Source organism: Talpa europaea, assembly GCF_964194135.1.
Source record: "Talpa europaea genome assembly, chromosome: 13".
In the NCBI taxonomy this organism is placed as follows: domain Eukaryota; kingdom Metazoa; phylum Chordata; class Mammalia; order Eulipotyphla; family Talpidae; genus Talpa; species Talpa europaea.
This window is the reverse complement of record NC_140080.1, coordinates 38197059-38269147: the sequence shown is the minus strand read 5'-3', so window position 1 is coordinate 38269147 and position 72089 is coordinate 38197059.

Genomic DNA, 72089 nt, shown 5'->3' with positions numbered 1-72089 from the left:
GCTGAGCATGAGGAAACTGGCCTTTGAATCAGTTTTACTGACTGAGAAGACTTTGCAAGGGGGAAACTACAACTGCAGGCTGAAGATTAGATGACAGGGTACCCAGAATTTCCCTAGTTTAATTTGTGAGGCTTTCTCCAGCATGTCCAGAAAAAGGAGCATGTAGGGGAAGCAAAAAGATAGGAAAGAAAATGCATGAAATTGGTTTGCAGAGGACTGCCAGTTTATCGACTGTTCCAGGAGAGAGCCGGAGTCACCTCTGCTGTGCCTGCAGCCCTCCAGAATGATTTTTAGCTGTGGGTAAGAGGGATTCTTTCTTCTCATCTTTCACATCAGATACTGTGCTGGGAAGTGATCAAATGTCTGCCCAGTGCTGAGAATCACATCAGCAATGTTTGTGAAGAAGACTTAGGCTAAAATGTCTCCTCAGAGGCATCTAGGGGCAGGCCACTGGGAAGAGCTCTGGGTGACCTGGAGGATAAGGAAAAATGCTACAACAGCTTTTTGAATTGTCTTGTGTTAACAAGCAACACTAGGGGGAGAAAAATATTACAAACGATATTCTATGTCCTAACGGGTAAGGCAAGGGACAAAGAGAGGGGGTAGGCTGGTTTTGTACATCAAGTTCATGGCATTAAATAGACACATGCTATCGGCATTATTTTGAGGTGAGAGTAGTAGTATTTATTCGGTTCTGAGTGTGAACCTGTAGTTAGTATAGTAATCTTCACGTAAAGTATTCATTCCATTTAACTCTCAAAATAGCCCTGTGGGCTGGGCACTACTGTTCTCATTGGACAGATGATGATTAGGTTAAGAGAAGTTATGTAATGTGCACAGGGTGATGCAGGTGGTTCTGTGTGGCTTCCTAGTATCACGAGGCGGCTGGGCTATAGCAGGGGGGGAGGGGGGCAGTTTATTGACCCCTACTTCATACTCTGAACACCACAGACATGATCTCAGCACCTCTTAGGGTTGGATATTAAGATCTCCAATTTATCATGGAGGAAAAAACGATTCGGAGAGGTTAAGTAATGAGTTAAGTGACCCTGGGCAAGATACTGGCGACTCCGTTTGCTCAACGATAAGAGGAAGAAAATAGCATCTCCTTTCTGGTGTTAGTTGTTTTGAAAAATAAATTCAAGGGGGAGGAGTGGTGAAGAAGGAAGAAGAAGGTTGGGTTTCTATCTTGAGAGGCCAGGAAAGCCAAAGTAGCTGGGGAAACGATCAATACGGTGATGACTGTGCACTTCATAAATCGTTACTTCTTGCAGTTCCCGCAGAAATCCTTTTTCAGAGATGACAAAAGGCTAAGCCAGAGTGGCTGCCAACCTTGGCCCAGGGGGTCCAGATAATGGTGTTCAGGCATGTGAACTTTTCTACTTTTGTGCTGGGCAGCCCGAGTGACCCTGCCTTTTTAAAAAGTCACTTCGAATGCCAGGACAAAAATAGCAGCACCTTGTTGAGAGCAGCTGAGAGCATGGACTTGAGAAATCAGGTCAATGCAGTTTTTTTTCTGGTTCTACCACATATAACTACGTGAAAGTGCTGGATAAGTATTTAATCTGTCAGCTAAACATGATAAATCTGTTGGGAGCATTCAGAGAAAGTGGATGTGGCATGCTTAGCACATAACTGGCTCAGTGTACATGTCCAACGAGCAACCATTGTCACTTGGGGGTGCTAACCCCTACCTCAGATGAGCAGAGCCAGTTCTCCCACAGCATCCTCTTAATTTGATCTACTTTGGATGGTGTTGGTTTCAAGTCTTACTTCTTGCATGGACCTCTTAGTTAAAAACCTGGGTTCTAGTGTTTGAACTTGCCAGAAAGACATTTAAGCTTCTGCATGGACGGCAACTATGAATTTGGACTCCTTGAAGTCAGTATTCCAATAAGCTCTAATACTTTAAATGTGGAAAGATAAACCTCAGTTAAAAAGGACCCAAAAAGCAAGTCTGACGCCCTCCTACAGGATGATGTCAGGGGCTTTACTCTGAAATCTTGTTTGCTGCCCCGCCGTGCCAGCTTTGTCCCTCAAACCAGATACAGCCTCCTTGCTGTTTCTCCTTTGGCTTCCATCATTTGAGGGTGTACCCTTGAGATGCTGAGGTCAATTCTCTCATTTTAGGAAGAATTGTAAGTTTTCAGTGATGCAGGAGCAAGTGAGTCAGAAGCATGCACAGAAGTTAAGTGCTTCCTTAAGTGTCTGCCCCACACAATTCTGTAAGGACAGATGCAACATGTTCTAGCTTTCATTTTATAAATCGTGTTTCTAGAATAAAATTAAAATCTACTCAAGTTTAAAATTTTTTTATCACCGTTCCTAAATGGAACAATAGAAGCTTCCTTTTCCCTCTGTGCTGCTGCTCTTTATCCCTTTGGCCTAATCTGTCTCCACTGGCCACTTCACACGGTTACTATGTGCAGCTTCTTAGTGTTTTCTAAACAGGTACAACTTTATTTCAGTTTCAAAAAATTCTAAGGAAAGGATTTATTAATAATCTTTATGCTCTTTAACATGTATGTATATATACACATGTATATATCCCTCAAATTAGCACAGTATTTCCAGAAGAACAAGTGTTTCACAAAATAATTTATTTAGAAAATAGTTCTTAAAGAATTGCAATGCAAAACAGATTTGAAAAACTGTGATGTCCTGTAGTAAAGAAAATTAGTTTATTATTTTGATTATGGGAACAATTTATATTGTGACTTGGTATACAGGGCCAGACAACTTCTGGGTTAAAATGCTGGCCAGTTACACATTTTATCTTTATTAAGCCTCTTAAATTCTTTATGCCTATGTTTTTTCGTCTTTAAAATGGGAATCATAATAGTGCTTTCTTGATAGGGTGGCTTGGGATGAAATGAGAGTGAGAAATGAGGTGTGAGAAGTGATGGGTAGCTAAGTCATAATAAACGTTAGTGTGATTATGACCATTCTTTTCGAAGTCTGAACACTGATAGCTTATGTATACTTTTATATGTCCACATATTTGTTTCTTTATCACCATTGCTCCCGCACGTATCTTACAACACAGGTCTTTAAATTGTGGAATTATGTGGATGGCGTAGGGATGCATAGGAAAGGAGAAGGGACCTCATAGTTGCTCAGAGCATTAAATGGGGTCATGGACATTGGAAAGTAGGAAGTGCCACACCAGTGAAATAGTTATTAGCACTCTTACTAGAGCTTTCAAACCCTAGGTGATGGGAAGAGTTGTGTTCTGCGCTGTGCCTGCTGTCACTAACCTCCCAGCTTTGAAGACACCTCCGCTTCCCCCCGCTTCTGAATCCTCTCTCAGCCATTCACTCTGCTGTTTTTAAAGGCTACTGCCGGAGGCAAGGAAATTAAAGCCCATTTAAAAAAAGTGTATACTGTGTGAGTCAGATGCTGTTCTTTCAGTGAAAGATCAAAATGGGTTTCAGACTCCTAGTAGTAAGCCTGTCTCTTAGAGAGCTCACACTTATTTGAAGTCCTTATTAATCATGTCTGTGTAGATATGGCAGAATAGAAATTCTGGGGTGCAAGAGCTAGGAAATCATTAATTTCCTTCCTTGCAGAAGCATTGGAGAGTACAACCATGGCTACTGGTGGTGACCTGCTGATATTGTTAATTAATCAACTAATTAATGTGCTCATTAATTCTATGTATACTGAGTGATTGCTATGTGCCAGGTACTGTGCTAAAACTCTGAGAGCAGACAGAGGGATGAGGCTTGATCTCTGACCTTGAAAAATCTCACAATTCAGTTGGGAAGAAAACAAGTATATACAAATAACTTGTTTTAACTCAAGATAATTTTATAGAATGTGTAATTAGCTATGGGATAGGATAAAATTTATTAACCTGGCAGTGGTTAAAACACCTCCTTCCCTTTATAGCTTCCTGTATTCTCTACCTTAATTTTTCTCCTTCTATCCCCTGGGGAGTCTACCTGGGACATATAGCTTCTAGAGTGTTGTGTGTGTGGAGAGGGGAGAGGGAGGAGGAAGGGAGAAAGGAGGGAGACAGACTGACAGACAGAATCAGAAGATGTTCAGGGAAGAGCAAGAGAAAGTCTTTTACTGGCTAGAAAAGTTTAAATCTTATTTGCTTATTTGCATACTACTGATGAGAAGCAGGAAATAAGCTGTATGGTAAAGTAGAAGCTGTTTTGTGATGGAGGGGAGTCTGATGTTTGGGGCTCATAGGGTTAGGGTGTGAGAAAAGGCATAATAGTTTGCTGTAGGAGCTGCACTTTTTTAAAAGGTAGCACCACTCTCTTCCCAAACACATGGGTCATGGCCTCCAGGGGCTTGTGGGAAGGGGATCTCAGAGGAGACCGAGAGCAACTCCAACAGGGAGGGCGAGGGAATGGCAAGGAGGCAATAGCTTTTACATTGGGCCTAAAAGAATGGGCAACTCTTGTTACATGGTAAAGTCTAGAGAGTGTCTGTGTTCTGGTCAGTGGGTCCTTTTTGAGAAAAGTAGCAGAGTGGAACCAAGTCTTTGGGAAATACGGTTGCAGGTTGTATGAGTTTTATAGCGCAGTCATGAGATAAGACCAGAGAAGCTAGCTGAGGTCAGAATTCAATGAGCCAACCTCTAATGCACACCGATTTTTGTCAGGATAATTTCTTCTTCAGTTGAATTGATGGTGGGGTGGCCTGAGCTATTAGTTTGGGTTTTGGTGACTGTGAGAAAGAGACATACCCAGGTTAAGGGGGATTATATTTTCTCCACTGTGTGTGGGCCTGTTGGCTGGATAATTCCAAGGGCTCTCTTTCCATCACAATTTTAAGGAGGCTGGATCCTCTCACCTCCCTAAAATCATCAGACAGGCACACCACTGTGCTCTGTCACCTGGAAGTCTGTAACCTGAGTGGTTTAGGGACAGAGGGCCTACTGGAGATGATCTGTTGCAGCAGCAGTAGTGGCATTAGCCTCCCCTTGTAGCTGTTCTAGCTACAAGGCAGTTGTCAGCCTTACTGGACACACATACTGAACTTAGTCTCTACTCCTTTTAAAGCTTTGTGCCCCAGCCACTCCCTCCCTCTCTTTCCCACTATGATAAATTTGCAATAAATCCCATTTATCTTGAATCTTTGAAAACGCATTTCTGGTCCTCACAACCAAGAACTTCAGATGACCCTTGGGTCCTAAGCTGTGCTTAGTCATTCTGTGAGCAGAGCATCTGCTCAAAGACAGACTCTGAAGAAAGCGCCTGCTTACAGAGCTGAGAATGTTGACAGGGTCACCGAGATCTAACTTTTGCATCTGTTTGTCCACCTTGCTACATGACCTCCCTTGAGGCAAGGGCAGGATAATAATCATGTTTTTCCAGATATCAGAATGGGAAGTCCTGGGAGGTTAAATGACTAGCTCAAGACACCAGAGCCAGTCAGTTCTTAATCCAAGATTAAAATCAAATGTCTGATTTACAGGTGTGTGTACAGAAAGCTCAGCTGGTAGAATTTCACATTTGTGTGTGGAATAAGAACACAAGGACTTCATTATGTGTCTTTACAGGAATTAATCTGCTTAATTCTGAAGAAAATGGCAGGGGAGCTGCCTGGAATCTTTTTCTTACTGGGTCAGGAGTTGCCATAAACCCCCTTTAGCAGGTTTGTTCTTTCTAGAACCCAGAAGGTACCTGATGATCCTTTACATCTGGCACTAATTCCTCTCCTGCTGGCCAGAGTGACCACAGCTCCCCGCAGGCCCTGCTGACAGCTCAGGGTGCAGACAGAAAAGCCTAATGAAAACCCTTTGGCTAATTCTCTATAGGTGCTTGACTCCAGACCCCACTGCACCCCAAATCAAAGTGATGCCAGTTGTCTGGAGCACACTGAGAATTCCTTTTTTGTTATTAACTGACATTAATTTTTGTTTCCAGACATCCAAGAAAATCGTAATCATTGTCAAAAAATTGTGAACTTCAGACGAACATGTAGAAGACATTCACTGACAATTCTGTCGTTCAGAAATAACCATCTGTGATGTCCTTCTGGTCTCTCTGCACATAGGACATACAAACACCAAAGTGTTTGTGTATATATGTGCATATATACTATAAAATACATATATAATATACACATACATATATAATATAAAAATAATTTCCCTATAATTCTACTTATATTTTGTAGTTTACTTTTACTCAACATCATACCAGAAATGTCCTTTCATGATTTTATGTGGTGGTATAGTATTTAAATCATAAGGAAACAACCTAATTTATTTTATATATGCCATATTTTATGCATTTGGGTTCCCCTTTTTTTGCTATATAAATAATACTACTCTTTCACAATTGTATTTCATTTAGATAAATTCTTAGAAGTGAAATTGCTGGGTCCATGAGAAAATGCTCAAGGAATCGATTTAGCTTCCTAATTAGGTTCCCTGATCTTCTTTTAAAATTGCTTTGCAGTTTAAGACATGTTTTAGTCTGCTTAGGCTGCTGAAGCAAAGTACCAGAGACTGGGTGGCTTATAAACAGCATGCATTTATTCTATAAGTCTGGTGACTGGGAGTCTGAGATCAGAGTGCCAGTGTCATTGGCTGCAGGCCCTCCTCTGGGTTACAGACTTCTTGTGTCCTTCATGGTAGAAGGCGTCCGTTCTGGGGCTGCTTTTAAAATGGCACTGATCCTGTTCATGAAAGCTTGGCCCTGTTGTCCTAATCCTCTCCCAAAGGTCCTACCTCCTAATGCTGTCACCTTGGAAATTAGGTTTTAGCATATACATTTTAGTGGAGCACAAACTTTCAGACCATAGCAACAAGTTATCACAAGAGGATGCTGGAGGCATGAGAAAGGTCTGAGCTATACAGAGCACACATTGGATTATGACAAAGTCTTAGGGCTTCACAAAGGTCAAAGTTGTGCCTGTGGAAGGAGGTTTTCAAATCCTAATGGAGTCTAATGGTTGGTTGGGAATATCAGTGAAGGACTTTGAAAGCAAGGGACCCGCAGAGATGCCTTATGAGAAGTTCTGACAGTCCTCAATTCCTAGACAATAGTAATAACCCTCTTATTTATGCCTAGCTGCTCAAAGCATCCATCCACTTGTGCTCAGTAGCGTGTGGCTCATTTGATAAGCTCATAACATTAACTACACAATCTATCTAGATAAATAAACCCTGGAGTATTCCAGCCATTTGTTCTGCTGATGATTTGAGCTTGAAAATGTGGAATCCAGGACACTACCTGAGGGAGTGAGGCAGCTATGCAGCTATGTGGCCATGTGGCTCAGTTTTGTTCAAAATTTCCATTTATCTGTGTACTGGCTAGTATGTGGGTGCTTCTGTCTACCTGTGTGGTACCCAGTGAGCAATAATACCACTAAGTTACCTATGAAAAATACTTAATAAATTTTGATCATTAGTCTTCTATAGTAGCTACCATAGGATGGATTTTAGCGACAAAGTTTCAAATGTAAGTGGTGTATTGGGAGTTGCAAGAGAAATGGGTAGGAAGAGGGAAGTGATACCAGGAAGGAAAGGCACAGTGGCTGGCTGTACCTGTACCCCCTGGGGAAACTCTGAAATATGGTTCAAAACATCAGCCTCAGATTATCCTGTTTCTGAAAAGTGAACTTGGGCACAGGCTTGCAAAACATTTAATGGGGCAAATATCTATGAAAGAATCATGGGAGTGTGAGGTGTGAGCAGGAGTGGGAGGGGAGAACTCTGAGACCACATGGTAGGTGTGACACTTGTAAAGGGTGAGAAGAAAGGATAACTGTGTAAGAAGAGCCACAGACCACAGAACAGTGCTGAGAAAATCTTAATCAGGCCAAGAGTCCCCAAGCAAAAGTAGGCAATTCAGGGGCCTCCCCGGTGGTGCAGTGGGTTGAGCACAGCTCTGTGAAGTTGTCCATAGCCTCTGCAGCACCGATTCAATTTGACTCCTGGCCGGCCAGGGAGATTCCCACATGGCACAGCAGACCTCTCCTGTCTTGCCTGTTGCTCCCCTCAGCAGTATACTTCAGTCCTTCTGCCTGTTCTACTCCCTGCTCTGTCTTCTCTCACCCTCCCCGCACCTCTGGCCTGTACCCCAGTTCTTGTATAAATAAATCTTTTTAAAAAAGTAGGCAATTCAGTCAGAAATGGGCTCATCACCAGCACTGATGCCATGCTTCTTTGTCAGGGAGAAGTCCAGGCAGAGAGTAGGGTCTTATTTGGGGGCAAAATCCATACTAATGGGAGGAGACTTCATCAACATGGCGGTGAGGAAACGCTGCGAGTAAGACCTCCGATTAAAAAAAAAAGTTAATGGGGAGGAAAAGCGGCAGGTCCTTAAGAGAACTGGGACACAGAAGATAAACAGGCGACTCTGGCAAACTGCCCGAAGAAGAAAGTTGCCATAAAAGAGGAATAGAAGGGAGGAAAGCTCAGAACCCTGCTACCCTCCCCCACCCACAAAATCGGCACTCTCTGACCAACAGAAAGGAAGGAAAGAAAAACTAAACAACCAACAAAAACAAACTAGGCATCAAGCGGGACTGTGAGTGGAAAGGAACAGTTTCATCCACCGCACCCTGTGAACTGGAACTGTGGAGAACCACGCAGGATTCACTGCAGAGGTGAGCGAATGGCTCAGGGCACCATTGGAGAAAAATAAAGTCTCCCAGGGGACCTACAAATAGCCCAAGGCCAGCCGGTAAGCTTGTGCGGGAAAGCCGCGTGCTTGAAAAGCATACGTGGACTGGGCTGCCCAGGTCCCCGCGCCTGTGACCTAGGCTTGAGGGGAGACACCCAGGGGTCCTCATTGATGTGAATGTCCCTCTCTGAGTAATCAGAAACCAGGCGCCCAGACACGGGAGTGGGATGCAAAAGGCGCCATTTCTGCGGACACTGAACTGGGCTACGGCCTGCGTCCTGGACCTGAGGGCTTTGGGAACTGAGACCCGGGGCACGAAATTTGGGCGTGGAATCCCCACGACGGTGGGGCATAAGGCAGACACAGCACCCCCACGCCGTTGAGGCTCTCCACACCACTCTCACTCTGTTCCCCTGGACCCACGGGCTTAAAAACAGTTCACGAAGGACACTAGGAACGATCTCTGGCGCCATCTAGTGACCAGAAAAAAATCACCAACACCCTATAGTTGGAAACCAGGGGTCACAAAAACACCCTCAGGTGCTGAGAGAGGGTGGGTCATGCAAACGGGGGTAAGGAGGGAAATAAGGCGTGGAGCAAGACCCCATCCTGGACCTGAGAGCTAGGCACAGGATCCGGGCTTGGGACGCACCATAGCAGCGGGCACTGCACAGGGTGACAGCCAGTGTTTTGGATCTGATAGCCCTGGAACTGAGACCTAGACTGTAGACTTCAGGGCATGGGATCCATACAGCTGCGGGCACAACACCTGGTGAACACAGGGCAGACACAGCACCTGGCTTGAATAAGAGCCCCTGTGTCAAGGTGCTCCCCTGCACGCCCCCTGCCCCCTACTCAGAGAACCACTGGGAAAAAGCACGGGTCAGCAATGATGGGTCTCTGGCACCCCCTGGTGACCAGAAATAAATCACCAACTAGCTGATTCTCTGTTGGAACTGAGTAAATACAGAGGGAGGGACTGTAAGGGACAGAGCCCAGCAATACAGCATCAACACTGGTGGACTTTTGGCCTACCAGTGCTGGTCTCAGTCTGGTAAACAGTTTCCAACACCCCTTAAGGAGCACTCCAAAGAGATGCCCGCCAACACCAATGGCACAACGTCCCAATGCATAGGACTAATTAGAAAGCAAACAACAGGGAGAAGAAAAAAATATAAATAACCAAGCAAGCCAGCAGGAGGACACACCACAAAAAGAAACACAGTCACCAGAGCTCAACGATGACATGGAAGAACTTGTCGGCCTATCAGATAGAGAATTAATAATCATCCTGATTAAAATGCAGAAAGAAAATGAAAAGGAAAAAAATGAGTGAGACAAATAATCACTGAACAGAAAAATGAAATTGAGACCTTAAGAAAGAAAAGAAAAGAAGCACAGGAGATAAAAAGATTACTAGAAGAGATAAAGAACTCTGGGAAAAGCAATGAAAACAGGATTGATGAAATGGAAGAATGATCAGTACTATAGAAGATACAGAAATAAAAAGAACCAAAAGAGAAAAGGAGAGAGAAGTGCAAATGAAGCAGTATGAGGAGACTCTTAGACAAATATCAGACTCCATGAAGAGAGGAAATGTAAGAGTTAGAGGCATTCCAGAAGGTGAGGAGAGAGACAAAGGAACTGAGAAATTATTCAAGGAGATAATTGAAGAAAACTTCCCAAGCATGATAAAGGAGATGAATATAGACATACAGGAAGCGAGATCCCAATTACCATAATGAAAAGAAAGCTATGGCAAGACACCTAATAGTAAAGCTTGCAAGAGTCCAAGACAAGGAAAAATAATGAAACTGGCAAGGGGGAAGAAACAGATAACTTATAAGGGAAAACCAATCAGGTTAACTTCTGACTTCTCTGAAGAAACATTATGGGCAAGAAGAGAATGGAGTAACATATTCAGCAAACTTCAAGACAACAAATGCCAACCAAGAATACTTTACCCTGCAAAACTCTCCTTCCTCTATGAAGAAAAAATATGGACCTTCTCAGACAAACAGAAACTCCAGAAATTCATTACAACTAAACCCCCACTCCAAAAAATTCTACAAGAAGTCCTAAAGCCAAAGCCAACAGAGGAATGATCAAGAAGAACAGAATAAAGCAAGGAATAAAATCACAAAAAAGACAAACAAAATGTCAAACACAGATGCCAACATATCAATATTAACTCTAAATGTAAATGGATTAAACTTATCAGTAAAAAGACACAGAGTAACAGACTGGATTAAAAAACAAAATCCAACCTTCTGCTGTCTCCAGGAAACACATTTAACCACAAAAGATAAACACAGACTAAAAGTAAAAGGGTGGAAAACAATCCTACAAGCAAATGGACCAAAAAAGAAGGCAGGAACAGCCATATTTATATCAGATGAAATAGACTTCAAATTAAAAAAGGTAAAAAGAGACATAGATGGACACTACATTATGATCAAGGGGACAATACATCAGGAAGATATAACACTCATCAACATATACTCACCAAATGAAGGGGCACCAAAATATATTAGACAATTATTATCAGCACTGAAATCAGATATTAAAGAAAATACATATATAGTGGGAGACTTCAACACCCCGCTCTCACCAATGGACAGATCAACAAGACAAAAAAATAAAGACACTAGAGCCCTAAATAAAGACATAGAACTCATGGATTTAACAGACATCTATGGGACACTGCACCCCAAAAATCTGAGTACACATTTTTCTCAAGTGCGCATGGATCATTCTCCAGAATCAATCACATACTGGGCCACAAAACAAACAACAACAGATACATGAAAATCAAAATCATTCCAACTATCTTCTCTAATCATAAAGGCATCAAGCTAGAAATAAATCATGAAAAGAAAACAAGGAACCTTCCCACTTTATGGAGATTGAAATCCACACTACTGGAAGACCACTGGGCTAATGAGGAGATCAGAGAAGAAATTAAAAAAATACTTTGAGTTGAATGACAAGGAGGACACCACTTTCCAGAATGTACGGGATGCAGCAAAAGCAGTAATAAGAGGAAAATATATAGCAATACAGGCTCACATCAACAAACAAGAAAGAACTTAAAGAAACAACCTAACCTCACATTGGAAAGAACTAGAAAAAGAACAACAAAAATAACCTAAAGCCAGTAGAAGAAAAGAAATAATAAAAAGCAAAGCAGAAATAAATGAATTAGAAATTAAAAAAAGAATCCAAAAGATCAATGAAACCAAAAGTTGGTTCTTTGAAAAAAATAAACAAAATAGACAAACCTCTGGCAAGACTCACAAAGAAAAAAACGGGAGAAAACTCGTATAAATAGGATTATAAATGAAAGAGGAGAAATCACAACAGACTCAGTAGAAATCAAAAGAATAATAAGAGATTACTATGAACACTTATACACAAACAAATTTAACAACCTAGACGAGATGGACAAATTCCTAGAACAATATAATCATCCAAAGCTGGAAAAAGAAGAAATAGAAGAACTAAACAGACCAATTATAAGCAACGAAATTGAAGCAGAAATCAAAGCACTCCCCAAAAACAAAAGCCCAGGCCCAGACGGCTTCACAAATGAATACTACCAAATGTTCAGCAGTGAATTAATGCCTATCCTACATAAACTCTTTCAAAAAATTGAAAAAGAAGGAATACTACCAAATACGTTCTACAAAGCCAACATTACACTAATACCAAAACCCAACAAAGACAGCACAAAAAAAGAAAACTACAGGCCAATCTCCCTAATGAACACTGATGCAAAAATCCTCAACAAAATCTTTGCCAGCAGAATTCAACTAATCAATCAGTTTAGTAAAGTGGCAGGATACAAAATCAACAAACAAAAATCAGTAGCCTTCCTGTACACAAACAATAAATCTGAAGAAGAAATCAAGAAAACCATTCCTTTTATTATTGAAACAAACAAAAAAATACTTGGGAATAAACCTAACAAAAGAAGTAAAGGACCTATACAAAGAAAACTATAAAACACTGTTAAAAGAAATAGATGTAGACACAAAGAAATGGAAAGACATCCCCTGCTCATGGATCAGAAGAATTAACATTATCAAAATGGCCATCCTACCGAAAGCAATCTACAGATTCAATGCTATTCCAATTAAAATTTCAATGTCATTCTTCAAAGAAATAGAAAAAATATTGATGAAATTCATATGGAGCCACCAAAAACCCTGAATAGCCAAAACCCTCCTGAAAAAAAAAAAAAAAGGGAATGGAGGCATCACTATCCCAGATTTCAAACTATACTACAAAGCCATAATCATCAAAACTACATGGTATTGGAACAAGAACAAACACATGGACCAATGGAACCTAATAGAAAACCCAGAAATAAACCCACAGATCTATGGTCAACTAATCTTTGATAAAGGAGCAAAGAATATGCACTGGAGCAAAGAAAGTTTGTTCAATAAATAGTGCTGGGAAAACTGGGTCACTACATGCAAAAGAATGAAGCTTGACTACTACCTCACACCATGCACAAAAACCAACTCAAAATGGATTAAAGAACTGGACATAAGACCTGAAACCATAAAATATATAGAAGGAAATATAGGCGAAACACTTCATGACATGCACCTCAAAGACATCTTTACAGATGCATCACCCAAAGCAGTGATAATGAAGGCAAAGATCAACAGCTGGGACTACATCAAATTAAAGAGCTTCTGTACAGCAAAAGAGACAATAACAAAAACAAAGAGAAACCCCACTGACTGGGAGAAAATTTTTGCACCCAACACTAATGATAAAGGACTGATCACGAAAATCTACAAAGAGCTGATGAGACTCAGCAAAAACAAAGAAAATAATCCAGTCAATAAATGGGCAGAAGAGCTAAAAAGAAACTTCTCCAAAGAGGAAATACAAATGGCCACCAGGCATATGAAAAAAATGTTCCACATCACTTGTAATCAGGGAAATGCAAATCAAAACTACCATGAGATACCATCTCACACCAGTGAGAATGGCACATATTAAAAAAACTAGCAACAACAAATGTTGGCAAGGATATGGAGAGAAAGGAACTCTTCTGCACTGCTGGTGGGAGTGCAAACTGGTCTAACCACTATGGAAAGCTGTGTGGATATTCCTTAACCTACTAAAGATAGAGCTTCCATATGATCCAGCAATTCTACTTCTAAGTATTTACCCAAAAGACACAGAAACATCAATTCCAAAGAACACCTGTACCCCTATGTTTATAGCAACACAATTTATAATAGCTAAGGTTTGGAAACAACCCAAATGCCCAAAATAGATGACTGGATCAACAAGATGTGGTACATATACACCATGGAATTCAAAAAAGATAAACATTCAAAAAAGATAAACACATGCAATTTGCAGTAACATGGATGGAGCTGTAAGGGATCATGCTCAGCGAAATAAGCCAGAAAGAAAAAGAAAAATACTGGATGGTCTCACTAATAACAAGAATCTAGAAAACCTAAATATGGACCAGGAAAAAGAATAACTATAAGAAAGAAAAAAATCAAAATCAACCAACAACTATGAACCAGAGACACTCTTTGGGAGGTGGGGGGTGGGGAAAGGAGGGATTGGGGTTAAAATTGGGGTTGCAATTGTATGGGGAATTTAAAAATAAAAATAAAAAAAAAATCCAGAAAAGTAAAAGCAATGGATAATAATGGTGGGTCAATAAATTATAGGATAAGAGGAGAATCAAGGTATTTTATTCAAATAAAATTAAGAAAATTTCAGCAATCAAGCTATAAAAAAAAATCCATACTAACTTGCTGACCACTTCCTTTCATTTCCTTTTGCTGGTTTATCTTTATTTTCCTGATCTGTAAGTGTTAGACTTTCTGGATTACCTTTTCTTTTTTCTATATATACCCACTACTTAAGTTTGCTGCTAGAGTCAGGACATCAAGAACCATTTATATACTTGTGACTTTCAGGTTTATATCTCCATTCCAGAACTTGTATCTAGATCTTCATTCACACATGCATTATGTGGATGTCCAACAGGTGACCCAAAGTCAGTAAGTCCAAAATGGACCTAAAATATGATGCAGATTGTATGTTCTCCTTCTAAATATAGGTAATATAGTAGATTCTGTGGAGATTTTTAGTGGCCTGAAGAACAACTTTCGTGGAGTGGTGGAAGCAAAAACAATATGGAAATGGTTTAGGAAGAGACTTGGAGGAAAGAAAACAGATAATGAGCAAGCAATGTATATGAATAATCTGACTTTCACAGTTAAAAACACAAGTGAACATGCTTTCCTAGCACTGAATAAATCCTGTCATCAACATTTAATATTTTTGAATATCAGAGGAGTGTGGTGAGAGCTAGAAATTACACACGACTCAGGTCTAGTTTGAAATTTACCATGTTTATGGTTTTGTGCAAGTCATTTTCCATTTTATTTTCATTTAAATTTTTTTTAATTTATCAAAATAATTTTTATTGTGGCTATATTGGCTTACATTGTTGCTTACATTTCAGAAGTACAGGATCTACCCTTCCAGTTATGTTTACATTGGTTGACAACATTGTATGTGATTCTGAGGCATAAGGTCATACCTCCTCAGGTGCAAGTGACCACACTACACTTCCACACCAAAGCACCCATAACCATTTCCCATTTTCTTAATTCTAAATTCTAATTTCTTAATTTCTAAATTCTTAATTTCCTAATTAGTGATGAGCTTTCCAACTGTATTCATCTATGATTCAGTAATTCCCCAAGGAAATTAGCTTGAAGTTACTCGAGTAAAATCTAATTTTCTTCATAGTATATGTATAGTATATGTTCAGTTATTGCCAATCTATTTAATAAGAATGTAAGTTGTAGAATATTCTGTTATCCTTCTTTATTTTTACCTGCTCATGAAACATTTTCTACAAAGGATCTAGGATATTTTATGAACTCCCTTATTCCTGTTGGATCTGACCTATTAGCTATCATTAATGTATGTGTGTGACCTTGTCAAAATGTTGTATCTACATGATGACTTTTCTTTCAATCTACCATTAACCAATTATAACGTAATTGTTGGCATTGATACTAAAGTTGAAATATTTTATATCCCATTTTGCTTTGTTAGAAAATTTGCCTATAGCTCAAAAAAATTCAAAGTCTTTATAAAGACTCCATGCTGCCTTGTGACCATCTTCTCTTTTTTAAATTTTTTTTAATTTAAGATTTATTTATTTATACAAGCACTGGGTACAGTCAGAAGCACAGGAGGGTGAGAGAATTCACCAGAGCCAGAGCAGGGAGCAGAACAGTCAGAATGACGAAGTTCATTGCTTAGGGAAGCAGTGGGCGCAGCAGGAAAGGTCTGCGCGCCATGTGGGACCCTCGCCGGCAGCTGGGGATCTAACCGGTGCTGCAGAGGCTGTGGGCAGCTTTGCAGCCCAGCGCTTAATTGCTGCGCCACCAGGGAGGCCCGACCATGTTCTCTTTTAATGTGATTGATATTTGAAAGTTTGGTCAGGGTTATATTTGATTGCTTTATATCTTTTTAGCATCACATGGAATGAAATTTGTAAGGCATGGTCTTTGGAGTACAAGCATATAATTTTTGATCTTGGTTTTGCACCTGCTAGTGATGGGACTTTCTGCTAGCTTTGAGGCCTTTCTAAGCCTCATTTTCCTTTTCTGTAAAATAAGAGACTCTGATTTAAAGAAGATATGCTTGTGAAATATTAAGCATAGTATGTAACTAAGCACATGTATGTTTAGGAATTTGTTATTTCGACTAAGCATCTTCCCAAAATTTATTTATTTAAAAGATTTAATTATGCATAAAAGAACCGGGGTACAGGTGAGATGTGCAGGAGGGTGAGTGGATTCACCAGAGACAGAGTGGGGAACAGAACAGGCAGACTGACTAAAATACACTGCTGAGGGGAGCAGTGGGCAAGACAGGAGAGGTCTGCCGTGCCATGTGGGTATCTCCCCAGGCGGCTGAGATTGAACCGGTGTTGCAGAGGCCATGGACAGCTTCAAAGCACTGTGCTCAACTGCCTGCACCACCAGAGACCCCCCTCCCAAAATTTAAAAAGAGAAGAAAATATAAGTTACCTGTAGCTTTAAGAAATTTATACTCCTGAGAAGATCTGACGTGTAGAGTACAAAAGAACTTACAAAATCTATTTGGAAATATTTTGGACCAAGAGCTATGTAAATACAGAAGAAGCAAGGGTTACTTCCAACATATGGAAAACTTCCAAGAGGGAAGGATTCTTGGTGAATCTGATATTACTGAGAGAGAGTTAGGATTTTGTCTGGTGAGGAGGGAGAGTGAAGAAGAAAGGAGAAGAGGGCAGACATGGACAGTGAGGGAGAGAGGGAAATATTAAAGCTGATATCAAGATTGTAAATCTGGGAGGTACAGGACAAATTTTGAAGACAGGTGTTGGTAGGAAGTGACATACTAGGAGTTGAACTATCTCATGGTGATCAGGACCAGGTAGGTATGAGCAAATGAATGAAGTTGGCTAAACTGGCGGTATGATTAGGAAGGTGTGGACTGTGGAAACTGCCTTGTCTACTAAATGGAGCAGCTCTGCTTAGCTTTAACCAGTCATTACCAAGGAAGAATTTATATCCAATTGTACCAGTCCTTCCATTTTCAAGAGGAACTAAAATACTTCAAAATTTAAAGTAACTTGTCCTGTTTTATTACTTTAGATTTGATTATTTTTAAACACTCGCTGAGTCAAACAACAAGGGGAGAGTTGAAAACTTAGGATACATTTGTAATTTTCCTGATTGCCTGATTCTCATCCATATATGTGCTTAAATGACTGTTTTCATTTCCATTTAGCACTTACATGTACTTTTTTCAGTTGCTTTAAGATGAATCTTATGCACTTACTGGTTCTGTTAGTACATATCCTAAGTAAATAGTCCATTTGTATCTGTATACCTGTATTTCTTCTGCAAAATATTAATCTGAAGAGATCTTTAAAAGTCTTCAATATATCCAAAATATGGACTTTGAAATGAATGTACTGGTTTATGTATGTGTGTGTGTGTGTTTAAGTGTGCAAGTGTGGTAGGTGGTAGATGGTTAGATGTTACTCACTTTCCTCCTGCCCTCCATTATATGGTTATTATGTAGTTTCAGATGAGTGTTTGAATAGACTGGACTTCTGGGTCTTAAAGTGCAAACTGTAAAAGTCTAGGTAAAGAGGAAATTGTAAAAGTCTAGGTAAGAGCCCCCAAAAGGATCAAGATCAGGAAAAAGAACTTTCATCTTTATAGAAAGCTGGTTTGTTAAGTCAGTGATAAAAAAACTGTGTATCTTCTGTATGATTGTGATGATAGTTTACTTTGACTTTATTTCAACCAATGTATTTTAAGAAGTACTGAGAAAAAATGTGCCCTTGTAAGGTAGAATGGAGGGATCATTTACCTAAATTTAAGCATACCTCTCAATATGAACATCCACATCAACTCTATGCAAAATTGGTCTTTATATAGCAAGCTTTGATGTTTCTGAAATAATAGAATAAAATTTGGTTGGAAATATAATATGTTATGGTTTTGAAAAAAAAATACGTGTATCTTATTACAGAGAGAAAGTTAATGGCAGAGAGCAGGGTTTAAAGCATAATTCTGAAGTAAAAGGAATCAATTAATTTTCCTCCCAAACATTTTATCTTCCCAATGTGCTATTCACCTTGCAGCTGGTTGCCTGGTAACCTGGTGATTATCTGGAACAAACATGGTATAGCAACAGGGAGGGTGCAGGTGACTGTGTATGTGATATCTGCTCCTTCAGAAAATAGTGGGTGACTCTTAGGTCTATGAGGAAGTGGATGCAGGCAAAGAATTTAGTGTATCAGAGGGTAGTCCCACCTCTGTGACACCTTGTGTGACTCTTGGGAAAGTTATCTGACCTCAGACAGTCTCCGTTTCCTTATCTACATCAGGGAGATAACCTTGGGACCTGTTTCTCGAAGTTGTTGGGAATCGTGCATGAGAGCATCAAATCTACAAGTGCAACATACAATTGTGTTTAATATTAACAGCACCACCGCAGTTCTGCAAGTCAACAGGTCTTGCTGCTGTTGGAGGTTGCTGTTGGGAAAACTGGAATTATTTGCTAGTGGAAGATACTAAATAACTAATGATGTTGTTTTGTGACACAGTGGGATTCACTAATTGAAGTGAAGAGGAACTGACTCTGGCCTTTGAAAACCAAAAGCAACTTATTGGAAGAATGTCTGTGGTGCACATATTCAATGGTCGCTCAAGATCTTTCCTTCCATTGGAAAATTGACGATGTGCTGTTTTGTTAGAATAGGTGCTACTCACATTTCTCTTAACGTTGTCTTAATAGATACAGTACCTATGGAATTTGCAAAGTGAGTAAAGCCTTTAGGATTAGGTCGTTTCCAGCCTGCACAACTGTTTGGATTCCTAGACACTAGAAAAGCTCTCTAAGTACAGTGAGGTCTGGTACACTCGGGACCTTGGTGCAAGGCAAGAAAGATCCTTGCTCCTTGAAAAGCTGATCCTGAGTACACTGTTGGAAAATATCGTGGTGAATGGAGCAGCAGAAGAGACATGTCTATGGGTGCATATGCTTTTCTTCCCTTTTTGGCCATTTCTTTAGTTTTATGGTCTGTTCACTGACCCACATTCCGCCTTATGTTGTATGCGTACCTGCAATAAATTTTCCTCAAGAGCTGCCTTACAGAAAAATGTGCCAGGATGCAGAAAGTGTTCTTGGATAGAGGGCACATTTTGTGGTGGTCTGAGGTGTGATGGCAGGAAGAATTTAAGAGCATTAAACACGTTGCTTGAATTTGGTTTAGATCAAGAAAGTGTTTCTAAGAAATTGCTTCCCATGTTCAATAATTCAGCAAATTTTGACTGTGCCAGGTACTGTCTAGACTTTAGAGGTAATATGATGAGCAAGATCAGTATAATTCTTGCCTTTACTGACTTTACACTGTAATGGAAAAGATCGACTACTAGACTCTAACAATTAAGCATTATAAATTCTATGGTAGAAAAACATATTTATGGAAATGAACAGAAAGGAGACCTAATTTGAGGGTTCTGGGAAGATATTATTTCACTTTTAATTTGGTTCTGTTACCCTTAATGCAATCATTGATCCCACACTTTAACTCACACCTAGACGAGTTTATAGGTGAGAACAATTACGGAACTCACATAGGAACATAGTTGCCTGTACTTTCACTCTTAGCTGAGGGTAGATTAGAAGGAGAATATGTAGGGGGGTAGGGGAAAGAAAGGGTGGGGGGAGAGAGGGAGAGAAAATTTTTCATAGCTAACATAAAAGCTTCCATTAAGATCTCACTGGAAATTTAATATAAAACTTCTAAATCCTGGAGTGATTGCCACAAGCAGTTTCATTTGGCAGGAGGATGAGCACGCACCTTTAGTTGATGGATAGGGACATGCTGGCTGATGATGCTGAGCTGCTGAAGAATCTTGGGCTGGGGGCAGACATATGGAGGACAGAAAAGGGAAGTAGACTGCACTGGGCAAGGTTGCTGTATTAGCACAGGCATCCTAGGGTAGCATGAACTTGTCGATATGACAGGTAGCAGAGAGGGTGTTCTCCAATTCATAGTTGGCAGCCAAGGATTATTTGTGGTTAATAGAACAGGCAAACTCATACTCTGCACATGCATATTTACTCTGCAAGTGCTTCAGATGGAATCATTTTGATGGAGTCTGTGACTAGCTTTAGAACTTTAATTACTGACTGGTTAGTATGCTGCCTCTTTTAAGTTCTTTTCAAGTACTTACCTCAGTTGAAATAGCTAGCTATATATGTAATAGTCCAGTTTATTCTAAACTTGAGGACTTTCAATTCGCCACATGCACTGCCTGGAATACTCCCTCTTCTGATTATCCCCGTCAGCTTAACCGTCTGTTCTTTAGAAAGCTTTTCTGGAGTTCCTATTTAAAGAAGTTAGTATAGAATAGCTTTTGGTCATATAACATAGCTTTATTGTTTTGTAGCATGGATCAATTTTGGGACTTATATGAAAACTTGTAACTTTTTTTTTTTTTTAAATTGTAGCTATCTTCCTTCTGTTATAGAAGTTCTGCAATCACTGCTTGACACAGCCTAGACCCCTCACCTCTCTGCTCCTTTCTTGAGAGCGAAGATCCTGTCATAGACACATCCCTAAGCCTGAAGTCCAGCACAGGAAGTTAACATAGAGGATTCCTATTAATGTATAGATTTATGTAAGAGAAGGACTTTGAAGCTATGGAGTGACCAATAATGAACAATAACATTGCACCTGGTTGGAAAATACCAATTTTTTCTTAATCAATTTTTAAGTTAATTTAAAACCAGTTGCTATTTTTGCGTGTTTTGGTGTTCTGCTTGTATTTAAGCACATTCTGTGAAAGATACGTTGAGAGTTAAAAAGGTCCTTCCATTCAAAATTTTCTACTTTGCTCGAAAATAAGTGAATCAAGTGCATTTCTAATCTTTAGAAATGACACTTAGATAAATAATGTGATGTTGTTGAAAGAATGTATAAATGAACACAAATGAGAATCAATGAATGAATAGGGAAGTGTAGAATTAAGCAATAGGAATTAGACCCAGACATATTCAGTGGTCAGAGTCCGAGAGTCAAGGTTGGGGTTTGAGTGTATGAAGTTTTTGACTCATGAGGCAGACAATTTATTTTTCACCTAATGGGAACCATTCACTGTTTTCTTGTGGTCATATGATTGTTACTTAACTTCCATGGGCTGTTCTTGGTGATCCTATGCCTGAAATACTGTATGAAACATAATTATAAAAACATAATCTTTATGTTTTCAAAGTCCCTGCACTGAGGATAAATTCATCTCAGTGAAAGATTTCTCCCACCTCTGAATTCCTAGAATGCCCTACTGATTTCTTGCCTGTAGCACTTAATCCTTCCCATCTTACATTACCGTTATTCCTGTTTGCCTTCGATTTTTCCTTTTAGACTCTCACCTCCTCAGGGGTGAGCCTCATTGTTGATTTATCTGAATCAGAGCCTTCAGTAATTTACTCAGTAAATATTTACTAACAATATTTTACATATAAGGCATAGTGATGTTTTGGAGAAACAATTGTGGGACACTGCCATCAACCAGGCACAAAGTATTCGCTCTGGATTGTAGAGCTTATATTAAAGCAAAGTATTGATGGCTTTCATTTCGTGAGCATTTCTGCCAATTTGACAAGAAAATCACCTTAGCAGGTTGTGGTGTGACACAAGTTTTAGATTTCATAGGTTATGGTTTTACTTCTGAATCTATTGCTTGCTGGATGTGTAACCTTAAGCTAATAATGCATCCTTTTGGAATTCTATGTCAGTTATTTATTACTGAAATAATGCCATGTAGCAAACCATACCAAGCAGATTAAAGCCAAATCTATTTAGCTCTTGACTGGGTTGACTGGGTGGCTGGGCTGGGCCAGGTGTGGGTTTCATTTTGGTCAGCTCCTGTGTCTGTGGTGAGCTGGTGTGTCAGATAGGAGGGCTGATGGGTCTTGGACCACCTACCCTGGGACAGTGGTCCAATCATGTTGCTTTTGCAACAGTCAATTGGCAAGCAAGACACGAGGCCAGACCAGATTCATAGGGTAGGAATTCCAGCTCTTGATGAAAATTCCTGCAAAATCGCATTGCACAGGAGTGGATACAATTGTTGACTATTTTTATACTTCATTTAGTATTGTCTCAGTCTGTAAAACACTCATGATAAAAATAGTCCCTACTTAATAGGTTTCTGAAAGGTATATGTGATAATGTGGAAAGACCTAGGTTTACTTAAGCCAGGTTGCAAGTGTGTTATTATGTTATCCTCACAACAACCAAATGCAGATATAATCTCCATCATACAAATGAGAAACTCAGAGATTAAATTACTTATTTGATCATGTAGGTAACCGTAGAGACAGGATTCAAACCATTGTTTGACTTCAATGTTTGTAGGAGAGACTTCCTAACTATTCACCAAAACTGTTTTTTTCTTTTCTGAACATATAAATAGACTACATTTTCCAGACTCCCTTGATGTAGGTGTAACAGTGTGATAGAGTTCTAGGCCACAAGCAGGGAGTAGTATTGCTCTGGAGGGAAAGAATCTAGATCTCTCAATCTCCATATGAAAAGGAAATGCCTGCAGATCAGAAACACTGATTTTGGATTTTATCAATATTGTGAATAGCCAGTGAAGTGTTGAAGGTTCTTATAGCATAGCAAACTAACTTACTACAGTTTAATTGTAACAAATTAATACTAGCTATAACTGGTAGTACTGTAACCAATTACTTAAAACAAACTGGTCAATAGTTTGATTTCGAAAGGGCTATATAAATTAGGAGAGTGTAAACTTTTTTTTTTTTTAAAGAAGGCCAGTTTATTTACTTAATTTTATTATTTTTTAAACATTTATTTATTTATACAAGCACTGGGTACAGTCAGAAGCACAGGAGGGTGAGAGAATTCACCAGAGTCAGAGCAGGGAGCAGAGCAGGCAGAAGGACCAAAGTACACTGCTGAGGGGAGCAGCGGGCGGCAGAGAGGTCTGCACGCCATGTGGGACCCTCCTCCGGTGGCCAGGGAGCAGCTGGGGATCGAACTGGCCCTGCAGAGGCCACGGGCAGCTTTGCAACCCAGCACTCAACCGCTGCGCCACCGGGGAGGCCCCAAGAGTGTAAACTTTTTTAGGCAGTATTGTGCAAACAGTAATCACTCTAACATTCATTGAGGAAATGAAATGATCACAAAAGCAAACCTCAGCTTTCTGGTCCCTCAGTAGCTTCTACCATTTGCTCTTTATCTTCCCTCTCTCTGGCTTTATCCCTCTTCTCCTGCTACCCAGAGAAACTTGTTCTTTCTGGTCAAACCAGACTAATGTTAGGGCTAAATAACCTATAATCTGGGACAGAAGATGAAATCCTCTGATTTGAGAACCATTGTCAGAATGTTTTATCTTCATAAGCAAAAAGCAAATAATATTTTCAGGCAAAATGAAAAAATGTCCTGGTGGTCTTTTCTAAACATTGCAAATTTTTTTTTTCAGCACCTCTAGTGTCCAATTCTGAGGCCATTATAAAGGATTGTATCAAGGAAATTTTTAGAGAATTGCAAAAATTGGTTTTAAGTATTATTTTGTAGGAAAAGTAGTTGACAATTTTAAAAAAAATGAAGAAAATTAGATTAAAAAAAAAAACAGACTAATGGAAACAGACTAAACCTTACTTGAAACCAAAGGGCTTGCAATTTACCCTCCTACTGGTCCATCAAGAGGAGTTTATATTAATTGGCACCATTATAGAAACGCCAGTGAGACAATTAGGGCTTTTACATTATGACTATTATATGAGACTTACACTGTTCACATCACTCAAAGAATTTACCCTCTGCCTTAGAACACCATGGGATCATAGAGAAGGCAACTATATAAATTTGGAGCCATGGCAGAACTGTTGTGACTGCCTTAAAAGGAAAACAGTTAGCAACACAGTGAAATCTCAGTGAAATAGACTCTAGCTTAAAAAAAATTGCCATGTCTGTTCAGTAATCTTGCTTTATTTTTTAATTTTTTAAAAGGTTTATTTTATTTATGCATCCAAGAGCTGGAGTATAGGCCAGAAGTGTGTGTGTGTTGGGGGGGGGGCGGTGAGAGGATTCACCAGAGACAGAGTGGGGAGCAGAACAGGTGGATTGACTGAAATACACTGCTGAGGGGAGCAGTGGGTGAGACAGAGAGGTCTGCTGCCCCATGTGAATTGCTCCCTGGCTGGGGATCGAAGTTGTGTTGCAGAGGCTGCAGATAGCTTCATAGTGCTGAGTGAGACTTAAGCCCTTGTGCCACCAATGAGGCCAGCAACCTCACTTTAAATGAAAGAATAATAATATAGTTAACCTTTAATGAGTACATTCTATATACCAAGTACTCTGATTTGCAAGAAAGAGTTAAATAATAAAGTCCAGTTCATGTTAAAGATTGTGTGGAAATAAATATTTTTTCATGAAGAGATTGTTTTTGTTTGATTTTTTTTGGCCAGCTTATTTAAGATACAAATGAAATGACTGATTTTATTTCAAAGACTAAAATTTTGAAATTGGCGAAGGTTTCCACTTTCATCAATCTTCCAGGCTGCCGTGCCTGCATGTTCTCTACACTTGCACTAAAAAATAATTTCATAAAAATATTTACACTGAGATTAATTATTGACCTTGCCATTCATTTCATAGTCATTTTTTCATGTTCTTATTTATGGGGTGGTGGTAGATGGATGGGGTGATACAAAGTTAATTCAGACTTAATTGAAGTTTAATGCCCCCACCTCTGAATGAATGAATTAATTTTCAAACACTTTGACAATATAGTAATTGAAGACTTAATTTTGGTCAGGTAATATGCTGAGCATTACCCTTTTCATTTATTAAAATAAGGTCCCAGATAAATATTTTTATCCTATTTAAAGCATATCTTTTAAAAGGTGTGCTGTTACTAGACCACTAGGAATAAAGAGACTAAATTTGAAATCTTGCGTTGTCTTAGTTATGGCATTCAGGCAAACATGTCACCTCTTCAATCAGCAGTGGGTTCACTTGAACAGTGGGAGTAACAATAACTTCTATTAAGTGTCAGTAAGATAAAATATGGGGAGTCTCCTTTCAAGTCACAAAATGCAGGGCATACACTGTTACTTAAATGAACCCCTTACATTTACATACACATCTGATTATCTCATTTACAGGTGAGTCTGGTGGGAACAAACAGCACAACAGGGAGTAAGAAAACTAAAATATTTTGGCAATGGTTTATGTCCAGGGAAGCACCCTGTAGATCACTGATGTCCCTTTATTGTCCAGTAAACACATGCAAATTGTCACCCAAATAAATACCTCACAGAAAAATCTAACTCCAAATGAAAGCAAGGGATAGCATTCAAAGACATCAGCAGATGATTGTTACAAGATAGAAGTAGTAAATGCGATAATTCACCAATAAATTTCATTTCTTCCAGTAAGTCATTAGAGGCTTAAGAGAAGTGGCTTGTGCCTGTGTTCTTTTCATTAAATATTCATATTTTCTAATGGAAATTGTTCTGACAAACTGGGTAAATTGAGTAACCTATCAATTTATGCTTCAAAAAGAGGATTTTTAGAATTCCTAGTGAGCAAGTTAATGCTTAAATTATTGATGCTCCATTGATTTTATAATTAAAAAAATGATAGTAAATATAGTGTGTGTGTTTTAAGTGGGATGCTAGCTGTTTGTGTTGATGCTTAGATCACAAACCTTTTTATTATAGATATCATTAGCTATGCAATATGCGACTGAGGTTTCATCAGGGATTCTTTTTCAATTCTCAGGACAAAAGCTCTCCATTGTGTCACTTATTCAGAAAGAAATGCAAATGAACCAACCTTGCCATTTAGGAAAGTGAGAAAAGGATCATAAAGGTGAAAACCAGAAATCTGAATATCGGATACACTTCCTTTATTTGAAATGCAAGAGAAGATTTGAATTTGTGGGGAACTTTCTGAGAATAATAACCTGTTACTCAGCATTAGTAACTTTATTCACCAAGCACTAATAAGTGCCAGACATACAGTGCTCAGAATACAATGGTGACCAAGACAACCCTGGTGCCTGAACTCAGGGAACTTGGAAGGTAGACAGTTAGGCAAGTGGTGATGGCACAACATGAGGTATGTGATGGCAGGCAGTTGTGAGAATGCATACAAGGGACCTAGGAAAGGTGATTCTCAAAGGATGACATGTGCTCAGCTCTGTGGTTCAGCCGGAGGTGGGAGTGTTGCCAGTGGTTGCTACATTATTGCAATGACCAGAAAAATAGAGAGTGTTCTAGCCCTGCAAAGACAGTGTGGATCAGTGCTGACTGGTGAAAACCTAACATAAGCCACAAATGTGAATCATACAAATAAACATGACACAGACAGTCACAAATTTTCTTGTAGCTACATTTAAAAAGGTAAGAGAAACTTACCTGAGATTTTATACTTCTTCATCTGAAGCCCAGTTAGTTAGACCATGTGGTCTTTGAGTCCTTTAGCTCCAAAATTCTATAAACCTTTATCTCAATATAGGACTGCAAAAAAAGAGTCTCAAATTGAGACTCAATACCTCAAGTTTATTTTTTCACTGTTGTTGTTTCATCTTTGTTAACTACAAAGGCATTTGTACATGCCTCTCATCCAGACATACCACTTGCTCTCACATAAATTTTTTTTCTTTAAAGCTCATATCTCTTGGCTCATTCAGTAGAGCTTTGGTTTGACACCTGTAACAGATTGTTATATAGTAAATTTTACCTGTTGATAGTAGTGCCCATTTGTCCTTTTGGAACCACCATTTTTCAATCCCCAGTCCACTTAGTTTGGGTATGGCTAGCTGTGCTCCAAGACCAGCTTTAGGTCAGCCTGGTGAACAGATGGGTATGGGTATGTGGCCTGTCATATTAATTAGTTCCAATCAAAGCTCATTTTTGGGGAATTTTGATTGAGCTGTTGGGAGAGAAGTATTCTCTTTTTCTACTGGTAGAATTACTGGTGGGGTAGAATGTATAATTAGTGTGACAGTAACCCTCCTGTCACCATGAGAGAAGAGCTTGCTTAAGAATGGAGCAAACATAGAGAATGCAGATTAGAGATATAGAATTTTGGGGGGGGGCATATCTTTTGCACCCTGGATCCAGCTGTACCTGAAATCAAAAGAATCACTCTTACAAGTTTCTGTTTGTTTTTTATGCTAAAGTTTCTTTGAACTGGGAGTCTCTGCCATTTGCATGAAAAGATTACTGGCTAAAAATGTACAATAGCATTATTGTTAACTGTTGCATTGACAACACCACACTGATAAAGAATTTTGTGGAGCAGGCTGCACAATGCAGAATGCTGCTGAAAGAGCAAGATCCTGGCCTTTTTATTGATGGAAGAATTATCCAGCATCAGTTGTATGAGGAAGGAGGACAAAGAAAAAAGGGAGGGGTAAAACTAGAAAATGTGCTGTCATCTATAGTTTCAGGGATCATGAATTTGCCCCCCAGGAACATATCTGCTTGATGACTTGGTATTGTGATTGAAATCAAGCCTTAGGTCCCCAGCCATGGTTTCAATCTTATCTACAAGGCATTCCACTGATCAGCTTCTGGGGTCAGTCACTTATTATACATCAGTCAACAGCCCTCCAGATGTTCCTGGTCCTACCTCACAATGCTTCCCAGGGTGATCAAGCTTTCTGCTCTTGATTGATTTGAAAGGCACCTTGGAGGATTGAGCTCCTATAACTCACTGACCAGGCAGTTCTGACCTTGTATAGAAATACAGAACCATAGGCAACAAAAATGGTGACTGAACAGATTGCTTAGGATTAGCAGACCCACAGTTAACCTTAACATAATTGTACAAAGTAGATCCCAATTTTATAAGAAAGCTTTGTTAAATAGAAAATTCTAATATCTATGAAAATATACTTCCTATGAGGTAGTTATTAATTAAAACATTTGTTCATTTAAGTCAGCAAATATTTATTGAAAATATACTTTCAGGTACTGTGTTCTGCTACTTATATTACATTATACCAATTATTAATTTTACCTGTCATTTTCTGTGATTTTTCAGTGGACAGAATATTCCTGATCCTCAAATAAAACAAATATCTTTGGAATAAAAATAGAAGCACGATCTTTTGAAAAGTGTTTTGTTCTTTTTAAAGTTCTGTAATTCTCATGCTCTTTCAGAAGAACAATTTTCCCAAACTCCTCTCTTTCTACCCTTTTTACATATGTCCCATATTAATTTTCCTCAATTTTCTGATTATAATTTTGAAAAGCTTTAGAATTAATTGTCTCTGAAATTATGACTTGAATAAATGGGCAGCTCAAGAATAAGTCCACATTTACACTTTATCCACATGATTATTTAAAATTAAAATCCTGGGGTCCTTTTGATAGAGATCCTAATTTGGAATCTTTTGGTTAGAGTCCTAGAATTTGCATTTTAACCAGCTCTCTAATGCACACAAAAGTTTAGGAATTACATGGCTACTTAGGAGAAAATTCCACAAACTTTCCAGGATAGAGTGAAGTCATGGGTTGGCTTTGAGACCTAGATCATTTTCATTTAAATGTTATTTATCTGCTTTAGCTATGTTATAGAAAATACTGTTTTCAATTTTCATAAACATTTTACAGAAAAAATGCTCTCTAAATATCATTCACATATTAGTGTGTGCACATAATATTATTAATCATATATAAACACTGTACATCATCATGTCTATTAATAAATTTAATTACAGAGTTTAACTGTCTAGGGATTAGTTGAACAATATTAACCTAAACTGGGAAAGCTGTGCTAATATTATAGCTTTTAAAAAAAATATCGCTTCTAATCTCAATTCTTAAATATTTTATTAAAATTCTTAAAACATTTTGGTCTAATTTTTTTTTTTACAATAACTCAAGTTGGGATTCAGACATTTTTTAAAATTTTATTTTGCCTTGCAAAAATGTTGGTACAACCCATTATCAGTCCAACATTCTCATACTTCATTCATGCATGAGAATTAGATCTTGCAATATAGACATAGTGACTTGAAGCTGGGGTTTAGAGCCAAGGTCCAAAATAGAAGCTTAGATTACAATGACGCTTAGGATACTTCTTTTGCAGTTTCTTAAGTGAAATGCAAATCTTACGGTGCTTACAATACTTCCTGGGCCTTGGTAATGTTCTTGCACAGTTTATAAACTTGTGTGGAATGCTAAAGCTAAATAAAGCAACTGGGAAGTTTCTTTCTCAAGAGTTGTTAAAATATCACTCCAAATTTCAGCCTGCCTCTCTTCTTCTTTTCCTCCCTACCTCCTGTATGTAGCACTTGGAATGTGATGTTGGCTAAACTACAGGGCCCTTCTTATCTTTTGGTGGCTCTATTTACCTGTTCATTTGTTCCTGTGTGGAGGGATCCAGAACATAGTCTTTTTAAATTTTCAGAAGAACAATATTTTAGTTCCTGTAAATTACAGACTTATTAGTTTGCTAGTTGTTTTGTTTAATCTCCCTAAATATGTCTTGCTTTATAAACTTTAGTCTTGTATATCTCAGTCCAATGTCTTCCATGAATCATCCATAGGTTTTTCTGATCATTATCCTTACCACATTTTCTTGTGGACTGTCCTGTTATGGTTAGTACAAGATGAGCTGGTATCTTGTACTGAGAATAAATGTCCATATTAACCCCTAGAATAACTTTAGGGTCAAGAGGCCTGTCAGCTGTTACATGAGCTACGTGTTGGTTTCCATCAGCCAGCTCGGGGAATTCTGATCAATACTTTGGAAGGCAAATAGACCAATCAGGCAGGTGCTGGAACTTTGCTGCCTTTCCAGAGCTGACACAGAGCTGTCCCCTGACTTGTAGACCATGCCAAACATCTGCATCCTGGGTTACAATGGTTTGATAAATATCCCTTAATTTCTTAGGTTTCTGTGTAGAAAGGTTTCTACTGACAAAGATAAAGTTTCAGGGCTTGACACCTAAGAGGGAAAAATCAATTTTTCTGGTTTTAAAAAATAGAGAAAATTGGTGGTAATATTGAAGCTGTGAGGACGTTATACAATTGACATTAAATCAGTTGTTTTAACGTTACACAGAACTAATCATTTTGACATCCTACATTCTTATTTCTGTATTCTCTGGTCTTAGGCAGACAGACTGATTAGGCAGTTTATTCTTGTCATTCTTTAATATTCTTATAAGTCTTGAATTGTATCCTGCTTGTGCAGGTACAGGGTTTTGAACTGGATGCTTTACTTTGCCATTAATGTTGGAGTGAAGTTTAAGGAAGCTTCTACATTGCTGGAGCTAGAAACCTTTTTCTCACTCTCTCAGATTAAGGTGGCTTTCAGAGACCTAGTTATGACTTTACCCCTGGTAATAGCAGCAAACCAAGAAATTGATATAAACATACTTATACATTATTTTGCATGCCGCACTGTATTGTCATACAGCTTTTAATACTAGGTTTTTGAAGCTACCCATTGTAAAAGTTAATTTGCAGTTGAGAAAATTAAGGCTCAGCAAAAGACTTAAGATTACATGATTTGAACAGGTAAGCCTAATCTAAAACTTAATTTCTCTTACTCCAATGTTTGTAGCACTGAATGCCATTCAGAGAGATAGTTGTTGCATCTTATATAGTCCATATTTTACCCTGTACCCTACTTGGATTTATCCAGTAATAAAGGTAATGAAAATACAGTGATGTTAACTGTAATAATAATACTATTACACATACAAGTTTAAGGGAAACCTAAATTGTACCCCACAAAACTGTGACTGTATTTAGCAATTAAAAGTCTGTGTTCTGATATACCTGTGTTCAAATTTCAAGTCTAGTTAGTACTTGCAAATTTTTTGACCTTGAGCAAGTGATTTAAAATAGTCTAAGTCTCAGTTTCCACATGTATTGAAAACAATATGCACCTTTTGATATTGTCAGGATTAAATGACATCATCCACAAATTAATAAAATGATAAGATCATGCTGCTGCTGCTTAAGATCCTTAGGTATTTTACTAAATGCCAGATATTTTACATACACACATGCTGAATCTTTTAATAACTTTGTGTAAGGTCAGGACCGGACACAGTGAAGGTTTTCTGATCCTATGCAGACCGGGTAAAGGAGGAGTCAGAGTCCTCAGTGGTTTTTTGCAGGTCTTTTATTGGGGTTCACCAGGCATATGGCAGGCAGGGGTGCTGGCTGGGGGGCTGGGAGGCCTGCCAGCCCCCAGCAAGTCTTCACTCTATCTGGGCTCTCTGGCGTTCGTTCTGCTGCTTCTTGGCTTCTCTTTTGGCTTCTGCTTTGGCTTCTCCTGGCGTCTCTGTGACGCCGCCTTTAAAAGCACAGTCTTAGCCCAGGTGTACCCACTCCAGGTGCCTGCCATCAGGCATGCATTCAGGATCACAGGGTTCCCTCATCTATCCTGATGGCAGGAGGGCAGAAAAGCCTGATTTTTTACCTTACCCTACACTTTGAAACATTGTATTTTAATTCTCAATTTATACTATGGGAAGTGATGGCCAGAGAATGTTTGTGACTGGCTCTAGATCAAATGGCTACCACAGCCTGTGTTAGGATTTCAACCCACATTGCCTTGGCTACAAAATCCATGTTCTTCGCTTGTAAAATGTTGCAAAGCTTATTTGAAAAAAGATGGAAACCTTCAAAGGATCCTGGGCAGTGATGACCTGAAATCAATTATTAATGAGTTTCCTCAAATCCTTGACATTCCATGAGTACCAAATCCATCTTGTACTCACGATAGAATTGACAAAGAGGAAATGCAAATGGCCAACAGGCATATGAAAAAATGTTCAACATCACTTGTCATCAGGGAAATGCAAATCAAAACTACCATGAGATATCATCTTACACCAGTGAGAATGGCACATATTAAAAAAACTAGCAACAACAAATGTTGACGAGGGTGTGGAGAAAAAGGAACTCTTCTGCACTGTTGGTGGGAGTGCAAACTGGTCCAACCACTATGGAGAGCTGTGTGGAGATTTCTGGACCTACTAAACATAGAGCTTCCATAGGATCCAGCAATTCCACTCCTAGGTATTTACCCAAAGGACACAGAAACATCAATTCCAAAGAGCACCTGCACCCCTATGTTTATAGCAGCACTGTTTACAATAACTAAGCTTTGGAAACAACCCAAATGCCCAAAAATAGATGACTGGATCAAGAAGATGTGGTCCATATACACCATGGAATATTACTCAGCATTCAAAAAAGATAAACACATGCAATTTGCAGCAACATGGATGGCGCTGGAAGGGATCATGCTCAGCGAAATAAGCCAGAAAGAAAAAGAAAAATATCGGATGGTCTCACTCATAGCAGGAATCTAGAAAACTTAAATAAGGGACCAGGAAAATGAATAACTATAAGAAAGTGAAAATCAAAATCAACAAAAAACTATGAACCAGAGACACTTTAAGGGGGGCGGGGGCGGGAGGGGAGGGAAAAAAAATAAAAAAAAATAAATGAAAATAGAGAGAGAAAAAAAAAAGGATGCTATCTCAATCTAGTCTTTTCAAGATAAGTAAATTATGTCTGATTTACTTTTAATTATTTTAAATTTTATGGTAACTTTACTTTTGTTATTATGAATGGTATTAACTGCTATCATGGGGTATAAGTGACATATAATAAACTGTACACATTTAAAGAGTAAAAAAAAAAACAAAAAAAAGAATTGACAAAGAGGCAGAAAGAGGTATGCACAGTAACACAGGTATGCACAATGAATTTTATCAATTAGCACAGGCAGTTGGTTGCTGTGAATGAAAATGTTTCTCTTGGTGTTACTGAGTCTGTATGTGTTAGTCTAGGTCCTTCACTGGAAAAAAAAAAATGTAGGTCGAATTCCAAAGAAAGCATGTCCTAGAAAAAATAGTTTAAGGAAAACCTGAAGTGTGCCCTACAAAACTGACTGTATAGCAGACCTGAAAAAGTCTTCATTCAGGCTTATAACTAAAGAGTGCTTTTGGAAGAACTTATTCCTATAGTCTTATAATTTATCTCCTCTGTAAATCTGAGAGATTCCGAAGGAAAACGTTTCCCATTTTTCACAACCGAGGAATCTGAGGCTCATGGAAGTTAATCTGTCTACGAGTGATCACCCAGCAATGGAATTTGATTCTATCTGCTTGATAATTTTCCTCTGTGATTCTAAGACAGGCACAAAGGGCTGGGAGTGATTTTTCAGACTGAATAGATTTGTGGATGAAATTCATGTCCCCTCGTCCCCCTACTTTCCAGTCCCTGGACATTAGAAAGTATTGCCATAGTAAAGCTTTTCCCCCTTAGTTTATTGATCTTCAATTTGATTAGTCAAAACTATGCATCAGAACACTTAGGTTCAGTTCTGCTTGTCACATAAGAGCTTACAAACTAGGTCACTCAGCCTCTCTGGGCCTGTGTTTCTTGTTGTGGAAAATGAGGATTATAGTGTTTATCCTTCTTATCTCACAAGACTTGAGAGCAACTCAGAGAATGGGGATGACAGTGACCTCACTATCCAAGGTAGGGATACACTGTAGTCACTCAGCATAACCTCCTCTTTCTTAACTCTACCATGGTGATTTCCTTTTCAGAAATTGCTTCTCCCCCTGTTGTGTGCAGTCTTGTGGGTGGTGTGCTCGCTGTGAATCAGGGTCTCTGCTTTCCTGCAATGGCACCTGAAGGTCTCTGAGCGGCCATTGCAGGCTCCTTCCACCAGTGCCTTCCTCACCATGCAGCTGCAGCCTGGGGCCAGGTGCAGCCCTTCAGCCAGGTGGGCTCACCCTTCTGCTACTGGATCTTCAGAGTGATAAAGGGAGATGAACCCAGATGTCTCAAACAAGTTAATCATTTGATTCCATGGCAATCACTGCAGGAGATAGGGAAGTAGCTCCTCTACGCAGTAAGTCATTTGCTCTTCTGACTGGAACTGGACCCTCTGACTTTCGCAGCAATTCTGTGGGACTTCATTCTCCCAGTAATGTCTCTATTAAATGAACTGAAATTAGCTAGAGCTGGAATCTCTTGATCCAAAGAAGAAAGTCTCTTACATACATATGTTTTTACCTCATATCCTTTTCAAGATGCCCTAAATTTAATATGCACCATTTATTCTCCAGGGAAAAGGGAAACTATGGTAGTACTACACTAAGTGGTTATTTTATTATTAAATTAAACACCAGTGGGCAAGATGCACCCTGATTTGAGAAATGTGAAATGCAGAAAGTGGAATGTGAAAATGTGTTAGGGCTGAGGAAATATGCTACTTATGTTCTCATCATCAATAAATCATAGCAGGATACTCATTATGAGAACTGAGTCTATTTGTGAATAGAACCCAGAAGACTCAGGGAAATATGCCAGAGGAGTCCATTCTAAAATTTTCTTGATTGTGTCTCTGAAAATTGCTGAATTTATTTGCTTTTTGATGTGAGAAATCTGTAGTTTTGGCTGTCAGGAAATTTCCAGAAGTTGAAGTCAGTTCTGGTTTACAGTGAGTGGGAGATTTGCAGGGAAATAGCTGTGCAGATCAGGCAGAAACTCTCAAAAGTTGTTTGGAGTATGTAGCTAGCGGGCAGTTATCTTTGAGAGATATTTTTATAGCTTCCTGCGTACAGTTGGTGAAAAATTAGCTTGGATATGGGGGAGGAGCCTGTCAATTTGACTTCTCATCAAACTCTGTTAAGTAGCTAATTCTTAGGTGTTTCTTTGCAATTTATTCTGAAGGCATGGAAGTCTGCGTTGGCAGCCTTGATTAATAATGAGCCCTGCTTCCTGTAATGTAATCCTCATTGTTGCCTCAGTAGAACTATAAATTTATCTCAGGGGTTAGGAGCAGGTGAGGGTGACAGTCAAGAAGTCATGCAACGGATGAGGAGTTGGGGCTGTTTGAAGACAAAGATGCCCTGAAGAAACAATTTTCCAAGTTACTGTTTTGACTTGACAGTGGCAGTGACTTAATTGGAAGATAGTGTGATAATGAACTGAAGCAGGATCCAGAGGAGGGGTCTGGTAGAAACCCCAAACCTACTTGCTGTGCAGATCTGGCAGTTCCACATCTGTTTCTCTCTCCTCTAAGGCAAGAACAATTATTCATAATTTGACTGCCATTTGTATCATGCTTAATGATTTAAAGCTGCATCTCATGTGACCCAGCTTATCCCAGAAGGGTTGTAGATTTAATGAGGTGAGATATCCCTTACTTCCTAGCTCTATAAGTAAGGGCACTTATGTGACTCTTTTTGTCTCAGTTCCTCATTTGGCAAATGGGAATAGTAATTGCACCCATCTCATCAGTTTTGTTATCAAATTACACTAACTTGTGCCTGTGGCAGACAAGTATCTTAGCTGCTATTATTTAGGAGAAGGCAGAAGATATTTGTGGACAGGTGCTATGTAGATTAAATGCTATGTTTTATGATTATTGTTAGTAGTGGTCTGACAAACTATGGCCTCTGAGTCAAATCAAGACTGCCATATGTTTTTGGAGATAAAGTTTTATTGGGACATAACCATGTTCACTTGTTTATGTATTATCTATGGCTGCCTTTGTGCTATAAAGGCAGAGTTGAGTAGTTACAACACAGATCTTATAGAGTATAAACCTAAAATACTTACTACCTGGAAAAGTTTGCCAATTTCTGGTGTCCATCAAGAAAAAAGACAGAAATCCCAACTTCCTGTAATTTGTGTATGTTATTGTTTGGATGCATTGTAATTTATTTAACCTTTACCCTACTAATAATTTATAGACATTCATTCAGAAGAATTTAATTTTTTTCATTTGTAAATAATTCTGTAATGAATGACACGGCATATGTGTGAATTATCCATAGGATAAGTTTCTACGCATGAAAATACCTAGGGGTAATTATTTTGGTTCCTCTTAGTTTCTGTGTGCACAGGTTTAATGATGGGGCATAGTGAAATTTCTCAACACAAAAGTTGTCAGAACTGAGTATAGAATTAAACTGTCAGTTCTAATTCCCTAAAACAGAATTTATCATTAATTAGCATCTTTGACTGAGCCAGAGGTTGTAATTGCCAAATAAAAAAACACAACACTGAAGCTCAAGGAATTGACTAATTGTCAGATGATGTTAGTTATGGAGATTCTTGCCCATCACATTTAATCTGCTGGCTGGTCATCGCTTCCATCTTTCATCTCAGAGTCGCTGCCTTTGGGCCTGGAAATAGGCTGCCTGGATAGAGTCATCAGGCTTAGTGTAATACTCCATCTGGATTGTCACATCTGTCCCCCATAAAAAGGCTTATGGGTTTATAATGCTGGAGAAGAGAACAGGGACATTATTTTTTATGCGAGGTGAGTTTGTTTCTAAAACACCTTTCCTTTGTCAGACCTACCTCAGTAAGACCTAATGGTGGAAACACAGTTTTATCCTTAGTCAAGGGCCCTTCTGTTTTTCTTTTGATAGACTTCAATATCTCATGTTATGACTCCTGCAAAGATAGAGTTGAGGATTAACTATTGTGTTAGATTATGACAGATTGGTCAGAGGTTGTCTTCACTGACTATACAAGTTATCATTTTAAAAAGAAATTGTTAAGTTAAATCTGGGGTCGAAAACTCAATAGTTTATAGGGGCCCCGACAGACAGTATTAATAGTGAATGTATAACTCATTGTCCCATCTGAGATGGGCTGCTATCTGTTTATTCCTAACCAACTGTTGCCACCCCTCTTATTTGACAAAAAAAAAGTGAAATTCTCTGAAGTTTAAAAGTCTGCCATTATTTCAAAATGAAAACAAAAGTACATGTGGCAGACCAATTGAAATATGTCTGCCAGTTCCTACTTGCAAATCATCTGCTTAAGATCTTTGCTTTAGAAAGTAGTAACAGAGCTGAGGAAAGGGCTGGAATAAGGCTAAAATAACACATAATTTCCCAGGAAGAATTTAAAATATGGTCAAGGATATTGTAGATATTGCTGGTCAAGTATTTTGTCTGTAGAATGAAAAAAAAAAAAAAGATCCACAGAGTTAGAAGCTGGAATGGAAGCTGGAAAGAGAAGATGGAAAAGAGAAATGGCTCAAGATGAGAAATTCACAACTAGCATTGTGAGAATCCAGGAATTTCTTTGGGAGGATTGTGTTATCAGAAAGACACCAAGAGTAAGAGTATCTTCTCTAACCCTCCATTATCTTCTCAGAACATCATCAGAAAAGGCAGATAAAATTCCTTGTACAGAATTTGATATATGGCAGGTATTTAAATTCATGTTAGTTAATGTAAAGTGTAAAATAGACCAGCAGTTTTTGAAAAAATATGCACTATACCTTTTTTAAAAAAAGATTTATTTATTTGTGCTTACAAGAACTGGGTTATAAGCCAGAGTGTGGGGGGTGAGAGGATTCACCAGAGACAGAGTGGGGAGCAGAACAGGCAGATTGACTGAAATACACTGCTGAGGGGAGCAGCGGGCGAGACAGGAGAGGTCTACTGTGCCATGTGGGTCACCTCCCTGTCCCGGGATCGAACTCGTGCTGCAGTGGCTACAGGTTGCTTCATAGTGCTGTGTCTTCACCCCTTGCACCACCAGGGAGGCCCCTACACCTTTGAACTGGAATTTTTTAATTCTCTTTTCAGGATCTGTATGTATTTAGATTTGAATTTACTTGCCATAACCCTATTTCCTGGAATGTCACTATGAAATCTTTTATGTTGTTATTTTATGACCACATTTGTGAAGGACCCTGAAAACTCTGAGCAGCACATCCAACACTAGAGCCCTGGGAATTCCATGCTGCAGATAGAGGCTCCAGAGCCATTGAACTAGTCCCTAAGGACAAACACCCTTTGCCCTGACAGTGGTATGCATTGGTTATTATGGGTTATCGGTCAAGACTGAGTCAGAAGAGAGCTCTGAAGTATGTTTTAATGTGGAGAGGGTCTTGGACTCTACAAGCTTCATTGAAAACTATGAGATGCCTTTGGGCATTGTAATGATTATCAGTCATGAAAGACTTTGCAAACTTGCTCGCAGCTGTAGGAAGGTCCAGATTAGTGAGAGTATTGATCTAGTGCTAATAACATTTCTATAGATATGGTACTAGATTAATTTTTTATATTTATAGTCAAGGGAATTCAGGATGAGTATGCGGAGGTACACCTTCCTGCTTGCTGTAAGTTGAGTGGGTTGGGCCTGGGTGGGTGCTTCTTAGAACTCTCTCTTGAAATCCTGTAAGTCTTGAATTCATTGTTTACATGACATACTTAGCCAGAAAACTTATTTCCTGGAAAATGTCCTTTTCTGTTACCAAGATGTTTTGTCTTAGATAGTCAAGCAAAAATGTAGTGTTAGCTTTTCAACAGTGCTTTAACCACCAGTCAGTATTAAAATAAAATGGAAATTTTATGCTTCCTTAGTGGAGAAAATATTTTTACATGTTTAGAGATAGAGATAAGTTGATATATATGTATGTAAATATACAGATATACATAAATGTAATGTAATTTATATTAATTTATCTTCAATTACCAGTATATGATTTAAACTGATGTTATTTTTATCACTGTTTCCATGTAGTAAACTATATGTATAATTCCTCATTATAATTGTGTCACAAAGCTATTTATTTTTCATTAAGTTCTTATATTAATCATAATGAAAACAGTGTTAATTATCACCATTTCTCTCAAGATACTAATCATGCTAAATTATCACTTATATTTTTGTTCATATATTACTATTCTATAGTAAGATATATTTCCTATAAAGAATATCTAAGTATCTATTTAGATCTTACCTGTTTTTCTCTGTCATTTTATTAATCATGGGCAACTGCTAGACAGTTCAGCTTCAAGGACTTTTTTTTCTCCACAATCTTTAGTGACTTAACTTATTTGGAACAGCAGCAGAAAGAAAAATCTCTGAGGCAGAATCTGCTCACACAGATTCTGACAAGTCTCAGCTCAGGGCAAATTTCCAAAGAATAATTATAGATGTCCCTAAAACAGAATTCATGACGGTCAGATTGTCAGAAGTCTTATTTATAAATGCTATCATATTGCACAAGGGGAACCACCATGTTACTTTGGAAAAGTTTGAAACCTGCTGAGTTGTTAGCCTTCGCCTCTCTCTCTCTCTGGATCTACTTCTAGTTTTGCATCAGAATGACCTGTGGAAATTTCGAAGGCTCTAAATAAAAGTAAAATTGGACCACTAGCTTAACTTTTCTCATTCATTATTATTATTATTATTATTATTATTTTTTTTTTTTTGAGAAGAGAAAAGGTGGAACACCCTGCAAGGGAGCAGGGGGCTTGATGGTAGTGGTGGTCTGTTCCTCTCATTTATTAATATTTATTAATCACAAACATTACTCTCACTGCTTGGGACTGCTTTGTGTACTTTAGATACATCATTAACTTACAAAGTTCTGCTCTGTGAGGTAGTCTCTATTGTGATTGCTTTACCTAGGAAGAAACTGAAACAAGAAGAGGGCAAGTCGCTTGCTCAAGGTCATGTATTCAGTGACTTGTAGACTCAGAATTTAAGCCTAGTCAGTCAACTCTGGGTTCATGCTTTCAAGCATTGTCTCTAACTGCTGTTCATCTTTGCGTACCCTATGACCAGAGACAAATCTGAGTTTGGAAGGAAAATGTCTTATAAAATGGAATTCAGTGCCTTTTTTCTTAACTCTACTAATATGATTTGAATACTCAAAATATTTATTTTTAGGCAATTAGATATACTGGTTGATGACTCTGTAATGAAAAAACAAAATTTTGTCTCCTGAATGGACTTCCAGAATCAGAAATTCTGATGGGGCCTGAGCATCTTTGACTTTCAACAGCTGCTTTGGTGATTCTGATGCATGTGTTGCTTGACACCTGATATCAGGGGAAATTCAGTTACTGCACTATGAATTTCAATGTGAGGTAGTCAGGCCTGAACTCTGCAAAGTTAAGAGAAGTACTACAGGGGCACAGACGTGGGAGACAGTGATTCTCACTGAGAAGCCTCCTAGAGAGATGGCATATTCTAAGGCATGTAGCGGATTAAAGAATGAGTTATCAGGAATTAAGGAGCATTTGTTGGATACCTCACTTATGAGAAGTTTCACCTGAATTCCTTCCTGTACAATAAATCTGCAAAAACAGAGTTCTCGCTTTTTCTAAGGACAACATTTCCATTTCTTGGTTTTGAGGAATATTTAAATTAAGCTTGCCAAGGCTGAGACTGAAGTACAGAGGCCTAATATTAATCATTAAGTTTCTAATGTTATAACAGAATTGGCACGAACTGAACTGAACTAAGAAAAGTGTATTTTTGTTCCCCTTCTGCTTGTTCTAACATTATCTCCACAAAGGGAAAGAGCCTCAAATGGCCATCATTAGCATAATGGCTTCTCTATTGTTACTTTGCTTCTTTGTCTTTTTTCAGCTCTATCTGCAACCATCTTTGGAGTGATTAAAGCCCGTCTATGAATCACCATGCATTTCAGAAAAAAGTGCAAAATGTATAGTTTTCTCTCAGATATTTAAATCTAGTGGATTTAACACTTCTGTTGCCTTTGGGGGCTGCTGGGGTGTCTCTTTGGTTTAAAGTAAGGTCCCTAGAAAATGCACAATTCTGCATATATCCTGTCGTAATGTGTTTTGTTGGAGTGATCAGAAAAGCTTGGAATTGAGTGTGCTGTTTAATGTCAGTGTGTACAAAATCTTTGGTAAATTTGCTGAATCAGGCTTGGAAGACTCAATCACTGCTAGACTCTCATACACAGTGCATGCAATAGAAATGGAGTACTCTTAGCTGGACTCTGTTTCCTTGTGGTTTACCTATGGAACTTTGTGGGTCCTAATCGTTAAGATGTCGAACTCTAATACTTCAGTCATAAAGACTCAGTCCTCAGTAGGCCTCTGATAGCCTCTGTTTTGTCTCTAAGTTTCATACCTAAAATGAGTAACTGAAGACAATGAGTCTCATTTATCTAGGACTCATTAGTCATTGCGATTGCTAAGTTGCAGAGGGTCTTAACATGATAATGTGCACAAATTAAATACAACTAATATGATCATTTGCCTAATGCAGATTAATTGCAAATTAAACTGAAAACTATGTAAAAGACATAGAATTTTATGACGTTAAAGTGATTTCTCAAAAACATGGGAAATTATTGTAAAACGGGGATTTCATAGCATCATGTCCATTCAAATTAAATAAAGCATAATTTATGTTTCAAGTAGGATGATTTGAGTAAAACATGACCAGGGGATGTCTTGTCGAAAATCTCAAAAGACATATTTTATTTTTTTGCAAAAATTTATAATTGTGGGACCTCCTTGGTGGCACAGTGGGTTGGGCGCAGTGCTGTGAAGCTGTCCGCAGCCTCTGCAGTGCAAGTTCGATTCCCAGCCGGCTAGGGAGCTATCCACATGGCACGGCAGACCTCTCCTGTCTTGCCCATTGCTCCCCTCATCAGTGTTTTTGGTTGTCTGCCTGTTCTACTCCCTGCTCTGTCTCTCTGAATTCTCTAACCCTCCTATGCCTCTGGCCTGTACCCCATTTCTTGTATAAATAAATAAATCTTAAAAAAAGATTTATAATTGTGAAGAAAGGTCAAACAAAAATTAAGGGTATTCTACAGTAATGCTATAAAATTATGTTGGTAAAATTATACCAAAAGCAATCAAAATAATATTTTTCTTTTTTTATTCTAAACAAGGTACAAAGTTGAACTTATAAATTCAATTGCACATAGATAAATTTGTTTTCCATATGTTCAGTTTTATTTGACAACATAAAACTCCTAATCAAACTATCTCTTTACTGTTTACTATTAAATTTTGCTTAATGTGTATCAGTCAGTGTGGGTTGGAAACAGAAGTCACAGTCAAACTGGCAATTGAGGAGAGTTTACTATTTGCAAAAGTCTGGACAGATTTTAGAGAAACTACCAAGGGCTAAGGCACTAGTTGGGACCAGCATTAGTGGGGAGCCATAACCTTTCCTTAGATTAAGGAACCAGTTGGAAAGAGCTCAGAGTTTACTTGAACTCAGAGTAGTTGTTGGAGAGTGCCACCTTTCTTAGAGAGGGGAGACAGTGGGTCAAACAGGGAGAAAGCCAGGAAATAAATAGTTAAGATGGAGACCAGTATCTGAATGATGTAATAGCATGCTGTTTTTTATTCTGAACACCCCAGTGACTGATGGCATTTCCTGCTATTATTCCCCAAGGAATTTCAGAGCAGCAATAAAACCCAATGATAATTCATATTCATGCTCTGTTGATCCAACTCCTTTGATATTCTAAACAACTTCACAACCTCTTTCTATGATAACCTCGCTACTTAGTGACTTGTGTCCAAAATGAAAAGGCAAATTGGACTTTCTCAATTATTTTTAATCTGATCATAAAGAAAATTATGCTCATTGCACAACATTTGTAAAATGCAGAAATCTATAAAATCAGCGATAAAATCATAGATAAACTGTTATGATTGGGTGTATTTTTTCCCAATGGAAAAATGCTATTGGGAGAAAGAGATGGTCTACCACACTTGAAAACATTCTATGAACTGGAAATTGATGAAGAATGTGTGTTTTGAGGTGACAATCTCCTTTAATTAAGGTTCCTTTTACCATTGTGCTGACGTTTCATCCTGGACAGGACTCAGTAACATGTTTAACATCTCTTGAGACCGTATTATACCATGATTTTTATTGTTGTTGTAGCAAACTGTATGCAACATGATTTTGAGGTTATCTCTTTCCAAACTGAATGAATTCCATGCTTGGGAAGTAATGAAGCTACATGCCTCTAGCTCAGGGGTTTCAGATCTCAAAATAAATCTTTTTTGGTAGCATCAGTATTCCATGTTCACACCTCCAGAGCTTATTACTGACATATCACCCATCTGTACATATTTTTCTGAAAAGAACAACTGTCTAAAATCAAGAAACTTCCTATTTTCCCTTCATTCATGGAGGACGTTTTAGTGTTAGCTCATTTTTCTTGTCATCCAAGAAATGGCTACCATTTTTTTTTTTTTTGAAAAGCTATGGCAATGAATGACTGGTTTACCCCAGAAATAATAATTTCCTTTCTTATCTTCCCTCTCTTCTTTTTCTGCTTCTTTGCTGTCTGTTTTTCTCACTCTATCCCGCTTCCCTCCCTTGCCTCCTCATTGCTCACCCTCTCCTTCTCTCCTTCCAAACTACTTACTGAGCATTTATACTATGGAGTAAGAACTATGCTTTGCCCTGGAACTACCTCAGCAACAAAGACAGATGTAGTCTCTGCCTAAAAGGAGATTGCAGTCTTGGAGGGACATAGAGAAATGACTAGAAAAGTACAACCCAGTGTGACCTACGCTGAGTGTGGGTAAGTGTAGGTCGGAGAAAATAAGTTGGACATCTAGTTTAGGATGGAGCCAGGGGCAGCTTCTGACAAGAAAGGATGTGAAAGTTGAAGTTCAAAGAATAACAGGTAATTATATTAAAGGTTTTCATGCATGAAGTTCACAGGTCAAATGTGAGCTGCGCTAAATGAAAGTATGACTGGAGATTTGGAGACAAAGGGGGGCTTGGAGAGGGAAGAAGTTGGTGCTGTAAGTAGGAAATAGATTGTGGAGTGCCTTCTACAGTATGTTAATGAGTGTGAATTTTATCTTTAAAGTGACAGAGAATCATTAAGGCATTTCAACAGGCAGGTGACAAGATCATGTCTGTGTTTTAGAGAAATTATATGTGATCTGGAAAGGAAACTGCATTCATGGGTAAATCTGAAATCAGAAGACCGCATAGAAGGACATGTCCTAGAATAATAATGTAGAATAAACAAATTAGAACATGATACATGCAGATAGGGAGAGATTGCCTTTAATTCAAAGCTCAGAAAGCTACTGACTGATTTCTTAGGGTCATGGAGTGCTTTGGAAAAGCAAAATTAATGGCCAGGTCTTCCAACCTACACATTGTTTTTCCTAGTTAAAACTTTTTTGATACTGGTCATTACTTATTCTTCTCCCTGTCCCCTTGGCTACCCCAAATGGCTTTAGCTTTTCTTAATCTTAAAGTGGGGACTTACTCTTTGATGATAATTTTACACTTGGGAGCTGTCCAAAATTCTATTACTGCATTAAAATATAAACTGACTTTAAAAAATAATGAAGGGGATATTATGCAGGCAGTTGTCAGGGGAATGGCTGGAAGTTAGCCCTGAAATTCTGTTGTATCAGGCCCTGCAGATTTAATCAGTTCCCTTAAGGTTTTTCTCAACATGCGCCCATGATAGAAAAGAAGATGCATTTGTCAAATAACAAGAGTGCTCAGCATTACTGTGAGTTTTACACAGAATGAAATACCTAGGGGACAAAGAAGAGACTCAGAATACTGTCTGTGCCCAGAAGTTGTCCTGTTTAAAACACAAAAGTAAATACATAGGAAAACATCATCACTTGGAACAATAGCTAAAAATGTGTTACCTTTAGATTCTTAAAAGTGTAAGTATTTGTTTAGAAAAAGACAGGGCCACATGGTCAGGAAAGTCCTTCTGGTGGAAGGGGTGTTTGAGCAATGGCTTGAGTGTGTGGATGGCCAAGGGCAGCAGCCTGGAGGGCTGGCGTGGAGATGTGGGGATGTGAATGACTGTATGTGGTGATGCTGCTTTAGTATGAGGCCTGTCAGAGTGGAGAAGATTATCCAGGTAGTGTGTGGGTGATACTGGATGACTTGGAAGTCAAGATAAAGACATTTTTAAGTGATTGGGATTCAGTGAAGTCTCTACAATAGAGAGAGAAGGACTAATTCCATGTGCAAATGGCCATTCCCAGTGACTGCTCTAATTCACCTACTATCACTCATCGGGGCCAACTCAAGGAACTTGATGCAATCTATCTTCCAGCTCTGAGCCTTCTTGCTGGTTAAATGAGAGGATGGTATGAAAATACTTTGTGGATCGAAGTGATCACTGTAATGATAGGGTTGCCATCACTGCCACCTTAACATTTTTCATGTCTTTGTTCAAGCCCATTTTCTAAAACTCAGGGTCAGTGGCTGACTCAGTGCATTCCCTTGCTGCCTGTGGCCAGGCATCCTCTGCTTCCCCACAGAATCTTGCCGTATTCTCTGCCTATGTTAGTCCATCGGGTCCTTTGCTGCATTTTCATCTCTGGCATCTTAAACAGATCTGGTTTGACAGAATAACCCAGCATGACAAGCAATAAACTGAATTCAGCATTAAAAGCAGCATGAATTCTAGGGTGGTTTGTTTTAAAATACTTAATTTTTGATCTGAGCACAGGAAATTGGTGGCCATGGCCCAAGTCTTCAACTTCTTTTAATTCCTAACAGCACATTGTGTAGACTTAGTAACCTGTGACTTTTCTAGCTCCTGACTGACTACCCAGGAGGTAGATTGTTGCTGCTTCTAGTACTAAAAAGTGCTGGTTTAGCAGCTTTTCTATCCTGGCCTTCAGCTGATATTTTTAGATCCCAAGATGTTATCAAAAATAGTGTATTTATTTGGGTGACTTCAGTTATTGCATCTTGTTGACAACAGGACCATAACTTCTTGGGCTCAGTTGTATCTGTTTAAGTTTCAATTTCTATAAATTCTTTCTGAGGCTCTGCCTGTGTGTTTTCCAATAAGGAGCTGTGCATTTTCAGTAGGCGCCCCATGTAATGAAGATCCACAAAGACATGACTTTTGATTGATGACTGTATTTAAGAAGCTATTTAAGGAGTATTAGGTTTCCATGTTCTTTTGCTCAGGATCAGCTTTTTAAACTGCTCTTTCTCAGCAGCTTCATTCTGACAAGGAACATTTTGTTTTCTTTTCATTTTTATTTTTAGGCATTTGCAACTGAGCCTACCCTGAAATTGTGAACTGCTCTATCCAGAGGGGGGCAGACCAGTGCCAAAAATTCATGTATTCAATCTACAAATATTCACAGAGTAAGCGAAACATTTCAAACTTTGTTCCAGGCACTGAAGACACAGGATGTGTCAAGACTGCCCAGTCCTAAACCTCGGGGAGTCTATGGGCTTGTGAGAGTGTGATTATTTTATTATGAAAAGTGCTATGAATGGAAATACTGGGAGCTATGAATGCGTATATTGGGAACTTACCTACTATGGGGGCTTGATAAAGGACTTCTTGAGGAAGCAGTAACTGAATGTTTGTCTGAAAGATACAAAGAACTTAATAAGTTTAAGATAGAAAGGATGGTTCAGGGTGGGAAGAATAAGCAGAATAAATGAATTCCCTGAAGTTGGAAGGACATAAAAAAAGAACTATGAATGGAGTAAGGGTAAATTGTCTGGAGCTTAGACAATGAGCGTGAAAATATCATGCATTGAGGCCGTAGAGATAAGCAGAGGCTGTGCCCTATGGAGGCCTGGTAGGCTATTGAAAAGATTTTAATTTTTCTTTTTTAAGGAGTAAGCCATCAAAGAGACTTAATAGCAATATTTATTTTTATTTGTTAAACTATCTCTCTATCAGATTTCTGTGGCAGTAGTCTGGGTGAGAGATATTGTTAGTTTGGAGTATAGTTGGCTATGGAGATGGACTGAAGGGACAGATAATTAGAAAGTAACAATGGCAGGATTTAGAGATCAAATTGATGTAGTGAGTGAAGGAGAGGAGGTCTCAAAAATAACTTCAAGTTCCTTGGTAGAGTATATAAAAGGGGTTGGGCTCAGGTGTGGGTAAAACTGCCAATCTTTTCCAGGTCAAGAGGAAGAAATCATCATCCATTGATAACCCTTAATAAACATCTTAATTTCAAATTGTCAATGACTATAAATACAGATTCTTGAAGGGGAAGGCATGCCCAGAAGTAGGATTGATATGGAATAGATAACTAATTCAGTTATTCTAAACTCCAATTATACTGTCCCTAATAGTCAAATTATTTCCTGATATTTATTTTCCCATTCCTTTTTGCTTAGTTGGTTGCATCTTCTGCGGAGTTTCCTAGCCCTCTGAGCATATGTGACTTAGCCTTTACTAAATAGTTTAGTCTTCTGTTAATGTGCTAGCCTCTTCTCATAGTAGTTTTGCTCCTTGAACTTAGGACTCTTATTTTAGCATCCTCAGATATGTCTCCTTTCCTTGGAAACTGCACCTTGATTTTCATTTGGAAGCACCCATCCTCCACTCTGGATTCATGGACTAAAAAATCTCCCCACCCCTGTTTCCATGACTATACTGTTCGGTTCAGGGAAACTGAAAATGGGACTCAGCCTCAGTACTTTAATTAGAACTATTGAGGAGAAGATTATCTCTTTCTCCCAGGGTTTGCAGAGCCAATAGCCATTTTGGAGTTGCTGGTATCATTTTGTTGTTGACTTGGTGTCAGCCTCAGAAAGAAGGCAACACAGAAAGGAACACAGAAAAAAAATGCAGAAAAACTTTCTTTTTTTTAAAGATTTATTTATTTATTTATTTATACAAGAACTAGGGTACAGGCCAGATGTGTGGGAGGGTGAGAGGATTCACCAGAGACAGAGTGGGGAACAGAACAGGCAGACTGAGTGAAATACACTGCTGAGGGGAGCAGCGGGTGAGACAGGAGAGGTCTGCCACACCATGTGGGACCCTTGCCGGATGGCTGGGATTGAACTGGTGCTGCAGAGGCTGTGGACAGCTTCACAGTGAGGTGCTCAACTGCCTGTGCCACCAGGGGAGGCCCAGAAAAAGTTTCTTGATGACATCATATGAGCTTCAGGGCAGACAGATCTACAATCCTTTAGTTTTCTCAGTAATGACCCAATATATTCCTTTCTAAGATTTTGATTTCTGTCCTTGGGAATGAGTGCTCTTACAAATACAATAGTCTAAGAAAATTGAGATCGATGACTGGGATTAGTGTCTGACTATGATGATAAATAATTTTTTAGCTCTTACTTGGTGTAAGGTGCTGTGACACTTAACATACTGTATTTGAATTTAATCTTCCCCAAAACTACGTTAGACCAGTATGATACCCCCAATTTACAAACGAGATAGCTGAGATTCAGAGTTAGAATTCATACTAGATCTCCAAAATCCATGCTCCACTTTACTTCCCAAGAGTAAGAAAAGATTCTGTTATAACTGGGACTGGGAATAGCACCTACTTGGAAGAATATACCAGTTTCTCTGTTTGCTCATTATCTTTCCTGTAAAGGAGAGGAAATAGAAGCAATGGATGTCATCACTCCTATTCTGTATTCTGTAGGTTTAGTAATGTGAAGTATCACCATTTACAGTCTTATTCATCAGATTTTGCATATTAAAAGGGCTCTTCAATCTCATCCAGCACTGCAAACTCAATGAAGGCAGAGGTCTCTCCATCTGTATAGGTCTATTCAGACCTATAAACGGACCAACTACCTCTCTGATGTTTCATGTTGTTTAACAGGAATCTCAGACTTTCATACCTGATTCCAAATGCCACATCAATCTGTTCATCATGCTGATTTTTCCATTTCAGTCAGTGACAGTACCAGCTACTTGACTTCTCAAGATGATTATAACAAATCCCTGCTTTCTCTTTCTTTCTATAGGTTCCAACCATTAGAAAGTTAGTAGTCTTATAGTCAAAGTATATCTGCAAAACACTCACCAGCCATATTGGACTTTTTCACTTTTTTTAAACAATCCAAGCTCTTTTGTACACTAGGACATAGATTCTTGGGGTTGTTACTACACCACATGCCATTTCCTTGTTTCTTTCTATGGTTCGTTTCTTCTTACGTTTCTGTTCTCCCTTTAAGTATCAATCTTCCCAGAGCACTTCTCAGACTGTTCAGTTTGAGTCATTCCTTCTCCCCACTGCCAATCCCTTTCTAGAACATCATTTTCTTCATAAATGTTACCTCAAATTGAAATTTTTTTATATTACTTGTTTGATAACTGATTTTTACACCTACCATTAGAATAAAAACTTCTTGAAAGTATATCCTAAACCTCCTCAGTAGACTTGTATTTCCATATATCATGCAATGTCTGGCACATTGTAGGCACTCATAATTATGCAAAAAGAGTGGACAATTGAGTACACTGTGGTAGGAATAGTATATAAAGAATCAAACTTCCACTTTCCTTGTCTCGTTTTACATGGTTAACTATATCACTGAATCTCTCTGAATCTTATTTTCTTTCTGTCAAAGAAGAGGGTGGGAACCAGTGGTAATCATGCTACCCTTTTTATCCATCAGTATCACAAGACCTTTGACTGGAAGGAGCAGGCAGGGGCAGTGCAAGTGTCCGGGGAAAATGGTTAATTCATGACCCGTAACTCAGGAGGCAGGCAATCAGAGCTATGGAACTATGACAAATATGACAGTATAGGGACCCAGAAAGAACCCACTTGTAACATTTGCAGAGTAATTAGTGCCAAATAGAGTGAAGCATTATCCTAATTTGTTGCAGAAATATATTCAGTCATTGGGAATTCTTTTAAGCATTGGAAAGAACGTTCCAGGATCCAGTCTTATGCTAATGTCTGTCACTTGAGTCCAGGGTTCACTGTTCAGGGTCTTTTCACTCAGCACAACTTTTGTGGCCAACAAAATTAAATTCTTGGCAGAATAATTACACGTAAATGCTGCCTGGCTATTAGTCTCTAGGGGCCAATTTTTTAGCCATTTGTTGCCATCTGAAATGTCAGATTTATTAGACAGAGGGGCATTGTGATACATACAACATCCTCCCCTAAATAGGGCTTAAAATGCACTAATCAGCACTGTGGCTGAAAGTGGCAAAGGCAGTGAGATGTTGCTTTAGCCAATAAGGTGACCTAAATTGTGTGGATTATTTTAAGAAAATAAGATAGTCTCATAATAGAAGTGCTATCTGAACACAAGTTCCTTGGTTCAAAGACTGTCTGCTCTTGAGAAAGCTAATTATTCCCCTACCCTGTCATATTTTTATAAGTTTCCAGGCCCCAGGGAACAAAGGGCTCAGGGCAAAAATCAAAATTGTGGTTTTAACTCCTGGCTCTAGTGTTCTTCTACTATGTTACCTGGGCACATCACTTATCCTTAACTGTTAGGATAAAGATTGTGTAATATTGGTGGCATCCTTGAGGAGTCAAAGGAAAGAATTGATAGTTAAACACTCTAAGTGCTGACTCAGCTCTACAAAATGGGCATTTGTTGTTTTTGTTTGCTCAGTGTCATTTTTACTGCTTTTATTAATGATGAAATACTCTAAACTTAATTTTGGGAGAATGATCCTTCTTTTACTCCAGTATACATAGTTCAGTTTGTTTTTTCTAAAAGTTCAAAAATGGTCTAGTCTTGGTCAATTGAACATTTTATAATGTTGACCTCACTGAATGGTTCATGCATTGCATATAATGTTGGCCAGGGCAATGATACTTAATTCCTGTGTATTTAGAAGGAGATGATAGAAAAGAGATGTTTAATCTTTGTATGAGACAATTAAATCTTGCTCTCGTGAAACTCACATTTCAGTGAGCCTATACATTCCCAGTTTAAGTTTTCATCATTCACATTCTCTCTTGATCATGAAAGTTCAGGATTTTTTCCCCTAAGTTATAAAATGGCAAAAATAACTATTTTGCTGATACTATGAAGATAATGGATATAAAATCTTTGGCCTGTATTAAGTGTTATAAATATTAAATTATATCAAAATGGATATTAGTCATAATTTTTGGCCACCCAATCTCTAAATATCTTTCCTTTATTTGAGGACTCACTCTCCTACATATGAGTCACAGACCTTCTTGGAAGGTGGCAACGCCAGCCTCCATTGCAGCTAGACATTGGCACCCAGCTGATGTTCCATGGATTGGATGCATCTGATAGACTTGAGTTTGAAGCACATCCAGCAATGAATTGTCCACCACGCTACTCTTTCTGGCGAGCATAGTGATAGGGGCTTTTTGAGTCAGCAGAGGAAGCAGATTTATCAGCAGCATTCAAAGCTCTGCTTCCCAGGGGTGGATGGTGGAAGCTGCAGAGTCTGGCAGTGGAGGCCATGTGCCCTACTCAGACCACCTCTGAGAAGAAGGGAATCCTGACTGTCTAACTTAAGATATGTTTCTCTGTACTTCTTAGGAATCATGGAAATAACCAAGTTCCATTAAGTACACAATTTTCTGCTTAAATTAGCCAGAGTTCATTTCTAACGCTTGAAATTAAAACCTGATACCATAGTTTTGATATCATTTCAGTGGTGATGATAGTAATGAGCAGACCTGTGTTACAGGGAAAACAAGTCTGCAATGTGCAGAATGCATAGGGAGGCATGAAAGGGGAAACTGATCAGACATGTTAAGAGAGATGTAGGATGGTAAGAGATGGCAAGGGATATGTAGACTGGTCTTTAGCTGTGTTACTGGGCAAAAAGGAGTATATTCTAGGAGATATTGAGAATGAGATTGGCATGACAACTCCTTTAGCTGCTGAACCATTCATCGTATAGAAATATTAAAAATTCTTGGCCTTTGATGCTAATGTTATTTGTCTTAAATAGAGGCACTTGGACTGCAGGAGTGAAATTCAGCCACATACCTTTTAAACTGGGTCAAAGAACAAATAGGAGTAAAATTCAGGGTTGGATTCCTTTGGGTTGGTTGACTCAGTCTTCTAGACAGACATTTGTCCTTCCAAGTAGAAGGATCAGACATTTCTTCAGGAGGCCTATATACTGATGACATCCAAGTATTTTGAATTGGTAAATATGAAAAGGCAGAACTCATGAATAAATGATGGTACAACTCATCACAATTTCCTTTGCTACTTTCTCACTGTCCCCAGTGCTGTAAGTCCAAGCTAATGGGTCACTTGTAATTATGGCAGGAGCACAGATTTTTAACTGAGATGTGTAGTTTTCCCTTCACTTCATTAAAAGTTTCTGAAACAAATAAATAAAACATAATTGATAAAGATCCAGTCTTCTTTCCTTCCATAGATCATTAAGAAGTTGTAATTGCTTCCCAACCCCCAGGAAGCTCTGTCTCTAAGAATAAAGAGTTCATGTGCAACTCCCTGGCAATTGTTATTATTCAGGGGAATTAATTTACTCTAATTAGTTCTAAGCCCATTAACAGAAATAGAAAGCTGAGCAAGGGAAGAAAATTCTGAAAACAACATTTTCCTCAGACGGTTGTAAGAACTTTTCATGTGGTTAACAATTTGGCCCCTAAAACTCAAGCCTTGTTAAAAAACAAAACACATATAAATCAGGATATAACTATCATGATTCCTAAAAGATACTAGCTTTTACTCTCTTTCCTGAAAGTAGTAAGTGGAACTATTATTTTTCTCTATGTCCAGAAGTCTCTAAATTTAACTCTAAGTTTCCACTTCCCCACCCATCAAGGAAATGATTGAAATTGAGGCTCACCAAGGACTAAAGTTTTGTTTAAGCAAAACTGTTGGGATGACTTAGTTTAGGTAACCTGTTGGAATGCTTCCAAAGTTTTTGAAGAGTTCTATTCTCCCGGTAAGTAGTTTTGCTGTTCCAGTCACCCTAGTTGTAATTTGCCGTGATAGAAAGGAAGTGATAATTTGGCATTCCGTGCTCTAGGTCTTCTTTAAATGGTCCATTCACCCTGGAGGGCAAACCATTATCTTAATTATCATGGAATGTCTTGAAAACCCTGGAGTTCAGCATTGGGGTACACTAGTATACAAGACTGGGTGCTAGTAGGCAAGGATGTAGGAGTTTGGAAGATACTGAGCTGGTATGGCCTTTAAGGTAAACTGGAGGCAGATGGTATAGGTCATGGGGTTCAGTCTTGGTTTTGTAAGCACTGAGGGGACTATGGAGTTTTTGAAGAGAGAAGTGATAAAACCAGAACTCTGTCACTGGTAAAACATGATGGGTTAATTTGAATAGCAGAGACTGAATGATGGGAGGCAAGTTAGGAGATACAGATAAGAAGTATGGAAGGTCAGAAAGCAGAGTAGTAGGAAAGACAAGTAGGGAATGGATTTTGGAAATGTTTCTGGGGTCAAATGGGCCAGAGTTGGTGAGAGAGGATAGATTCTGAGCTTTTAATGTTGGATAATTAGGACAATGACTGAGATAAGGAGGGAATAAAGAACCGTACCAGCACATTCCCAGAGACTGAGACAGTGGAATTGGTTTTACACAAAACAGCCAACACTGATATTAAAAGTGGCAGACTTCTTGGGAGAAAAACCTGAATTTCTTGTCAAGCAGACATTTGTCAAACTCATACCTTTTGAAGCAGGCCAGAAATAGATAAATGAAGTGGACTGGAATTTAGGGCTGTTGGGTTTGGAGAACATGCTCCAGATAAAGGGGCAACTACCTCTAGCTGCAGATCGCTGCAGCTGTGCAGGAACAGGGCCAGGATTGCCAAACATCCAGTTCCTTAAGAGAAGCCAGAAATCAGAGATGTTACATAAACTCTCCTCATTATTCAATGCTGGCAACTAAATCAATTGAGTGGTTTTTTTTTTTTTTCCTTGCAAATCTAAGTGAGCTAATCCCTGGTGACTTTGCAGAACAGCCCACAGGTTAAAAGTTTGAGATTTGATGAACTTACGTGAAATATTATGTAGTGGTGCAGAAGGGAACAGCACAGCTAAGGGTGGATCACTGGAAAGTTATTTTTTGAGCAGCTGTAATTTTGCTAGCACATTCTAGATATTATGTGAGGTATCCTCTATGATTGCTGCCTTCAAGAAGCTGACAGCTTGTCTGGGAATGCCAACCCAATGAAATAACCAGAGAGAAATGCAGCACTGTATCTGATCAGGTTTAATGGTAACTGGATTTCAAGAAAGGGCAAGGTCAGCATCAAACAGATGAACTTAGGGAAGCAGATGAGAGTCTAAGGTCGCAAAGAAGTAATGAGCTCTCAAGAGGAAGCATAAGATGGACAAATATCCAGAGAACTTTCTCCAAAATACCTTTCCTCCAAAGTCCATTGCAAGTCAGCAACTGTAATTCAACAGGTTTTATGATTTCTGCAGTGAAGCAGGCATGGAGCAAGAGGAAATGATAAGTAGAACCTGGTTCTACACAAAGGATCACTAGGAGACCAGTATGGGTTATTTATTTCCTAGTATTTTTGAAAAGTTCTCCCTGTTCCAATTGTTAGGCCCTTTATAACTTTTTTTTAAAGAGTTATTTATTTATTTATACAAGCACTGGGTACAGTCAGAAGCGCGGAGGGTGAGAGAATTCACCAAGCCAGAGCGGGGAGCAGAGCTGGCAGATTGACGAAGTGAGGAAGTACACTGCTGAGGGGAGCAGCGGGCGGCAGGAGAGGTCTGCGCGCCATGTGGGACCCTCTGCGGGGGATCAAACCGGTGCTGCCAGAGGCTGCGGGCAGCTTCACAATCTAGCGCTCAACTGTTGCACCACGTGGGAGGCCCTAGGCCCTTGATAACTTAAGAATTAAAAATAATTTTAAGAGCCCTGATGGCTGGTATTAGGAGACTGCATTTCTCGCTGCAGTAGTGAGATAGGCGCCGAAGTGGTAGAACGTCAACCATTGTTGTTTTATTTAGAATTGCCCAAGGAGTGTAAAAAGAGGTTAAAAGGACAGTAGGGTTCTTAGGAGAGGGGAGATTTTTTTTATTACTGGGCTTTGGGATTGTGCAGAATATCATGCAGGGTTTCCTCTGATAATAGTCTATTTGCTTCTTGATTTCTGGTTTGTGTTTTTTTGTTCCTTGCTATTTACCCCCCTAAATCTCTGATATTAACAGCAATTTATTTGTTGGGGGATAAATAGTGACTCTGTCCTGAATTATTATCAATCATTTTATTTAAATGTGCTTTTTACTGATAGGCAGAATCATTCTGTAAACCACATTTGATTACCTCATTCAGTTACTGCCTAAGCTTTGTTGAGACGCAGGTGAGAAGTGAGAATATATTTTTGCATTTCCCTTTCTGCCAAGGAGGACACAAGAGTGTAACAACCTTATGGAAAATAGCATGACATTTGTCTGTTCGGCTTTGGGAACGAATGGTTTTTTGGGGAGGATGCATTTTCACAGCCAAGGCCCACTGTTTCCTGTAAATAGGCAGAAATTTGAATCTTCGGCTTTTCCAGCCAATTTCCATATGCTTGGGTGAAAAAATCAAACCATACTTACCTTATAACAGCATGGATTGCTATACCTGATATACTTTGGAGATTGTTGGGCTCTTATCTCTGAAAATGGGAGTAAGAGGGAATGAACCAAGTAGAAGAAGACTACTGAGCCAAAGTCCAGGGAACACTATTGCCCCCAGATTTCTCTGGGACCTTCAGCTCTATTTTGAGTCCTATGGTAGCGTGAACCCAAGATTCTCGTCTGAGTACTTAGAGATAAAATATCTTCCCAAGAGACTCTGTCTTCTTCATTACAGTGGGCACTGTTTTGGTTGTGCAGTCAACGGGTTCACGAGAGAGGAGTTGGAAGTCTTAGTTCAGAGAAGGCTAAAATACTAATGACATTTAATTGTGTTCTGGCTGACTTTGAAAAGTCATTTTTCAAACATTCTCTTGGGATTAGAGTTCTTGACAATTTTTTCTTTTAAAGTATATCGTTTCTTCTCTCAATGATAAAATAACCAAGCCCCAGAGCAGTCACAGGATTATTCCTTTGGGTCAACAATGTCCTACAGTTCAGAAAATGGTACAATCATATACACACCTTCAGTTACTAACGACAGATTAAAGTCATCTCTTAACCAGGATGTACACACTTTCAGTTACTAACAACAGATTAAAGTCATTTCTTAAACCAGGATAGTAAAGTTTCCTTTCTTCTTTGTTTTCCTAAGACCTAACAAGGGCTGTTTTCTTCATACAACTACTGAGAACTCCAGTGACTGGTGTCTGGTCAAGAAGAATTCACGGTTGAATTTATCAAGCACATTGGGAATTTATTATATGCAAAATATTCGGCTCTGTACTTGGAGTATAAATGTGAATGACAGGGCCTCCTCGGTGGCGCAGTGGTTGAGCACTGGGTTGCGAAGCTGCCTGCAGCTTCTGCAGTGCCGGTTCAAGCCCCGGCCGCCAGGCGAGGTTCCCACATGGCGCGCAGACCTCTCCTGCCACCCGCTGCTCCCCTCAGCAGTGTACTTCATCAGTCTGCCTGCTCTGCTCCCCGCTCTGACTCTAGTGATTTCTCTCACCCTCCCATGCTTCTGATTGTACCCAGTGCATGTATAAATAAACCTTTAAAACAAAATTAAATGTGAATGACACCCAATACTCGCCATCAAGAAGTTAATAGTATAGAAAGACAGACACAGAAACAGACCATTTTGATATGATGGGTTGAGTGGTAGGCCATAAAATAGCATAGACTCTTAACCCAGCCTGGAAATCTAGGAAAGGCATCCCGCAGAAGATGCCACCTGGCTTGAGTAAAGCGGGAACAGGGGTGAGTAATCAGAAGAAAGGGGAACATCCATCTGAAATGGGTTAGCACTGGGAGCCTCCCTGGTGGTGCAGGCGGTTGAGCGCTGCGCTGTGAATCTGTTCGCAGCCTCTGAAAAGGGTTAGCACTTACTGAGTTCTGTCCCTGTGCTAAACTGTGTTTTACACATGTTCATTCACAGAATTCTTGCAACAATCCTTTAAGGTAGGTGTCTTTACCTCTGTTTTACAGGTGAAAAATCTAAAGCTTGGAGGGGCTAATTAAGTTACCAGGTTATCCCCACTCTCTGAGTGGGAGAGGACTCAAGTTCAAGATCTGATTCCAAAACCCACTACTTCCCATTGTAGTACATTGTCAGTCTAGCTCACAAGACACAAACATCAGTGATTCTTTCCAGAAAGCAAAATAGAAAACAAACAAAAAACCCCTCCAAACTCATAGAACACCTTTATAGAAAATTTGTGTGTGCCTTATTGTCAAAGAGTGAGAGAGAGAACACATACAATTTAAAGTAAAAGTATTGGGAAGTCACTGCCCATTGAAAATGAATTAGAAATTATGCTAGCAAAGACTGAAATGATAAAGTAAGCTGATGAAGAGAATTGATCTGGTAAAATGAGTCAGTAATAGTTTTGTTTTTGTATAAGGTCAATGTCACTCCACTCTCCCCATCTCACTCAGGTCCAGGGGCACTGGGATTCATTTCCGGTGCTCATAACTCCATATCCACTCTCTTGGAGGCCTCTGTGCTCACTCCTTCCTCTCTATAGAATGTTCTCCCTGTAGATCTTGTCATTGACATCAGTTGCCTCATTAATTGGTCCAAATGTCAGCTCGTCAAAGAGCTTTCCTTGACCTGTTGAACCTAATAATGTTTTATCAAATTGTCCCATCCTATTTTTTCCTGGTATTTATTGCTCTCTGAAATGTCATATTTAATTATAAGTTTATTTGTATACTGTCTGCCTCCCTCTGCTAAGATAAAATCTCTAAGAGGGTGAGGATTTTGTTTTGCTAACTGCTGTATTCTTAGCTCCTAAAATAGTGCTTTGCCCACCTATTTGCTGAATGAGTGCATTTGATATTTAAATAACTTAGGGAAGTAAAATAAGCATTAAAGATATCCCCACCTTGCCTCCCTGGTAGCGTAAGGGGTTAAGCACTGCACTATGAAGCAATTCACAGCCTCTGCAGCACAAGTTCAATCCACGGCTGGCCAAGGAGAAACCCCACATGGCACAGCAGAACTCTCTTGACTCGACCACTGCTCCCGTCAGCAGTGTGCTTTGGTCAATCTGCCTGTTCTGTTCTCGGCTCTGTCTCTGGTGAATCCTCTCACCCCCACACCTTTGGCTTGTATCCCAGCTCTTGTATGTAAATCTTTTTAAAAAATCCCTACCTTATAGAATATAAAATGGGTATCTTTGTGGTAATGTAACAGGAGCTTAATGGAAGAGTCAGGAATTGAACTCCAGGCTCCTTCCCCTAGTGCATGCTCCTGTCAGCTATCTCAGAAAAAAATCCTGCTGGTTCTTGTTTTTCTTACTTTCACATGCCCACACTTGGGGTTGGCTTTCCCTTAGGTTAAACACTATTTCTGTAATGACTAGTGGCGTCCATTTTCCATTCTCTACTCAGTATATCTCATTTATTCATCTTCCTTTAATTATCAAGGGGATTTCCCTTTCTAACATACAGACCCCGAGTAGACTAGGTGGAAGTGAGATGTCATGGCTGTGACTCTTAAAGTGTGAACCTGGACCCGTCTCATAGCCACTCTGCACCTGTTAGGTGAAGGAATGAACTCAATGATCTATGAGCAGATGACTCTCAGATGGATGTTTCTATCTGGGCTTAGTCATGCTGGTACTGGTCGTAGAGTGAGTGTGTGTGTGTGTGTGTGTGAGTTTGTGTGTGTGTGTGTGTGTGTTTGATTAGGATGATGTCACAGATATCTGTCACAGGTATTAAAAGTTTTCTGACTTTTAGAAGCATGGCCATAAACTATTCAGGAGACCCAGAGTTTCTTTTTCTTTGTCCCAAGGGCTCTGCTCAGTGAATCATTATGGATTGAAAGGTAGTGTAAGTGAAGATGTTTGTTCCAATTGTCCCACGTAGAGCCTTAGTATTATTTTATTTTCTTGTTCACGGATAACAAACTAATTTCAGCTAAGCCAAAGGAATTTTGGGGAAGGTTTTCAGGGGGCCCACGGAATCCAGGACTCATCCAGGGATAAGCAGGAACAAGGGAAGGCTTGGAAGAGGGCACAGAGATGGTGACAAAATAAACATGTCCTCAAGACCACTTTATGGCCATGTCCACTTTGCAGTGAAAGATTTCAGCCTGTGCCTCTCCTCGTCAGCTCACACAGGGGTTGATATCCTGAGTGGACATGCCAAAACAGTCAGAGTTTAAGAAGGAAGACTAAGCCACACTATTTATTTTAACAGAGAATATTCAATGTAAGAAATTGATTAAACCAAAGTTGGAGGATTACTATAGTAAAAATGATCACCCAGGTAATGCAGATTTAGTACCTATGCAGATACAACTGTGCCTAGGATGGGGAAACAAAACACTAGGTAACTGTCACCAGAATCTAGAAGTCTGGAGCAGAAGGATGGAGGAGCTGAGTCCCAGGCCTCTGTGGGGAGGGCGCAGGCCAGCCTCTGCTGCTATCTCAGGGGTTGAAAGAAGAACCCTAGGAACTGGGCCTCAGACCCCTGAGGAACAATACTGCCTGACAGATAGCTCTAAGGGGAGATCCATTGCCGCAGACCAGCACAGCAGTAGACGATGAGGCCATCTCAGGGTTGAGAGAAGCGTGCAGGGTGGTCAGGGCGTCGGCGAAAGAAATGACAAACAGACACACTTCAAGAGTGAAAATCTGAGTGTAATTTTCTTTAAGTTTGTGACTAGTATATATATGTTTTCTAAAAGCACAGGAATGAATATCAAAGAAATTAGCTTGCTTGCTGGCTCAGTCTATCACTATCAGGGAGGTGATCTACATAACAAGCAATGACCATTATAGAAGAAAGGAGGAAGTTTAGAAAGACAGATAAGGGATTAAAGTTTGTAGTTCTAGGAAGACGGGATAGGATTTTTAGCATTCTTGTAGTGGTTCTTGGTGGTCCTTATCTATTGATAAGCTTCTGCCTTTTCAGGGAACTTCTGCTGCACTTCCTCTGCTTCAGGCTGTTCTCTCCCCGCTTGCTGGTTGCCCAGCGGGATCTAGGGACCGTGGCGAAAGCCATTCCTAAAGATCACTGCGGGGAGAGGTGCAGCAGGTAGGGTTTTGCTGTTCTCCCCCTGCGCGCTGGTTGCCCAGCCGGACCTAGGGAAGGTTAGCCCTAAAGGTCACTGCAGGGGGAGGTGCAGCAATCCATGAAGAGAAACAAGGCCTTAGGAAGGAGCTAGAGAGGAACCAGTTGCCACCGGAATGAGGACCCACAGCTGGGTGATGCTGAAAGGAAAGCAGTGAATGTGAAGGAGAATGTCGTATTTCTCCTCATCCTCTTCCAGTTTCCTTCTTGGCAGAATAGATCAAGGGGTCACCTTTCAAAGGAGAAGTAAGGTCGATAGTGTTGCAGGTCATCATTACTAAGTTAGGAGAGAGCTGAGGGTAGAGCTCAGAGACAGCAGCTTCAGAACCCACAGGGCACCCACCTGGCAGGACTCACCTCAGTGCTCACCCCTGGTTTACCTGGTGGTGAGAGGGAAGATCTGACTGTTTTCTTTCATCACTGAAGTGTCTACTAGAATAGTTTTCCCAATGACATATTCACAGAGATGTGATCCTCTGTGAGGAAATGCAGGTGCTATGAGACAGAGGAAATGATGTCAGGGAGGCAAAATGCCAATTGTCTACGGTGTCCTCTCTGTAAGATATGTCTGCGTGGAGGAGTGCCGAATGTCAGTATCATTTCCCTTCTGTGGAAATATAGGGAATTGACCCTTCTTGTCCTTTTGCAGCATTAAAGCTGGTTATTTATGTTAGGCTACAAATTGCAGATGCCTTGTTTAGATGGGGATTATAAATCCCCCCACAATGAACTTTAATTGGGGCCAAATATAGAAAAAAGTTTGGGGTTATTTTCTTCCATGGTTTGGAGATTTATATAGGATACTTAGAACCTGTTTATCTCTGCAGGCAGAAGATAGTTGCTTAAATGGATTTTCATGCTTGTAGCTTTAAAACACAAAGCCCTGTGCAACTTGCTGTCTATTTTGCAAATCTTTATCACACCCAAATTATTGTTTGTGGTAGGAGGGAGGAAAACAGCTTATGGCAGTGTCCCCATATTCCCTAATTTTGCTATTTTATGCTTAAAGAAATATAACTGTCTAATAGATATGTCTTTGGAGGAATTCGATGCATTTAATTAGTGCACCGGCAGCTTTGAATTTCTTGAAATTAAGAACATTGATTCTTTACTGAAATGTAAATCACTTGCAGATACTTTTTTTTTCCTTTTATTGTAGGGTTTCTAAAATGACCTGAACCCAGTTATAAGTAAAGCTGTTCATTTATGGTCAGAAGATTTAGATGTGTAGTTCCTTCAAATTAAAAGTCTCTTGGATTTCTTCAAGGGTGGTTATAAAGAAGTATTGAGTGGCTGAGATACAACAGCTGAAAAGACAGTCAATTGTTAGCCTTATATATAAATTTATTCCTTGAAAAGTACTGAAAAAAGTTAAATTAAAAAGTTAAATTATTATATATAAATATATAATTAAGAAGTTAAAATCTTTACTCAGAAATGGATATATTACTATTCTAAGACTTTATTTTTTATATCTTTTATATCTTTTGATATCTTTCATTATTTTTATATCTTTTACATCATCATATATTCCCCATAAAATTCCTACCAATTCACCTGGGAACCATACCATAGTCCCTTGTGCTCTTCTTTTCCCTGTTTTTTTTTTTTTAATTTAGTATTTATGCATACATGAACTGGACTACAGGCCAGAGGTGTGGGGGATGAAAGGATTCACCAGAGACAGAGTGGGGAACAGAACAGGCAGACTGACTGAAATACACTGCTGAGGGGAGCAGCGGGCGAGACAGGAGAGGTCTGCTGTGTCATGTGGGTAACTCCCTCGCCGGGGATTGAACTTGTGCTGCAGTGGCTGCAGATAACTTCATAGGTTGTGACTTTACCTCTTGCGCCACCAGGGAGGCCCCTTCTCTTCTCTGTTTTGATCCCTTTTCCTCCCCCTTGCAGAATGTCTCTGATTTATGGTTGTCTGCTAATCTTATTATTATAATTGTCACTTTTTTTCTTATCCCTTATTTTGTTCTACAAGTGAAATCCATTCGATATTTTTCTTTCTCCTTCTGGCTTATTTCACTGAGCATGATCCCTTCTAGCTCTATCCATGTTGCTGCGAATGGCATAAATTTATCTCTTTTGATTGCTGAAGAGTATTCCATTGTTTGTGTGTGTGTGTGTGTATATATATATATACACACACACACATTGTGTGTATATATGTATGTATTTGTGTATACACAAACACACCCCCCCACATCTTCTTGACCCAGTTATCTATTTTTGGGCATTTGGGTTATAGCACTATGTTTATAGTGCTACAATAAACATAGGGGTGCAGGTATCTTTTTGAATTAATGTTTTTGTGTCCTTGGAGTAGATCCTTAGGAGTGCAATTGCTGGGTCATATGGTAGCTCCATTATTAGTAGTTTGAGGAACTGCCACACAGCTTTCCATAGTGGTTGGACCAGTTTGCATTCCCACCAGCAGTGCAGGAGAGTTCCTTTTTCTCCACATTCTTGCCGACATTTGTTGTTGCCTCTTTTTGAAGATGTGCCATTCTCACTGGTGTAAGGTGGTATCTCATTGTGGTTTTGATTTGTATTTCCCTGATTGTAAGTGATGTTGAACATTTTTTCATATGCCTGTTGGCCATTTGCATGTCCTCTTTGGAGAAGTGTCTTTTTAGCTCTTCTGCCCATTTTTTGACAGGATTGTTTACTTTGTGAGTTGTGTGAACTCTTATTAGATTTTTGTGGTTAGTCCCTTATCAGTTGTATTGGGTGCAAAAGTTTTTCTCCCAATCAGTAGGGTGTCTCTTAGTTTTGGTTAGTGTTTCTTTTGCTGTACCGAACCTTTTTAGTTTGATGTAATCCCAGTTTATTATTTTCTTCACTTTCTTTGCTCTGGGGGATGTGTCTTTAAAGATGTTACTGAGATGTATATGATGTAGTGTTTTGGCTATATTTTCTTCTATATATTTTATGGTTTCAGGTCTTACATTCAGGTCTTTTATCCATTTTTAGTTGGTTTTTGTGCATGGTGTGAGGTAGTCTAGCCCTACCTTCTATACATGTCCAGAATCCTACCGCTTCTCTCTCTCTCTCTCCCTCTACCACTATCACTGGGCCCCAGCTGACATAATTTATTTCTCTCTATGACAGCAATAGCTTTCCCTCTTCTCTCCCTGCTTTTTTTTCCCCGCTGACCTCTATGGTCAATCTTTTCACAAAATCTTCAGAATATTCTTTTCAAGATGTAAGTGATTTTATGTCACTCCCCTGATTAAGATATTCCAGAGTTGCCCGTCTTACTGAAAATAAGTACTGAAAGTAACATCTAAGACTTTGCAAGGCCTGACAAAATAATCCTACATGACCTGCTCTCCCATATCACTCTGCTCTCATTTCCTGCTTCACCCCCACTGCTGTCCACTTGGCTCCGGCCTCAAGGCCTTTCTCACTGCTCCTGGAACTCCCTGCCTGCTACAGATCTTTACTTTTGTTTTTCCTTCTAGACCACTCTTACTCCTCACTGCTGCTTCCCGTACTCCCTTAATTTCTTCATATCTCTACCTAGGTGTTAGCTTACTGACATTGCACTATTCTCTCACTCTGCATCCTCTAACAACAGTTATTTCTTAAGGGGATATTACAAAATGGATACATTCTTTGAAAGATGCCAGTCTCAAAAAAAAAGAAGGTTATGACTGGGAAACAGGGTTGAGGGGAATCTTAAATACTCTTGGTGTCCATCCCTGGAAACCCTAAGGTTATCAAAAACTAGGACTTAGGGATTTTTTATTTTTTGCAAGACAGTGTTGCACAGAAGCTCCAATCTTGGCAAATTCTTTCTGGGAGGCATTGTCATCTGTTAACACCCTAGGAGCAATTAGATTTATTTAACAAAAACAGAATAGTGTTTGTAAAGTAGCTTGTAAGAGTCCATGGGGTACATCAAAATTGATTTTAAGTAGGTCAGAGCTGTTCTGTACCTAGCTGAATTATGATGTGCACGCAAGTGAATTTATTTACCCAGTGATGTGACTGAGGGGGAAAAAAAAAAAAAGCCCTGGTGGTAGGTGAACTGCTTGTCTTTGGAAACCCACAAGACCATCTTAGTCTGAGTACTGGAGCCCTGGGCAGGAAGGAAGTGGCAAATTTAACATCTCCTCTTAATGTCTCTCTACAAATTCTTTCTGTAGGCAAGCTTACAGCTCTAAAGTCCACAGTTCTGAGTCAAATCCTGGTTTTGCCACTTACTAGTTGGGTGATTTTAAGTGAGTGACTTCACCTCTTGAGCCTTTCCTTCTCACCTGTGAAAGGAAGATCACATTAAAGTAAAAGTCTTGGGCCTCCCTGGTGGCGCAGCGGTTGAGCGCTGGGCTGCGAAGTTGCCCGTGGCCTCTGCGGCGCCGGTTCGATCCCCGGCTGCTCCCCGGCCACCGGAGGAGGGTCCCACATGGCGCGCAGACCTCTCCTGCTGCCCGCTGCTCCCCTCAGCAGTGAACTTGGGTCCTTCTGCCTGCTCTGCTCCCCGCTCTGGCTCTGGTGAATTCTCTCACCCTCCCGCGCTTCTGACTGTACCCAATGCTTGCATAAAACAAAAACAAACAAACAAACAAATAAAAATACATGCCTCTTTAAAAAAAAAAAGTTAAAAAAAAGGTTAAAAAAAAAAAAGTAAAAGTCTTACAGGATTATGTGAGTACCAAATAAATGGGTGCAAATGAATTAACATACAGAAAATGCATCATAAATGCTTGATATTTAAAGTACCCCCTTTATATTACACATGAGAAAGAAATGGATAAAACCGATCCTCCCTCAAAATCAGACTTTCCTGGAAGATTTCCCATAGAAGTTGAATCCAGGTTGTGCCATGATTTAGGCATTTGATTCCTGTTAGTGTGCTTGCCATTAAACATGTGTCTGGAAGTCAGTTTTACTCTGAGAACTCTTCACTCCTCCGTGCTCCCTGTCTTTTCTTTACCAAAATGGAAATTTGATGTCAAAGGAAATGTCAGTTATTTCTATATTGATCTAGAGGGACAACTTGTTTCTGTTTTAGAGAGCATGGATGTTTGGGCTGGATGTCTGAGAAACACGAGGAAAGCAACACCACCCCTGCAGGCAAACCACGGGATGGCTTTAAAGATGGATTTTATTTGTCTCTTGTCATCCTCCAGCACTTGTGATTCTGACTGAGGCCTCTGCTTTTCCCAGTGGGATGCTTGGAGAAAACAGTGTGTTTAATTCAGAGAGAGAAGAAAGGAGGAGTGAGTGGGACTTGAGCTCAGCATAAGGTAAAATAGTCATGATGATGATGGACTTCCAGGTGCCTGGCTCTGCTGGTCTCTAAGAGAAAGATCAACAGGAGCTGGAAGGCAGGGTGTCATTTTCAACTTTTGCAGAATTAATGCTACAAACATCTCAGGCAAAATAGGAGAACTGTCTCCTGACTTGCAAATCTGACATGTCAGAGTTTGGGTGTACCATGTGTTCATTCTTTCATTCATTCATTCAACACGTATGTGATGAAGGTTTACTACATGTCATCTGTGCTTCTAGACACTTGAAAATACTGGAGGTAAACAATAGACACATTTCCTCACTTCTCCAAGCAGGAATAATAACTGTAACACAACAATGATAATAAAGAAAGTTGCAGATTCCACTGGTTCTGTTCTGGAGAGAGACTGGATGATGGACAGATTTTCAGGAGCGGCATGAGGGGCTAATTTCAATGTGTTGGTTGGGAAGAACATCACATTAGGTTATGCCAAAAGGAGTCTGGCAAATGTAAGCCAAGATTCTGTAGTAAATACATATTAGAAAACACACCTTATAAATTGCTCAACTTTCTGTGACCAGAGCGTTTGACTTATGGACATTCTTTTTTTTTTTCTCCCTCAGTTAACACTATTTTGTTTTTATTAAGTTAATTTTTTTTATTTTTTACATCATTGTTCATTTTTAAACAATATTTGCTTCCTCCCACACCCTCAGGTGCAGTCCCCATAGAGTCTCCTTCCCCAGTGCACCCGTGCACCATCACTTCAGTCCCCTGTGCTCCTCCCTCTGATCCCTCTCCCTCCTCCTCCCCTGCGGGGTGTCTCTGATTTATAATTGTCTGTTTTTGCTTTGTTGTGTTTTGTATTGTTAATATTTTTTTACACTGATTCCCTATATTCCTGCTGTAAGTGAAACCATGCGGTATTTTCCTTTGTCCTTCTGCTTATTTCATTGAGCATAATTCCTTCCAGCTCCATCCATGTTGCTGTGAATGGCATGAGTTTATCTTTTTTGATGGCTGAATAATAAGCCATTGTGTATATATACCACATCTTCTTGATCCAGTCATCTATTTTTGGGCATTTGGGTTGTTTCCAGGTTTTACCTATTGTAAATAGTGACTCGAGGGCATACTTTCTGTACTTAGTAGTCAAGTCTTCTGGCCCTGTTCTCTGCCTGTCTCTTGCTGATCCTTAACAATGGCTCTGATGCCCCACAAAGAATCAGACAGGCTAAGGGTAAAGAAAAACTGAAAATAAGCTTTATTTTCCTGGTTTAAAAAAGAGAAGAGTTGTTGCCCCTCCCTTTTTCCTAGAGCATTTACTTCAAACAACTTCTGCATTCCTGATTTTGGTCTCTGGCTTTTGACATGTAAGTTTTTTTTATTAATTGAGGTAACCATTAAAAATTAATTGAGGTTTACATTGTTGTTTGCGTGGTAGAAGTATAAGATCACCCCTCTGTTTTTAAGTGCTAATATCCAGGATTGCCCTTCCCAGGGACATCAGAGCCATGCCTTTGTACCTGTCATGGGAGATGGCTCTCTCACATTCAAGAGTCCAAATTCAGTGGGGGCCTTGCTCCAAGTTGCAAAATTACCCTGTCATAAGAAATAAGACATTTTTCCTTTGTCTAAAGCCAATTAACTAACACAGTCTCCCCAATTACCAGGTTAGTTTAGAATGAACTACGGGTGACAAATGGTGCTGCCAAGTCCCCTGACTTGTGTGTGATGGGGTCTGTCTGCCTGGCTGTGTGAAAAGGTGAGATTTCTGTCTGTTTTCGCAATCACTTAGCAGATTGCCTGTGCCACCCGTCCTATTCCAGCTTTATGTTCGTTTAATAATAAAATTATCTTCTTTTACCTTTGTGGTGAGGTTTTCTAGCTTGGGAGAAGAATTTGCTTTTAATTATATTTCCCAACTATAGCAGAGACCCCTTTCTGGGAGTTTCCTAATTAGACTACAATTCCATCTCTAACTACAGAGCTTTTTTGAATTCACGGCACTTTGTCATTAAGCCTTTTTTTTTTTTTTTCTTTAGTTCTTTTTGGTGGTGGTTTTTCAAATGAAATCATGTGGAGCCCTACACCTGCCCTCACTCTGCAGCTGCTGGGAGTCTTTGGGGAAACCCCAACTGTTCTGCAGTGCCGGCCATTAAAATGCTGCTAGCTGAGCTCACTAGTCCTTCTGTCCCTACTACATTTCCCTCTTGCTCTGCTTCCATTAGGTCTCGCACTTGAACTAGAACATATTTGACCAAAACTAGAGACTGGTGCCCCTTGCCAGGTTGTAAATTCCTTCTTTCCCATACCACATGCGTACCCACCTCATGGAACAGGTTTCTGTTAGCATTTCTAGTTTACAGATGAGAAAATGGAGGTGCAGAGGCACAGAATGATTTGGGGCTTATATCACACACATCTTTCTTCCTGTCATCCCCATATGATTGCCTCTGTCTCCTGTGACATAGTGCTCCTTAAGGGCAAGGGCATATTTCCTTTTTGGTGTCCACTTTGCCAGCCACAGTGCTGAGCATGCACTGAATATTGTAGCATAGGCCTTCCCAAGATGATGTTCAGGCTTTCTGAAGGCTTGTCTCTATGTATGTGGATTATTTTGAGCTGAGGTAAATTAAAACTTTTCCACTCACTTAACCATTACGAAGAATAAAAAATTGGGGTTATCACCCTAAATTAGGATGCTTACTAAAGCTAACTTTTCTATAAGAGAACCCTACCTGCCAATGTATATGGCAGGGCAAACATCAATATTGTAGAGCCATCCTGTCTTCATCATTTGAGTGACTCTCCCTTTGTCATGTCAGTTCCCCATCCCATTGTTTAGTTGAGACTATAAATACCCTCACTTTACCCCATTTAGTTTAGAATCCATACCTATGTAATTTCTTTACATATCTGTAACTTGTTCTTTTCTCCTACGAATCTGTCTGATGTTAATTTATCAGCACAAGAAGACTCCAGAGGTGTGGGGGACATTTCCTCCTAGCCCCACTTACAGGATGAATAAATGCAGTGACCAAATGTCATGCAGCAGGGGCAGCTGACAGGGGCATCCCTATAGGTGTGATCCAGAATCTCTATTCCTGTGTCATTCTTTTAAAGGACAGCTCTGCAGTCAGGGGCTGAGCTAATGGCGGTGCACAGAGTGTGGGAAGAGGAGACTAAGCCATTTTTCTTGCATAAGCTAAAGCTTCTAATATATCAGACACTTCTACTGTTCCGTGTTTGCTCTATTACTCAGAGTGGATGACTCCACTGCTCGATTGTAGTAAAGGATGGTACAGAGAATGTTGCATTTAATTTATCCTTCTGGCCCTGGAAATCATGGAAGTCACAGGTGCCATTGCCAATAGTTAATTCCCTTCAAATCAGGTGGCAGCTATCTATATATGAGAGAGTTGGGTACACACATTTCTCTTGGTGTTAGTGCTGTGGCAGTTTAAAGAACCAACTTTGTTGGAAAAGATGCACTGTCCTAATAAAAAGACTCTAGATTGATTTGCCTTTCCTGAGAGCCAGTTCTGACTGTTACAAAGATGCTGTCTCTTAGGATGTTTCTCCTGAGCATGAGTCGATACGTGGATTATATCAGAGTTTGGGTCTCAGAGGCTTGTTAGGATCCTGGATCCCCCACTCATTTGAGTGTCACTGGTAATGTCCCCAACCTTGCTGACCTTCAGTTTCTCCATCTGTAAAATGGACAATAACATCTTGTCAAAGGGGTGTTGAGAGGATTAAAAAAGAGGGGTCATACTAAATGAAGTAAGTCAGAAGGAGATAAGATAAACGTGGGATGGTTTCACCTATATGTGTGATATAGAGACACTGAACAAAAGGTCAGGAAAAAGACACAACTTGCAAGCTGACCACAGATCTCCTGCATACAGCAGGAGAGGGACAGGGAGGGCTCAAAACAGGGAGGGGGAGAGCACAAGGGATTATGGTGATGGTTTCAGGTGCTATGTTGTTGAGAGAACTATGGGGACTACACCTGAGGGGAGAAAGCAAATAGTGTCCAAAAATTAACAACAATATAAGGGAACAAATACAAAACATTTTTTAAAAGAAAGAAAAAACATAGGCGCGTCAAGGCCCTGGTGCAGTACCTTGTGCAGAGCAAACCAAAATGAAGATTTTTGGCTTTTACCTACTAGTTCCAAGTGAGGATGCTCTGTGCCTGGGCAGGGAAATTGAGGGACTCCCTACCATGAGCAAGGGCACTCCCCCTGCAGACTCCTTGGTTTGAGGAGCACCAAGCCAGTGAAGGATGGGCCCGCATGAGGAGAGGTGCAGACTAGCTGCCACCTCCAGACTTGTCACTGTGCAAGGGTGAAGCAGGCGCCCAAGTATTCACCCCTTTGAAAGCCACTTTAAAAGCTGTGTGCCTCCCATCCAGCTACTATCCAGGCCCGACCCTTCTTAGCTTCTGAGATTAGAGAACTCACACTACTCGACAAAAACAAAGTAAAAATTCGAGTCAAAAAATGGGCATGAGAACTTAAAAGACATTTCTCCAAAGTGGAAATGCAAATGGCCAACAGGCATATGAAAAAATGTTCAACATACTTTATAATCAGGGAAATTCAAATCAAAACCATCAGTAAGAATGGCACATATCAAAAAACCAGCAGCAACAAATGTTGGTGAGGATGTGGTGAAAAAGGAACTCTCCTGCACTGCTGGTGGGGGTGCAAACTGGTCCAACCACTATGGAAAGCTGTGTGGAGGTTCCTCAGTCTACTAAAAATGGAGCTACCATAGGACCCAGCAATTCCACTCTTAGAGATCTACCCAAAAGACACAAAACATTGATTTAAAAGAACACCTGTACCCCTATGTTTATTGCAGAACTATTTACAATAGGTAAAACCTGAAAACAACCCAAATGCCCAAAAAATAGATGACTGGATCAAGAAGGTGTCATATATAGACACAATGGAATACTATACAGCAATCAAAAAGATAAAGCCAAGTTTAAAATGTCTCCTGGCATAAATTCAGTCTTTACCCTAAACCTAAAAATATATATATTTTTAAAGATTTATTTATTTATGCATACAAGAACTGGGGTACAGGCCAAAGGTGTGGGGATTGGGAGGATTCACCAGAGACGGAGTGGGGAGCAGAGCAGGCAGATTGACTGAAATACATTGCTGAGGGGAGCAGCAGGTGAGTCAGGAAAGGTCTGCTGTGCCATGTGGGAAGTTCCCTGGCTGGGATTTGAACTCATACTGCAGTGGCTGTGCATAGTTTCATAGGTTGCATCTTAACCCCTTGCGCCACCAGGGAGGCCCCTAAAATATATGTTTCAGAGAGAAACCAATTCTAAATATTTTCAGAAGTACCTGGTCACCTCTGTAGTATGAGTGCTCAAGGATTTCTGTTCAGGGCAAAATGTGCTGAGTCCTGATGAATTTACTCTGGACAACAGGGACCAGTCAGTTTCCCTTATCTTTCCACTTCCTTGCAGAGAAGCCAGTTTTGCTAGGCTCACTGGAGAGAAAGCCTGTCTATCCACTTTATGTCTCTGAGACTCTTCGATTGTCATTTTGATGCCAATATCTCTGTGTCTTTCCTTCCTTGGGGAGAGAAAGACTTGGAAAACCTCTCCTCTACATTTCTAATGATCCAAAGAGACAAATTTAGACAATCTTCTTCTCGTAGAGGAGGGCACAGAGTCAAGCAAGTGTGCAAAGGAGAATGAAAAATACCTGTGATTTTCTGCAGGCTGGGAATGATGTATGTTCCTGGGAGTAACCTTCTACCTTGGAATTAGTCATTCCACATCGTGTTCTCGCTTCTGCTTGAAGTCCCTCATTTTAAAAATGCTAGGATTTTTTTTTTTACCCTTTCACTTAACTGTTGGAACATTAAATGCACAACTTTATCAAAATGACATAAGATATATGTTTCTGCCAACAGCAGCAGAAGAGGATTAACAATTCAAATGGGAATGGGGCAAAGTTTCTACCAAAAGAAGGGAAGAAGAAAGTTTGATTGGGGGTCTTGCATTTTGCTCAGCCTGAAGCTCCTTATTACACATCTGGCACGGCTAACCATACACATTTATTGAATGTACAACTATACAGACATCTCAAAGGTAATCCTCCTTTGCCTAAATTGCTTATGCCTGAGTTTGGTCAGAGTTCAAACTTCTAGCCATTATCAGGCCCTGACACCCTAATCAATGAGTCAGACAGTCAGTGTAGAAGGGAAAGAGGTATAAGGAGTGGAGTATGAGGGTGTGGACCCCTAGCAGATAAGGGGGTAGGAGAGAAAAGGATAGTTCTGTGGGTTAGTTATTGAACACCAGAAACAGGATTCTATATAGAGAGATGGAAAATGGTCTTCTCTACCATGTGGCTGACAATGAAAGTATTCATGTTAGATTCAAGTGGAAATATTTGAGGAATAGCATTTCTGAAATTCAGGATGAGTAACAATTGTGTTGGTCTTAAAAGTAAGAGTATGTCATTTTGCAACATAGGGATGAATCTTTTGACATATGAAAGTTCTTTTCTGGTATGTTATTTACATGTGTTGATTTGTTTTCTAGGACTTTGTCTATCACTTTCTCAACCAGGAGTTCCTCTGACATTGGTTTTTCCAAACCCCGTCTAACTAATCTCATCACATTTTCCATAACCGCAAGACACTAGATTATAGTAAAGACATCAGCATTCAGGAAACTCCACAGAATCTCCTCTTCATAATGACTAAGAGGAAATGTCCCTCTTGGGACTGGAGTACAGAAATGATGGACTTGACCCTTTAAGATCTGATTCGAGAGAATGAGTAGTTCTGGGTGCTGTCTGGCATTGTCTGCTTGGATTAACCTTCCGCCTCTCTAATCTCAGGACCTACAATCTTCTGCTTGTTCCATGCCCCCTGGGCATGCTACCTTTAGAAATCAGGTGTTCTTGCTCCATCTT